General features: G+C 47.2%; 4 protein-coding genes across 6 annotated transcripts; all 4 read right to left on the reverse strand.

Moving 5' to 3' along the window:
* Positions 1-9013: 9013 nt before the first annotated feature.
* LOC119524832 (glutathione S-transferase theta-1-like) lies at positions 9014-14900 on the reverse strand. Its single transcript, XM_037823463.1, has 4 exons — positions 14721-14900; positions 13048-13135; positions 9859-10025; positions 9014-9090 (listed from the first exon to the last, which is right to left on the reverse strand). The coding sequence occupies exons 1-4, from the start codon at positions 14830-14832 to the stop codon at positions 9014-9016; spliced, it is 444 nt and encodes a 147-aa protein (XP_037679391.1). The 5' UTR covers positions 14833-14900.
* Positions 14901-22260: 7360 nt separating this feature from the next.
* Positions 22261-31103, reverse strand: LOC119524896 (glutathione S-transferase theta-4). Of its 2 annotated transcripts, none has more exons than XM_037823586.1 (5): positions 30915-31103; positions 29815-29902; positions 26912-27062; positions 23635-23811; positions 22261-22478 (listed from the first exon to the last, which is right to left on the reverse strand). In XM_037823586.1, exons 1-5 carry the CDS (start codon positions 31057-31059, stop codon positions 22281-22283), a joined length of 759 nt encoding a protein of 252 aa, XP_037679514.1. In that variant the 5' UTR covers positions 31060-31103; the 3' UTR covers positions 22261-22280. The 2 variants fall into 2 exon arrangements, with proteins under 2 accessions (XP_037679514.1, XP_037679515.1); XM_037823587.1 differs by having other exon boundaries at positions 22279-22443.
* Positions 31104-31892: 789 nt separating this feature from the next.
* LOC119524898 (glutathione S-transferase theta-1-like) lies at positions 31893-33761 on the reverse strand. The gene is given in 6 exon segments (XM_037823591.1): positions 31893-32123; positions 32213-32389; positions 32665-32815; positions 33488-33575; positions 33651-33698; positions 33701-33761. Coding segments are annotated over 6 exon segments (642 nt in total). The 3' UTR covers positions 31893-32006.
* Positions 33762-37434: 3673 nt separating this feature from the next.
* On the reverse strand, positions 37435-44982 carry LOC119524899 (glutathione S-transferase theta-2-like). 2 transcript variants are annotated; one of them, XR_005214890.1, is made up of 4 exons: positions 43964-44982; positions 43704-43877; positions 37669-37769; positions 37435-37484 (listed from the first exon to the last, which is right to left on the reverse strand). XR_005214890.1 is itself a non-coding variant. In XM_037823592.1 (3 exons), the coding sequence occupies exons 1-3, from the start codon at positions 44303-44305 to the stop codon at positions 43339-43341; spliced, it is 579 nt and encodes a 192-aa protein (XP_037679520.1). In that variant the 5' UTR covers positions 44306-44982; the 3' UTR covers positions 43216-43338. The 2 variants fall into 2 exon arrangements, 1 of the variants encoding a protein (XP_037679520.1); XM_037823592.1 differs by lacking the exons at positions 37435-37484; positions 37669-37769 and adding an exon at positions 43216-43401.
* Between the last annotated feature and the right edge of the window lie 24896 nt (positions 44983-69878).

A 69878-nucleotide genomic window follows, 5' to 3' on the forward strand; every position in this document is an offset into this window, starting at 1 on the left:
TGATAGTTTCAGGTATCCACCACCAGCTACCCCAATTCTTTAGAACCTAAAAAGGGTTGTCTAAAGTGTGTGTAACAGTGCCCACCAGAGTGACCTCTCGGCTCGTTTTGGAATCTCTCTGCCACAGAAGCTTATTTCATTTCCTTTCACATCCCCCTTTTGGTCAAGAAGATGTTCTCCATCCCACGATGCCGGGTCTACATTCCTCCCCGGGAGTTATATTCTACGTTGCCAAGGAGATTCACTCCCCTGGGTGTCTGATCCCACGTAGGGGGGAGGGCAGTGATTTCACCTTTCAAGTTGGCTTAGCTAGAGAGACAGGGCCACATCTGAGCAACAAAGAGGCATTCGGGAGGAGGCTCTTAGGCACAACCATAGGGAGGCCTAGCCTCTCCTTTGCAGCAACCGTCTTCCCAAGGGTAAAACTTATGGTAGAGGGCTCAACCCATCAAACCACCAGTCCCCTATGTCTGTGGTCATGTTAGCAACCATGGAGGTGGGGTAGGCGAATACCCCTGCATTCTCCACAGGCTCCTCAAGGGGGCACTACATCTTTTTTTTTTTCCTTGTTTTTCTTTCTTTTTTTTTTTTTTTAACTTTCCCTTCTTTTTTAAATCAACTGTATGAAAAAAAAGTTAAAAAGAAAACAAACATACAATAAAAGAACATTTCAAAGAGACCATAACAAGGGAGTAAGAAAAAGACAACTAACCTAAGATAACTGCTTAACTTCCAACATGTTCCTACTTTACCCCAAGAAAGTTACATAATATAGCAACATTTCTGTGAACTTGTTCCTACTATATCCATCAGAAATTAACAGACCATAGTCATTCCTGGGCATCCCCAGAACGTTAAATAGCTTATCTGTTCTTCTTGGATTATTGTTCCCCCTTCCTTAATTGCTCTCTACTGCTAGTTCCCCTACTTTCTACATAATAAACCATTTGTTTTACATTTTTCAAAGTTCACATTAGTGGTAGCATATAATATTTCTCTTTTTGTGCCTGGCTTATTTCGCTCAGCATTATGTCTTCAAGGTTCATCCATGTTGTCATATGTTTCACAAGGTCGTTCCTTCTTACTGCCGCGTAGTATTCCATCGTGTGTATATACCACATTTTATTTATCCACTCATCTGCTGAAGGACATTTGGGTTGTTTCCATCTCTTGGCACTTGTGAATAGTGCTGCTATGAACATTGGCGTGCAGATATCTGTTCGTGTCACTGCTTTCCGATCTTCCGGGTATATACCGAGAAGTGCAATCGCTGGATCGAATGGTAACTCTATATCTAGTTTTCTAAGGAACTGCCAGACTGACTTCCAGAGTGGCTGAACCATTATACAGTCCCACCAACAGTGAATAAGAGCTCCAATTTCTCCACATCCCCTCCAGCATTTGTAGTTTCCTGTTTGTTTAATGGCAGCCATTCTAATTGGTATGAGATGGTATCTCGTTGTGGTCTTAATTTGCATCTCTCTAAAAGCTAGTGACGCTGAACATTTTTTCATGTGTTTCTTGGCCATTTGTATTTCCCCTTCAGAGAAATGTCTCTTCATATCTTTTGCCCATTTTATAATTGGGCTGTCTGTACTATTGTCATTGAGTTGTAGGATTTCTTTGTATATGCAAGATATCAGTCTTTTGTCAGATACATGGTTTCCAAAAATTTTTTCCCATTGAGTTGGCTGCCTCTTTACCTTTTTGAGAAATTCCTTTGAGGTGCAGAAACTTCTAAGCTTGAGGAGTTCCCATTTATCTATTTTCTCTTTTGTTGCTTGTGCTTTGGGTGTAAAGTCTAGGAAGTGGCCGCCTAATACAAGGTCTTGAAGATGTTTTCCTACATTATCTTCTAGGAGTTTTATGGTACTTTCTTTTATATTGAGATCTTTGGTCCATTTTGAGTTAATTTTTGTGTAGGGGATGAGGTAGGGGTCCTCTTTCATTCTTTTGGATATGGATATCCAACTCTCCCAGCCCCATTTGTTGAAAAGACCATTATGGCTCAGTTCAGTGACTTTGGGGGCCTTATCAAAGATCAGTCGGCCATAGATCTGAGGGTCTATCTCCGAATTCTCAATTCGATTCCATTGATCTATATGTCTATCTTTGTGCCAGTACCATGCTGTTTTGGCAACTGTGGCTTTATAATAAGCTTCAAAGTCAGGGAGTGTAAGTCCTCCCACTTCGTTTTTCTTTTTTAGAGTGTCTTTAGCAATTCGAGGCATCTTCCCTCTCCAAATAAATTTGATAACTAGCTTTTCCAAGTCTGCAAAGTAAGTTGTTGGAATTTTGATTGGGATTGCACTGAATCTGTAGATGAGTTTGGGTAGAATTGACATCTTAATGACATTTAGCCTTCCTATCCATGAACATGGAATATTTTTCCATCTTTTAAGGTCCCCTTCTATTTCTTTTAGTAGAGTTATGTAGTTTTCTTTGTATAGGTCTTTTACATCTTTGGTTAAGTTTATTCCTAGGTACTTGATTTTTTTAGTTGCTATTGAAAATGGTATCTTTTTCTTGAGTGTCTCTTCAGTTTGTTCATTTCTAGCATATAGAAACATTTCTGACTTATGTGCATTAATCTTGTATCCCGCTACTTTGCTAAATTTGTTTATTCTAGTAGCTGTATCGTCGATTTCTCAGGGTTTTCTAAATATAAGATCATATCATCTGCAAACAATGACAGTTTTACTTCTTCTTTTCCAATTTGGATGCCTTTTATTTCTTTGTCTTGCCGGATTGCCCTGGCTAGCACTTCCAGCACAATGTTGAATATCAGTGGTGACAGCGGGCATCCTTGTCTTGTTCCTGATCTTAGAGGGAAGGCTTTCAGTCTCTCACCATTAAGTACTATGCTGGCTGTGGGTTTTTCATATATGCTCTTTATCATGCTGAGGAAGTTTCCTTCAATTCCTACCTTTTGAAGTGTTTTTATCAAAAAGGGATGTTGGATTTTGTCAAATGCTTTTTCAGCATCTATTGAGATGATCAATTGATTTTTCCCTTTCGAGTTTTTAATGTGTTGTAATACATTGATTGTTTTTCTTATGTTGAACCATCCTTGCATGCCTGGAATGAACCCCACTTGGTCATGGTGTATGATTTTTTTAATGTGTCTTTGGATTCGATTTGCAAGTATTTTGTTGAGGATTTTTGCATCTATATTCATTAGGGAGATCGGCCGGTAGTTTTCCTTTTTTGTAGCATCTTTGCCTGGTTTTGGTATTAGATTGATGTTAGCTTCATAAAATGAGTTAGGTAGTGTTCCATTTTCTTCAATGTTTTGAAAGAGTTTGAGTAAGATTGGTGTCAGTTCTTTCTGGAAAGTTTGGTAGAATTCCCCTGTGAAGCCATCTGGCCCTGGGCATTTATTTGTGGGAAGATTTTTGATGACTGATTGGATCTCTTTGCTTGTGATGGGTTGGTTGAGGTCTTCTATTTCTTCTCTGCTCAGTCTAGGTTGTTCATATGTTTCCAGGAAATTGTCCATTTCTTCTACATTGTCCAGTTTGTTGCCATACAGTTGTTCATAATATCCTCTTATAATTTTTTTAATTTCTTCAGGATCTGCAGTTATGTCACCTTTTTCATTCATTATTTTGTTTATATGGGTCTTCTCTCTTTTGATTTTGTCAATCTAGCTAGGGGCTTGTCAATCTTGTTGATCTTCTCAAAGAACCAACTTTTGGTGATATTTATCCTCTCTACTGTTTTTTTGTTCTCTATGTCATTTATTTCTGCTTTAATCCTTGTTATTTCTTTTCTTGTACTTGGTTTAGGATTGGTTTGCTGTTCATTTTCTAGCTTCTTCAGTTGATCCATTAGTTCTTTGATTTTGGCTCTTTCTTCCTTTTTAATATATGCTTTTAGTGCTATAAATTTCCCCCTTAGCACTGCTTTTGCTGCATCCCATAGGTTTTGGTATGTTGTGTTCTCATTTTCATTCGTCTCTATATATTTAGCAAATTCTCTTGCTATTTCTTCTTTAACCCACTGATTGTTTAGGAGTGTGTTGTTTAACCTCCAGGTATTTGTGAATTTTCTAAGTCTCTGATGGTTATTGACTTCTAATTGTATTCCATTGTGGTCAGAGAATGTGCTTTGAAGAATTTCAATCTTTTTAAATTTATTGAGGCTTGTTTTATGTCCCAGCATATGATCTATTCTGGAGAAAGTTCCGTGAGCACTAGAAAAGTATGTGTATCCTGGTGATTTGGGATGTAATGTCCTGTATATGTCTGTTAAATCTAATTCATTTATCAGATTGTTTAGGTTTTCAATTTCCTTATTGGTCTTCTGTCTGGTTGATCTATCTATAGGAGAGAGTGATGTGTTGAAGTCTCCCACAATTATTGTGGAAACATCAATTGCTTCCTTTAGTTTTGCCAGTGTTTCTCTCATGTATTTTGTGGCACCTTGATCGGGTGCATAGACATTTACGATTGTTATTTCTTCTTGCTGAATTGCCCCTTTTATTAGTATGTAGTGGCCTTCTTTGTCTCTCAAAACATCCCTGCATTTGAAGTCTATTTTATCTGAGATTAATATTGCTACACCTGCTTTCTTTTGGCTGTAGCTTGCATGAAATATTTTTTTCCATCCTTTCACTTTCAGTTTCTTTGTGTCCCTGTGTCTAAGATGAGTCTCTTGTATGCAACATATTGATGGTTCATTTTTTTTGATCCATTCTGCAAATCTATATCTTTTAATTGGGGAGTTTAATCCATTTACATTCAACGTTATAACCGTGAAGGCATTTCTTGAATCGGCCATCTTATCCTTTGGTTTATGTTTGCCATATTTTTCCCTCTCTCTATTAATATCCTTTATTGTACCCATACCGAATCTCTTTAGTACTGAACCTTTCTCCAAGTCTCTCTGTCCTTTCTTCGTTTCTCTGTCTGTAGGGCTCCCTTTAGTATCTCCAGTAGGGTAGGTCTCTTGTTAGCAAATTCTCTCAGCATTTGTTTGTCTGTGAAAAATTTAAGCTCTCCCTCAAATTTGAAGGAGAGCTTTGCTGGATAAAGTATTCTTGGCTGGAAATTTTTCTCACTCAGAATTTTAAATATATCGTGCCACTGCCTTGCTGCCTCCATGGTGGCTGCTGAGTAGTCACTACTTAGTCTTATGCTGTTTCCTTTGTATGTGGTGAATTGCTTTTCTCTTGCTGCTTTCAGAACTTGCTCCTTCTCTTCTGTGTTTGACAGTGTGATCAGTATATGTCTTGGAGTGGGTTTATTTGGATTTATTCTATTTGGAGTTCGCTGAGCATTTATGATTTGTGTATTTATGTTGTTTAGAAGATTTGGGAAGTTTTCCCCAACAATTTCTTTGAATACTCTTCCTAGACCTTTACCCTTTTCTTCCCCTTCTGGGACACCAATGAGTCTTATATTTGGACGTTTCATATTATCTATCATATCCCTGAGGTCCATTTCGATTTTTTCAATTTTTTTCCCCATTCTTTCTTTTATGCTTTCATTTTCCATTCTGTCATCTTCCAGGTCACTGATTCGTTGTTCAGCTTCCTCTAGTCTTGTACTATGAGTGTCCAGAATCTTTTTAATTTGGTCAACAGTTTCTTTAATTTCCATAAGATCATCTATTTTTTTATTTAGTCTTGAAATGTCTTCTTTATGCTCTTCTAGGGTCTTCTTGATTTCCTTTATATCCCGTACTATGGTCTCATTGTTCATCTTTAGTTCTTTGAGTAGCTGCTCTAGGTGCTGTGTCTCTTCTGGTCTTTTGATTTGGGTGCTTGGGCTTGGGTTATCCATATCGTCTGGTTTTTTCATATGTTTTATAATTTTCTGTTGTTTTTGGCCTCGTGGCATTTGCTGAACTTGATAGGGTTCTTTTAGGGTTTGTAGACCTATTGAAGTCCTTATCTCTAATTTATCAGATCTACAGCTTTGTGGAGTACACTTTCTCTAACTAACCAGCAGGTGGCGTCCACGAGCCACCTGTTCTCCACAAGCCAGTTCTCCCCTGCTTAGCTTTTTTGGTGAGTGGGGGAGTGAGTCTTGTGGGGCCCAATTGGTGTACCAAGCTTGCGTGTGTAGTTGGTGTTGCCTGCCCTGTATGTGGGGCGTGTTTCTGGGCAGTCGGAGAGGGGGGGTGGCCCTAACAATCAAATCTCCCTGGTGATCCTAGAGTTTTAAAGCTGCTGCAATAGTCTAATCCTTCAGTTCAGTCCTGCCACAGTTTGTCTCTGCCACTGACCCACAAGTCCTTGGTATTGGCATATGGCTCCTGAGACTTGCAAGTGGGCCCCTCTTCCAGGCTGTGCACCCCGGGTCCTCTGTTGAGGGATGACTGTGCTATGTCACAGGTGAGTGCCGTCCCCCCAGGGCAGTTCTGGGCTGCTGGGCTGTGTAGGGAGGCTCCCAGTCTGCTGAAATGATGGCTGAATGGGGCTTTGTTAATTCACACTGCTCCACCTTCCCAACTCTGGGATGATCAGCTGAGGTTGCAGGGAAGGCTTATGTCCACGCCCAGTTTTGTGGTGTGTGCCTGTTATTTGAAGCACTTCCGTCACACTGGGTTGTCTGGGGCAGCTCTGGGCTATGGGGCTGGCGATGGGCAGGAGTGTTTCCTGTCCACCAGGATGGTGGCTGTGAGCGGACACCCCCCTTTTCTTGGGAAGTTGTGGTGTTTAGTGAATTTTCTCAGCCACTGGATTATTGCCTTTTGTCTCAGAGCTCTCTTAGTTCTGCTCTTGACTTGACATGCCCAAATTGAAAGTCTTTGAAGCTTTCTGTATTGGGCTTCTTAGAGTAATTGTTTTAGAAAAAGAAAAAAGGATTAAAAAAAAAAAAAAAAAAAAAAGGGCCCTCCTCACAGATCTAATGGGTTATTGAAATGCTAATAGACAAAGCAACCAGGGCCATTAAGGAAAGGTCCACAGGGCAGAGAGATCAGCTTTTCTTCGGGATTTGCATATGTGCCTCCAGGCCTGAGCTCCGCCCTTCCCCTTTCTGTGTTCACCAGAACTCCAAAAATCCTCTGCTTTTATTTTGGAGTTTTTCATGTTGTTTTTTTTTTTTCTATGCCTGTCTCCTCTCTGCTGGGCTGGCTGCTCTCAGATTCTCTGGTGTCTGGTCTCAGTCTATCTATGGTTGGAGTTTGGATCAGTAGAATGAGTTTCCGATAAGGGCTGCCACTGCAGTTCTCCCTTCTCCTTCCCGGAGCTGACGGCCCCTCCTCCCCCGGGACTGAGCCTGGCAGGGAGGGGCGCGGGTCCCCTGGCCGCAAAAACTTACAGATTTCGCCGATCTCAGCAGTTCGACATTTTCATGAGTGTTGTATGAAGTATGCCCAAAGACGGATTGCTCTGTGGTGTCCAGTCCACGCAGTTCCTGGCTTTCTACCTACTTTCCTGGAGGAGTAACTAAAACATACAGCTCACCAGTCTGCCATCTTGCCCCGCCTCAAAACAATATTATTATAATCGTACTGTTAAGTATCGTCCACGTTACAGTTCACATCTTTGTATCGTACTCTGGCTTCTTTTTCAATGTAAGGGTGCTGGCCATGTGAGGCTGACGTTCCTGCCCAGCGCCTAAGACACTGTTCCTTGAGGGGTCGGCCCCATCCCCCCCGGCTGACCTCCCCAATTCAGGCCAGCAGTCTCCCCTGTCTCCATTTCCCACTAGTTCCTGTTTGGTGGTTCCAAACTTCTCAGTTGTTTAAAATATAAAATATCAAAATAAGGGAGAAAATACATTCTGATTTATTCATATCAAGAAATACCATAGAGCAGTTTAAAAATGAAAGAGATCTTCTGATAGTAAAATGGAAAGATCTAAAGCACATAAGGCTGAGTGAAACACATAAGTAGCAGAATGATATAAGTGTGAGGGTGTTAATTTAACATTTTAAACACACAGAGCAAATCTTTATTTTGCTTATGGCTCCATGTAAATGGAATCATACATAAGATCATGACATGGGAGGATACGCATCAAATCCCAGTGTGGTGGCTTCTTGGGAAGGAGAGGGGAAAACGAAGAGGCCTTTTGACTTTTGTTCTCAAATGTTTCTTTTTTTATAAAAAATGATGTGACACAGAACAAAAAAGCCATGACCCAGGACTATCCGCGCACTTTTCTGGATTTTAAAAGATAAGGCGTGCAGCTTCTGTTACAATATAGACAGTCACAAGGACCATTGCACCCATATAACAGACACTGGAAAGAAAATAATCTTATTTTTCTTTAAGGCTATCAAAAGAATGGTGGACTTCTTTTCTTTTTAAGGAAAGGAGGGAGAGAGGGAAGGAGGGAAGGAAAGAAGGGAGGGAGGGATGGAAGGAGGGAAGGAAGGAAGGAAGGAAGAGGGAAATGGGAAAGGAAAGAAAGAAGGAAGGAAGGAGGGGGAAAGGGGAAGGAAACGAGGAATGGAAGGAGGGAGGGAGGAAGGAAAAAAGGGAGGGAGTGTGGAAGGAAAAAAGGAAGGAAGGAGGGAAGGAAGGAAGGAAGGAAGAGGGAAATGGGGAAGGAAGGGAGGGAGAGAGGGAGGGAGGGAGGGTGGAAGGAAAGAAAGGAAAAAAGGAAGGAAGGAAGGAAGGAAGAGGGAAATGGGGAAGGAAGGGAGGGAGAGAGGGAGGGAGGGAGGGTGGAAGGAAAGAAAGGAAAAAAGGAAGGAAGGAAGGAAAGAAAGAAGGAAGAGAGAAAGGGGAAGGAAGGGAGGGAGGGAGGGAGGAAAAAACTTGCCACAAATGGCTACTGAGCTCTCGAAACGTGGCTGGATCTAACTGAGAATGTGCTATAAATATAAAATACATGCTGGCTTTTGAAGACTTAGTATAAAAAAGTAATGTAAAATATTACACAATTTTATATTGATTACACGTTGAAATGGGTAATATGTCTAACCTAGAGGATTAAAAAAATTTGTTAATTTCACCTGTCTTTGTTTATTTTTTAATGTGGTTGCTAAAAAATTTAAGATTACACATGTGACTCACTTTATAATTCTATTGGCCAGCACTGGCCTAAATGCACTAAATTCTCAAGAGGCAGGAGCCCTTTCCAGGTGAGTCCCTTTCACCCCCGGCCCGGAGAAGCAGGGCTTTTCCAACTAAGGAGCAAAGGGGGTGGGGATGAGGGCACTGGGGGCAGGGCTGAAAAGCAGGAAGATTTCACAGTTTTGTTCATAGTTGGAGCTCAGATTCCAAAGCCCTGCTAGAATGAGCAACCTGATCATCCCACCCTCCAGATATCTGAAACCAGGGATGATTTGAAACCAGAGATAAACTAAAACTAACTAAAACTGGAACCCAGTCCAACCGCTGATTAGCCAGGAGAGATCACCTTGTCACCAAACTGCTGAACAGAGGATAGTACAAGCCCTTTCTTAGGGATACTTATTATCTACTTTAATCTCTAATCTTCTTTTACACACAATGCCCAGCACATAATAAATAAATTATGAGACATGCAAAGAATAGGAAAAATGCGACCCATAATCAAGAGGGGGAAAAAACAATCATCGCAAACAGACCCACAGAGGCTGCGGGAATTGAAACTAGCTGGAAATGACCTTTAAATAACTATCATAAATATGGTAAAGAATTTAGAAGAAGGAAAAATGAACAACATTAGTGAATGGGTGGAAAATTTCAGCCGACAAAGGAAAATTCTTCACGAAGAGCCAAATGGAGATTCTTGAACTGAAAAATACAAATCTGAAATAAAGAATTCAGTAGACGGGTTGAAATGGCAACTGGCACGTCACAGAAGAAAGAATCGGTGGACTCGGAGACAGGTCAATTGAAATGACCTAAACTGAAAAGAAAGCTAGAGTGCCCTCTGCCCTCACCCCCACCCCCACCCCATGACACCCCACCCCCCGGGGGGCTCACCTTATGCCACAGGGACCGGAGGCAATTTCTCCGCAGGGTTGTGTGCTGCCAAGCCAGGTACTCGTCCACGCGGGCGCGAGCCTCTAGGTCTCGAGGGTACCAGTGTTCCGGGACCTTGTACTTGCGGGTCAGATAGAGCAGGATGGCCACACTGATGGGGAGAGAGGAACACGATGGAAGTGGGAAGGGCATCCTGCTAGTGCTTCACACAGAGAACCTTCTGTAATCTTCCTAACAATCTGCCAAAGTATTCATCTGAGTCTCCAGACAAGGAAACCAGGCTTAGAAAGATGAAAGGACAGGCCTCAGGGGCCAAGGCCCTCGGGTAGCAGAGCTGAGAGTCCTTCTGAGGCTGACACCCAAGCTAGCTTGTCCTCCCACCAAGCAAAATCCCACAGCAGAGTTTCCTGCCAAGGGTTCAGGGCTGGTTTCTGCTCAGAGGAGCGGAGACTTCCCAAAGGAGGTGGCATCAAAGCTCAGTCTTAAATCCAGTCAGCATCTACTCCACTATATGCCGTTCAGACCAACCCCTGATAGCCTGATTTTTATAAAGGTTTTCCTGTCATTCCTTAGTTCTTGAAGTCATTCTTGGTGCCAGGAACAAGCTTCTATCTAAACCAATTCAGGAAGTTCAGGTCCCCAATGCATTCTGCAGGATATAAGGGGAGGTTTGCTATAGGATCAGGGAACAGTAGAAGACAAAGCCCTGAAGCTTTCCCACTGCCCTTGGTGATGAGGTTGCCATAGCAGTGGGTGGGGTGAAACTAGAAGGGTACTGAGGATCTATAAATTTGGAGGCTGTGCCAGTTTGGATGTATTATGTCCCCCAAATACCATGTTCTTTAATGCAATCTTGTGGGGGCAGATGTATTAGTGTTGATTAGGTTGGAATCTTTGGATGGGGTTGTTTCCATGGAGATGTGACCCACCCAACTGTGGGTAATACCTTTGATTAGATTATTTCCATGTAGGTGTGGCCCCTCCCATTCAGCATGGGTCTTGATTAGTTTACTGGAGCCCTATAAAAGTTCAGACAGAGGGAGCTCAGTGCTTGCTGCAGCTTAGAGAGACACTTTGAAGAGAGCTGTTGAAAGCTGACATTGACATTTTGGGGAAAGCCGTTTTGAAACGTAACCAGGGAGCAAGCAGACACCAGCCATGTGCCTTCCCAGCTAAGGGAGGTTTTCTGGATGCCAATGGCTTTTCTCCAGTGAAGGTACCCTACTGTTGATGCCTTACCTTGGACACTTTATGGCCTTAAGACTGTAACTTTGTAACCAAATAAACCCCCTTTATAAAAGCCAATCCATTTCTGGTGTTTTGCATAACAGCAGCATTAGCAAGCTGGAACAGGGGCAGAGGAAAACTTTTAAGAATGTGGGACACTCCAATGGCTGGGCAAAAACCTTCTGAACTGCCTCTGGACTATATTTTCCCCATTACGAATCCTGCACCCATGCCCTAGCTGAATGATGCAATGTCACTGCCAGATGTCCTGAAGCTCTTTTTGCTATCAGCTAAATTGTCCAAGCCTTCCCTGCTGGGGGCTGCAGCTCCCTGCAAGCCATAGACCTTCCGAGAGTGAGGGAAGAGTCAGAGAAGGCAGGGGCTGCCCACCACCCTGGCTGGTACCCATGGGTGCTGAGAAATGAGCAGGCATGAGGAGGCATCAGGAAGGGACGACAGAGCCAGCCACGTGTCCAAGGAACCCATCGGAGGTGCTTCCATCTGGAGATTTCGGAGATGACCTCCAAAGCACAAACCCCAGCTTCTCCTTATGATGGGTACTTGGGTAACAGAAAGGGCAGAGCCAGGGGGAAAGCTTGACCTTCCCTGCAGAAGTTTCAACTTCTTAGGACCTAGAGTGATGTAACAAATCCACACGTCTGGAGGAAGGGTCTCCAGCTTCATCCTGGAGATGGGGCAACCGAGATTTCTCCAAGCCGTCTTGACACGAGCTTGGCCAGATGGCTGTCCCCCATGGGGCCAGAGCTGCCATCCTCTCTGTCCCACCCTGTGCCCCTGTCCCAGGGATACTTTCACCAACAGCCAAAGGATTGCTGGAGCAGTAAAGTCAGATGCTTGCCTTCCCAACCATCATCATAAATTGAAACAGCAGCAGGTAGATTCCTGGGCTCCAGGCAAACTTCCTGGGGGACATGGGAAAAGGGCCCTTTGCCTGAGGACTATCATCTTGTCCATAAAATAAGGGGTGAGGCTGAGGAGCTGGGGGGAAATGCGGAAATGTTGGATGTCCCCACCTGGGTTATTACTGATGTCCTCACAAACATTGAGAACTGACAATTTGGTGTGCCGAGCCCTCGATCTTGGGGCTTGCCCTTGTGAAGTTTGTTACTGCAAAGGAGAGTCTAAACCTACTTGTGGTTGTGCCTAAGAGTCTCCCCCTGAGTGCCTCTTTGTTGCTCAGATGTGGCCTTTCTCTCTAAATAAACCACCTTGGCAGGTGATCTCACTGCCCCCCCTACGTGGGACCTGACTCCCAGGGGTGTAAATCTCCCTGGCAACACAGGATATGACTCCCAGGGATGAATCTGGACCCAGCATCATGGGATTGAGAACACCTTCTTGACCAAAAGGAGGATGCGAAGTAAAATGAAATAAAGCTTCAGTGGCTAAGAGATTTCAAATGGAGTCTAGAGGTCACTCTGGTGGACATTCTTATGCATTATATAAATAATCCTTTTTAGGTTTTAATGTATTGGAATAGCTAGAAGTAAATACCTGAAACTATCAAACTGCAACCCAGTAGCCTTGACTCTTGAAGACAATTCTACAACAGTGTAGCTTTCAAGGGGTGACAGTGTGATTGTGAAAATCTTGTGGATCACACTCCCCTTATCCAGTGTATGGATGGATGAGTAGAAAAATGGGGACAAAAACTAAGTGAAAAATAGGGTGGGGGGGATGATTTGGGTGTTCTTTTTTTACTTTTAGTTTTTAATTTTTATTCTGATTCTTTCTGGTGTAAGGAAAATGTTCAAAATAGATTGGGGTGATGAATGCACAACTATATGATGGTGCTGTGAACAGTTGATTGTACACCATGGATGATTGCATGGTGTGTAAATATATCTCAATAAAACTCAATTAAAAAAAAAATAGAGGGTGAGGACAGGATGGTTCTGGGACAGCAGCCCCAGGGCTCTGGTTACCTCTCAGTCAAGATGAAGTCCCCATCCTTCAAGGCCGGCACCTTCTTTAGAGGGTTCACCTGGGCAAAGGTGTCACTCAGGTGCTCACCTGTGGGAAAGCCCAGCATAGTGAGGCAGGAAGAGAAGGCTGAGCCCTTCGTGGCCTGTGCCCACTGCCTGCAGTGCCAGGTCCACCTTGCCCTGCTCCCCGGCATGGCAAAGGCAGGTGGGGACAACCACAGGAGGCTGCTCTCCAGCTGGTAGGAGATAGACCCCCTAACCCCGTGGCCTGACCCCATGCACCCCACTAGAGCTCCAAGTGCAGGGCCAGCCCCACCCACCAGCTTCACGAACTCAAATTTAGGGTGTCCCAAGCTGCAGAGGCAGGGCAGCTGGTGACGTGAGTGGGGCTCTGATCCCCTCCAGCAACTCCCCGACCCCCAGACTCTAAGGCAGGGTCACCGATCACAGAGAAGTGGCCTTCCCCTGGTATCTATTTACTTGCAGCCAGCTTCCACCGGCCCCTCTGTGTCCCCACCCTGGCAATGGGGGCACAGCTCTGGCCTGGCCTTTAGGCTCTGACAACCACAGCCCCTGAAAGATACAGCCCATTGTCTCCTGTAACCTTGGCCTCTGCTTGGGCTCGTTTGTGTGGTTTCTGTTCCCGCAGAGGCAGCAAGTCTCATTGTTGTCCTGCTCAACAGCCCTCAATAGCTCCCTATTACCCCAGGATCAGGTTGAAGCTCCTCAAAGCCACAGAGGATCTGCCAACCTTCCAGCTCAAGCACCCCTGCTAACCTCCCTTCAGACTGATCCTTTGCCAGGAACACCTTCCCCTCCTCTCTGGGTGAGACAGGCCTCCCGCTGCACCCCTACATTTGAAGATCCCAGCTCGGACATCCCCTTGTGCCCCATGCCCTCTCCCCGGAGGTAACCCCTGTGTGGGAGAAGTGGAAGCAGTCCACAGTCCGCCGGGAGGAGATGGGGTTTCTGGGGGACAGACAGCCAGGGTGGGACGTGATGGGGGGACCCTGGGTGGAAGGTTTGGCCACTTACTCACCTGATCACTCGGGCTCTGCTTCCTTCTGCCCCTCCCCCACCCCCTGATGAGCTTTGTCCTGAGCGCTGTGTCCTTGGGGGCCTTGGGGGTGCCAGCCACACAAACAAACCCACCCTGCTCAGGGTGCAAGGCTCCCCAGGCCACCCTGTCCCCTTCCTGTTCCCCAGCACCCCAAAGTTGGTGCTGGCAGCTCCTGCAGCCCGGAGAGGCACACACCCCCCCTTCCCAGAAGGGACAGGAAAAGGAAAAGGCAAAGGAGGAGGGGCAGAGGGAATTGGGGAGAGGGGACCCCCCTAGTGCAGGCTGGCCCCATGCCTGGGCTGGCTGCCTGCTATTGGAGAATCACAGTAGGTGGGGGGCTGCAAAGGCGGGACCCGACTGTCCCAGACTCCCCACTTAGGCCTTGGCCCCTCTCCTCCCACCCCCATCTCTTTTTTGGGGGCTCCCCCTACCCCCCCGGTTGCACCCCATCTCTCCGCCCTCCCTCCCTTTTCTGGACCTCAGTGCAGCCCCGACGTCTGTTCCAGGGGCCCGAGCAGGGTTGGGGGGTGTGGGGCGGGGGTTCCTGGATCTCCGGGTCTTCCTGATGGGGTGTCAGGCTTCCGGGTCCCCCCAACCCCGAAGCGGGGCCCACCTTTGAGCAGCTCCACGGGGCGCAGCGTGAAGGCGATGCCGTTCGTCTTGGCGAAGATGTAGACGGCGCGGCAGGGCTGCGAGAGCAGGTCCAGGTAGAGCTCCAGGCCCATGGCGGGGGGCGGCCGGGATCCGGCGGCAGGCGCGGGGCAGGGACGCGGGACTTGGGATCCGGCCACGCTTGGCCACGCCCCCTCTGGGAGCTGTCCAATCGCCGGCGCGGGCCGCGGGGGCGTGATCGAGGGGCGGGGCTGGGGCTGGGGGCGTGGCTGCAGGAGGGGGAGTGGCCAGCCTCCGGGCCTCGGAGCCCAGCAGCTGCCCTGGATGACCTCATCTCATTCTTCCCTTTCGCCCAAGCTGGCAGGTCAGAAAAAAGATTCAGCGGCGCTAGGTGACCAGCCCCGGGACACACAGCGCCTGCGTGGACGGAGACCCCGCTCTCCCGATACCCCAGGGAGGAGGGTTTGATTGTGCAGGCTGCAAGTAAGAATTATAATCGTGATAATTAATAGCTACTGTAAAGTTCCATTATCATCCTCATTTGGCTAGGGGGTAAACTGAGGCACGGGGTGTTATGAACCCAGGAGTTTGGGCTCCGGTTTCCATGCTCTGGGCAGAACCCTCTAGAAGTGGCAAAGCTGCCTTTGTTGGGTTTTTCCTTCATTCCAGTTGCATTGCTTGTGCTTCTCCTTTTTTTTTTTTAAATGCAATTTTATTGAGATATGGTCACATACCAGATAATCATCCAAAGTGTACAATCAGTGGTTCACGGGATCATCATATGGTTGTGTGTTCAGTTTCCCCATTTTTGAGTGTGCCAGGGATCTCGAAAGGCCACAAACCTGGGTGAGCTCACCCTGGCTTAAGGCCGGCCTGTCCCTCACCACCCACGGCCAGCTGGGGTCAGCCACCGGCCAGCCACATGGTATCAGCAATACTCGTCATTTTTAAGACACATCCAACGGAAAATGTTGGATATGCAAAATATGCAAGGGCATAATGTTGTTTACAAAGTCAGGAACATTCTAGCAAGAAAGAAAAGGGTTGGCGATCTTTTTTTAAGTGAAAAAAGATACTGAAGGAAAAATAAGGAGAATTCCAGATTTCCACGCTGAAGTTGTAGAAAGGAGCTAAACACCGGGAGAGGACCCCAGTTTCCCACCCACCCACACTGACCCCAGCTGATGTCCCAGGGGCTCACCCTCAACCTAGTGGTTTCAAAAACTCATTTGGTTGGTCCATGTCTCAGGATTGCTCATTTTCCAAGGGCCTCACTCACATAAACCAATTCCCAAGAGACTGATGGATGTATTAATTAATATAAACTAAGATAGAGGCCCTTGGACAGGAAGTTGCCAACCATTGTCCAGTGCCCTCTCTGCGGTGCAGTACCGCCGACAGCCTGGTGGGGGCAGAGTGAGAGCACAGATGTCCCGGGTCCGGCTCTTTACACCTCAAACCTGTGATCTCCGTTAGAAAAGGCCTGAGACTTATGTTGTGATTCATCAAGCAACCTCCCTCTCAAATAAGAGTATAGGGACAGACAGTGGTTTAAAAGAAAAGAGCACTCAGGACGAGACTGGACCTTTAACACATTTTTACTGAAGGAGCACTTAGGGCAAAAGGAACAAATTTACCATGTAAAAATTAATTAATACATCACCAAGCCTGGGAGCCCCCACGCCTCCAGACGCAGCTGGACATGAGATCAGAGGGGTCCCCTTTGACTCGGTTACAGAGTATTTATAGCACTTTTGATTTAGAGTACATTCAATCAGATCATATTCTATTTTTACACTTGAACCTTGAGTGGTAAATTATGCATCATGAACCACGAGTGAATCAAGATCGAAGGAGGGTTTCCACTGTGTTATCAGAGGCTTAGCTTTGAACATCTGCAAAACTCTACTGAAAATATAGCTACTAATTAAGCTATGACTTCTGTAAAAGCAACAGAACATACTTTGTTATATAACATTATATAAAATTAATATAGCTAACTTATATAAACTTCATATAAAGTTATATAAAGTTTACAGTTACTTATATAAAACAAAAAATTAGAAAAGAGGTTACTATCACTTATCTCTAACTTACTAAAAAGTTTTCTTATTTCATTCTTTGATTACTTTAGCCATTACATCATGTTGATAAGCACACATTAGATTAAAACTGTATTCAGCCTTGCTACATTATTTACAACTTATCTATGATTGAAGTAACAGCTACAGCCCCAACGGTGTTTTCTTTTGACACAGAGGACCAAGTGATTACACGTTATCTATGTGTAAGAAGGTTGAGAAGGGCTTTCTGCTTTCTTGAAAATATTTGCAGCTTTTAACTGTTTAGCGTCTCCTTAAGTATAATTTCTAATATAGGACTCAAAGGATATGAATCAACTGTCTCAGTTATTATAGTAATGACTTTCCACTTTTTATCATTTGGAAATTGTACTTGAGTGTTTTGGGGTAAAAGTTCTGTTAAATATGCTTCTATATCAGAAGGAATAACTGGTTCTTCACTATCAGAACAGAAAGCATCAGGTGGTACATGAGAGTGGCAAAGAGAGAAAATATCAGTGTGCTCATTATCAGATTCCTCAGTAGAGAGATTATCCGGTGACACAGGGAGCCAGACACCTCAATAAGACCTCTTCCAACTGAGAGCTCTGAGAAGACCTTCTGAATTCATTATCTATTGCAACATAAGTTACCACAAACCTAGCAGCTTAAAACAACACGTGTTTGTTATCTCACAGTTTCCATGGGTCCGGAGTCTGAGCAGGGCTTGGCAAAGCACATATCAAGGTATCAGCCAGGGCTGGGTTCTCAACAGAGGCTCAACCGGGGACGGACTTTCTTTCAAGCTCACTCATGTAGTCGGCAAAATACATTTCCTTGTGGTGTAGGACTGCGGGGGGCCATGGCTTCTTGCTAGCTGTCAGCTTGAGGCTGCTCTCAGCTTGCTGCACAAACCCCTCAATCTCTTACATCTTCAAAGCCAGCAAGGGGGAGAGTCTAGAGACAGTCTGCTAGCAAGATGGATCTTGTAGAACGATGTCCTCTCAGAAGTGACATTCCATCATCTTTGCCATATTCTGTTGCCTAGAAGCAAATCACAGGTCCCAGCCATGGTCAAGGGTAGATCAGATGGTGGGATCATTGGGGTTCACCTTCCAAGGACAGGGTGGCTTTTAGGACCTGAAGTCTGTGCAGTTGCACGGGTCTTTGCCCATAGAACAGCTCCATGGTTGGTCTAATGCTTTGCTGTCACCATCTTGAGGTTCTTAATTGTTGAACAAGAGGCTCTGCATTTTCAATTGTAGCCAGCCCTGTGCAAGGAGGGCAGACAGCTCATAAGGGTGAAACTACACTCGTGTTCTCAGGACAGCGATGGGGCCACCGAGCCCCTTTCTGTTTCAGTTTCCTAGGTTGCTCAAACAAATGCTGTGCAATGGGCTTGCTTCAACAATGGGAATGCAATGGCTCACGGTTTTGAGTTTAGGGCAAAAAAAGTTCAAATCAAGGTGTCATCAAGGCAATGCTATTCACCAAAGATGGTGGCATTCTGGGGCTGGCTGTTGGTGATCCTTAGCCCTTAGCTTGTCACATGGCAAGACACATGTCACCTGGTCTCTCCCGTCTCTTCCAGGTTCCACTGATTTCAGCTTCTGGCTGCCCCCTCTGGCTTTCTCTCTGTGTCTGAATTTCATTCTGCTTATAAGGGACTCCAGTAATAGGATTAAAACCCATCCTGATTGAAGTGGGTCACACTTTCATTGAAGTAGCCTCATCAAAACATCTGATTTACGAGTTGTTACACTCAAAGGGATGGATTGGGTTTAAGAACAAGTTTTTCTGGGGTACATATACAGCTCCAAACTGCAACACCCTCCTAGGGCCAGACCTTCCCCAGTGGATCTCACATTCTTGAAATTTAAACTAGCACCATCCTTGGCAAGGAACATCAGTGCACCCACAATTCCTCAAGAAAAAAACATTTCCCCCATTGAAGAGCTTTGTGGCCTGTCTACCTGCTCCCTACTTAAATTATTGTCCTTAAAGAGGAAGTAGCAGCGCTGCTCATGAGCTCTGAGCAATGCAGAATCTCAGGCCCCCAGCCCACACCCCAGAGCCACTGAATCAGAATCTGCATTTGCACAAGGGCAGCTAGTAGAAACTAAGGCACTTCAAAGCACAGGAAGTGCTTGCCCAGAAGCCGGTCTGGCAGGCCACCGGGAAACCCTCTGTCCCTCTGAGCTGGCAAGGCTCTGCTTTTTCTTGCCTCTTCCCTCTCTCCCAGGGTCTCCTCCTTTCTGCAAATCTGCCCCTGGCTCAGCCTTGTTTCCACAGCCCAAGGGCTGATTCTCTTAGCATTTCCAAGTTAGATGCGGAGAGAGAAGCTGATTGGATCATCTCTGTACCAGCCCCTGGGACAGGCAGCCAATCAGTGGCAAGAGGGAGATCACATGACATAAAACATGGCTGTCTTCTAAGCCCTAGTTGTGGGACAGAAAGTTTTCCCAGGGAGTACGTGGGAGCAAGGGGTCCCTTCCAGCAGCAGCTGTCACATCCTGCTCTCTGGGCCCACGCCAGTCCTCAGGTGGCCCGGACACGCTTTTACAAGCCAGGGCCTAGGTCCCTTCTACTAGTGGCTTTAAGAGGTCCCCAAGTGCTGAAAACCTTACACCCAACAGTCTAGCACACCCCCTGCCCCTCAATTCCCTCCCCCAGGAAACCTACAGGGTTTAGATGCAATGACTTAACAATGGGGCTGGACGCAGGGCATGAAGCAGTCATAGGACTTTCCACAAGATGGCCCAAATTGAAGAGCCTTTTGCTTTTCTTTGTTTTAATTTTTCATACACAGGATCACATCATCTGCAAATAGAGATAGTTTTATTTCTTCCTTCCCAATCTGGATGGTCCCCTCCCCCCCATTTCTTGCTTCATTGCCCTGGTTAGAACCTCCAGTGCATTGTTAGAGAGCAGTAGAGACAGTGGACATCCTTCTGTCACCATTAAGTACGATGCTTGCAATAGGTTTTTCACAGATGGTCCTTATCAGGTTGAGGAAGTTTCCTTCTTTGTCTGTAGAAAGTTCTTGGTTTTTGTTTGTTCATTTGTTTTGTTTTTCTTTTAATTGAGGTAAAATATATATAACCAAATTTGCCACTTTAACCATTTTTAAGTGCATAATTCGGTGGTTTGAATTACATTCACGATGTTACGCAACCGTCACCATTATCTAGGTCCCAAACTGTTTCATCACCCCAAACAGAAACTATTTCCACCAAGCAATACCCACTCCTCTCCTCCTACCCTCCCTGTCCCTAGTAACTTCTAATCTGCTTTGTCTCTGTGAATTTGCCTATTCTAGATATTTCACAGACATGAGGTCATACAATATTTGTCCATTTGTGTCTGACTTATTTAGATTTGCATAATGTTTTCCAAGTTCATCCATGTTGTCACATTCATCAGACCTTCATCCCTTTTAATGGCTGAATAATATTCCATTGTATGGATATACCATATTTTGTTTATCCAGTCATCTGTCAATGGGCAGTTGAGTTGTTTCTAGCTTTTGGCTGTTGTGAATAATGTTGTGTTCTAGTTTGCTAATGCTGCAGAATGCAAAACACCAGAGATGGACTGGCTTTTATAAAAAGGGGGTTTATTTCACTACACAGTTACAGTCTTAAGGCCATAAAGTGTCCAAGGTAACACATCAGTAATCAGGTACCTTCACTGGAGGATGGCAAATGGCGTCCGGAAAACCTCTGTTAGCTGGGAAGGCATGTGGCTGGCGTCTGCTCCAAAGTTCTGGTTTCAAAATGGCTTTCTCCCAGGACATTCCTGTCTAGCAAGCTTGCTCCTCTTCAAAACATCACTCACAGCTGCACTTCGTTCAGTCTCTTTGAGTCAGCATGTTTTATATGGCTCCACTGATCAAGGCCCACCCTGAATGGGTGGGGTCACACCTCCATAGGAGTACCCCACCGAAGTCACCACCCACAGCTGGGTGGGGCACATTCCAAGCAAATCTAACCAGCACCAAAACGTCTGTCCCACAAGACCACAAAGATAATGGCATTTGGGGGACACAATACATTCAAACCGGCACATGTTGCTATTAACACTGACATACAAGTATGTTTGAAATCCTGTTTTCAGTTCTTTTGAGCATATACATAGAAGTGGAATTCCTGGTTCATATAGTTAATCCCATGTTTAGCTCTTTGAGGACTCTGTTGAGTATTTTTAACATGAAGGGGTATTTTTTTATCAAATGGGTTTTTTGCATCTATTGAGATGACCTGTGGTTTTTGTCCTTTATTCTATTAATATAATGTATTATAGTTAAAGGACTATTGAGATTTTCTATTTCTTCTTGAGTTGGTTTTGGTAGTTTGTGTGTTTCTGGGAATTTGTCCGTTTCATCTAGGTTATCTAATTTGTTGACACCCAATTACTCATGGTCTTTTTAATAGTCTTTCCTTATAGTCTTTTTAATTTCTGTAAGATCAGTAGTGATGCCCCATCTTTCATTTCTGATAATAGTAATTTGTGTCTTCTTTCTTTTTTTCTTAGTCAATCTAGCTAAAAATTTGTCAATTTTGTTGATCTTTTCAAGGAACCAACTTTTGATTTCATTTATTTTCTCATTGTTTTTCTATTCGCTATTTCACTTATTTCCATATATTATTTATTATTTCTTTCCTTCTACTTGCTTTGGATTTAGTTTGCTCTGCTCTTCTTTTTCTGGTATTGTAAGGTAGAAGATAGGTTATTGATATGAGACCCTTTTTAATACAGGCATTTACAGCTATAAATTTCCCTCTCAGCACTGCTTTGACTGCTTCCCATAATGTTTGTGTGTTGTGCCTTCATTTTCATTCATCTCGAAGTATTTTCTAATTTCCCTTGTGATTTTTTCTTTGACACATTATTTAGGTGTGTGTTTTAAAATTTCCACATTTTCCAGTTTCCTTCTGTTATTGACTTCTAATTTCATTCCCTTGCATTCAGGGAACAGGCTTTGTAGGGTGTCAATCCTTTTAAATTTATTGAGACTTGTTTCATGGCCTAACATATGGTCTATTCTGGAGAATGTTCCATGAGCACTTAAGAAGAAGGTTTATTCCGTCCTCATTGGATGGTGTGCTCTAGTTCTGTTAAGGCTAGTTGGGTTGGGAGTATCGTTTATGTCTTATATTTCCTTGCTGAAATCTTCTGTTTACCTATTCTAGCCATTATTCAAAGTGGGATATTGAAGTCTTCCACTATGATGATTGACAACTTAATCATACTTAACCTTTAATTTTCAATACTTTTTGGAAGCTGGGAGGACCAGCTGGAAAGACCCATGACCATGCTTCCCCCACCACCCCATAGAGTAGATTCTATGCTCACACCAAGTCTCTCTGGCTCAGGAGCCATGGTGGTTGTGACGGTTCTTTATTAGTCAAAGAAAAGAGGTTGTTTTGATGCCTCCCCTAAGGAGGAAGGCCCCAAAGGGCTCAGCCCACTGGCCTCTGCAGGACGGGTGGCCTCTGGCGTCACTTGTACTTCTGTAGCACTTCACAGATCCTCTCCTTGACCAATGGATCCAGTGTCGAACAGTCCCACTCTGCCAACTTCACCAGCCGGTCATGGGCCTCCCAGAAGAGGTCAGAGCCGATGGCCAGTTCCACCCGCATGCGCCACTCGGCCAGCCTGGGGCTGTTGAGGAAGACATTGTGGTTGCCCCCCATGGGCTGTGGAAAAACAAGGAGTGAGGGACAGTCATCCTGAGGACCAGCCCCTCCTACAGCCTTAGGGGGCCTCCCATCCAGCTCTGCAAAGAGTTAATCTGCTGACCCCCAAGGTCTGGGCAAGGGGTCACAGGCAATGTAACAGATACAGGCTGGGGAGAGAGGATCCAGAAGCCCCCAGTGTTCTTCATCACCGGCTTTGCTCCAAGCTTCCTGAATCCCTGTCTGAGGTGGTTCCCACTCCTCTCCCTAAAACCTGCCATTGGTTCTATCTTCTTACAGGGAAAATTCCTTTCCCAGGTGAGGGAGGGGAAGTTCAGGTCTTTTATCCTTCACATTGAAGCTTCTTCTGTGATCAGTCACAGGGGCTGCAGTAGGAGACCTATCAGGCAGTTTGGTTGGTTCATTAAGTACATGTACCCCAAGATGCTTGGGAGGACCAAGAGGGGATGGAGGTGAAATAACAGGGCTGTACTGCTTGAAGATAGGTCAGAATGATTTTTCCTGGTGCTGGTCTGCAAAGTCTACTAACTAGGGAACAAAATGGCAACCTTCCACAGCAGCCAGGTTCTATGCTGACTTCTCATGACACCGGCCGGAGTCTAAACTGTCTATTCTGCACACCAGCTCAGTCCCCTGCATGTAGAGGCCACATTATGAGCTACACTTAGATACACCCCAGGTATAGAGTGGACTCTCCACAGACCCAAAGCCAGGAAAGCTGCCCTGCTCAGCTGTTGTCTGGAGCTCTGGAAAGACACCTTGGAGAACTCCAAACATTTCCTGGAGCATTCAGCAGGAGGAGAAGGTGTCTGAGATCTGACAGCCCCAAGGAGGAAATGCCCTCGGAATCCTGGTAGACTGACCAGACACGTGGGTGCCCTCCTCCCTTTCTTAGGCTCACCCTGCAGTTCCTCCCCACACTGAGGAATCTTTGTCAAGCATGGACAATCATGGTTCTCTCTGGTTCAAAACCTTCAGTGCTTCCCATTGTCCCCAGCTAGAGTCTGGGCTCTCAGAGCTTGCTGCCACCAGCCCCAAAGTGGCCCTGCCCACCTCTCTCCTTCCATCATCCTGTCCTTGGACTCTGGCCCCACTGGTCACAGAAGAGTCCCACCTCTGCTTGGGCTCTGTCCCCACCACCCACCCCACCCCACACCTGCATCATCTCCACCAGGGCCACCAAGTCAGCCAGGGAGATGTAGTCCCCAGTGATGAACATCCTGTCTTGCAGAAACTTCATCTCAAAGAGCTGGAGGCTGTGCTTCACTTCCTCCTGCATCTGCTCTGTCTTCTCAGCTGATACCTCCTCACCGGTAATCATTGGAATCAGCAGCTGGCCAGGGCAGGGGAGAGAGGGAAGAGGAGGGTGAAAACTAGTCCTATCTGACCAAGGTAGGCTTGGTATCCTTGGCTACCAGATGGGTGTTGGACAGTATCAAGGATGTAATGTAGTTTCACCTCTTTTGGTGAGTCTCACTGAACAAAGTTGCCTGGAGCCATGTACCAGAAGGATTTTCAGGCCCCAGCAGGGAAGAATCCTGAGGTTGATTAGTGATGTCTGTCATGGGTATGGGATAGGAATGAGTGACATCAGCCAAATGGTGGAATAGGCAACTCCAGACTCTTGTCCCTCCATAGGCACATCAAAAACAAACAAACAAACAAACAAACAGCAAAATCCATCAGAACCGACTTTTCCAGAACTCTGGAAAATAGTCAAGAGTAAACACCAACCAAGTGAATGCTGAACTCAAAAAAATGAAATAAAATGCAACCTAAAAATGGTAGGAAAACTACATGGTGATTTTATGACTGAGGAAAAAATATACATAAGACATACAGAAACAAAGAGTTCAATGGCAGAAGTCTTACTTTATCAGTAATAATTTAAATGTAAATGGACTAAATTCTCCAATTAAAAGACAGAGATCAGTAAAATGGATTTAAAAAAAAAACACGATCCATCTATATGCTATCTACCAAAGACTCTCTTTAGATACGAAGTCACAATGAAGTTGAAAATAAAAGGCCAGGAAAAGATTCCATGCAAATCGCAACCAAAAGAGAGTTGGATTGACTATATTATTATCAGACAAAATAGATTTTAAGTTAAAAAAGTTTACAAGAGACAATGAAGGATATTATATATTGATAAAAGGGTCACTCCATTAAAAGATATAGCAACTACAGACATATATGCACCTAACAACAGAGCTCAAAATATATGAAGGAAAAATTGACAGAATTGAAAGGAAAAATAGACAGTACTACAATGAGAGTTAGAAACTTCAATACACCACTTTCAATAAAGGGTAGACATTTAGACAGAAGGTCAATAAGGAAATGGAAGACTTTAACAACATTATAAGCCAGTTAGACCTAACGGACATATTGAATAGTCCACTCAACAACAGCAGGGACACATTCTTCTCAAGTGCACATGGAATATTCTCCAAGATAGATGATATGTTAGGCTGTATAGCAAGTCTCAATAGGTTTAAAAATATTGAAATCATAGAAAATGTCTTTTCCAAACACAATGGAACAAAACTAGAAATCAAAAACAAAACAGAACATCTCACAAATATGTGCAAATTAAACAACACCCTCTTAACTAATAGGTAAAAGAAGAAATCATGAAGGAAATTAGAAAATACACAAGTGATGAGTGAAAACTAAAACACATATACAAAAACTCATGGAAGGGGTAAAAGTAGTGCTCAGAGGGAAATTTATAGCTATAAATGCCTACACTAAAAAAGAAGAAAGCTCTCAAATCAATAACCTAACTGTATGCCTTAAGGAATGAGTGAAAGAAGAGCAAACTAAAAGCTACAAGGAGGAAGAAGATAATAAATATTAGAGCAAAGATAAAATGGAGAATAGAAAAACAATAGCCTATCAATGAAACCAAAGGTTGGTTCTTTGAAAAGGTCAGCTAAATTGACAAACCTTTAGCTAGACTAAGAAAAATGAGAAGACTCAATTAAAATCAGAAATGAAAGAGAGAATATTAATGTTGATTTTTATGAAATTAAAAAAAAAAGATTTTAAGAGAATACCATACACAACTATATGCCAAAAAAATTGGATAACCCAGATGAAATGAACAAATTCCTAGAAACACACAAACTACCAAAATTGACTCAAGAAGATATAGAAAATCTGAATACATCTACATCAATAAAGAGATTGAACCAGTAATCAAAAACCTCCCAACAACAAAAAGCCCAGGACCAGATGGCTTTACAGGTGAATTCTACCAATATTTAAAGAAGGATTAATACCAATATTTCTTAATCTCTTCCAAAAAATAGAAAAGGAGGGAATGCATCCTTACTCATTCTGTGATGACACCAAAGCCTGAAAAAGACACTACTAGAAAAGAAAGCCACAGACCAATATCTCTTATGACTATAGATGCAAAAAGCCTCAACAAAATACTAGCAAACCAAATCCAGTAACATATTCAGAGAATTATACACCTTGGCCTAGTGGGACGTTTCCTGGAATGTAAGTGTGGCTCAAAATATGAAAACCAATCAATGTAATATAACACATTAGTACAATGAAGGAAAACAAACAAATGACCATCTCAATTGATGCAGGAAAAGCATTTGGCAAAATCCAACACCCTTTATGATCAAATATTCAACACACTAGGAAGAGAAGGAATTTCCTCAACAAGACAAAGCCACAGCTAACATCATACACAATGGTGAAATTGTGAACGTGTTCCCCTAGAATCAGAAACAAGACAAAGATCCCTGCATGCACCACTTCTATTCAATATTGTACTGGAAGTTCTCGCCTAAGCAATTAGACAAGAAAAAGAAATAAAAGGCATCCAAATTGGAAAGGATGAAATAAAACTACCTCTATTCACTGGTGACATGATCTTATATTTAGAAAAACCCAAGAGAATCCACTCTGAAATAACTGTCAGCACTTATAAATGGATGCAACAGATTGGAATTTTTCAATAGGAACCTTAGTTTAAAAAAGGGAGGAGGGATAAATTCTGATATATGAAACAATTAAACTAGAAACAACAACAACATAAGAGAAGTAGAGATGCATACTTGTTATTTGTCACCTTCAAATTCGATCATTTCTATGAGCCCTTCGACTCTGATATTCTGTATGCAGTTCAGAATGAAATTTCTTAAAACCTGCCCTGGATTGGATAGGATCAGCCCCTCCTGAGTTCCCTTCGCCTTGTGTTGACGAGGCTGTTTCACACCCACTGGCTCATTCCACGCTCCCAACAGCTCTATAAGGCAGGCAGGAGAGGGAGCTGAGGCGGTGAGGTTCGAGAAGGGAGGGAAGACTTGCTGGAGGTCACCAGCAGTCCGAGAGCCAGGACTGGACCCCACACTTCCCCAGGTCCCTACCTCATCCTGACAGCTGCCCCAGTCCCCGGCCCCACTCACCTTAATCCAGAGCATCTTGCTCATGGGCAGCTGGATGGCCGTGTGCTGCCAAGCCATGAACTCGTCCACGCGGGCACGCGTGTGCAGGTCGGGTGGGTACCAGTGCGAGGGTGCGCTATACTTGCGGCACAGGTAGGAGAGGATGGCCACGCTGCAGGAGAGGGCAGGTCAAGCACTGGTCTTACCTTCCCTGAAACCCCTACGCAGACCAGCTCCAGCTGTCCACAGGCAGGCATGGGGCACCGATATCCTTCTGGGGGAAGGTTGAGCCCAAAGGGCTCCAGGAAAGGCCTCCCCAGTGCAGTCAGTAAGGGCAGGGAAGGCATCTCAAGATGGCGAATACTTGGAGATGTGAAGGATGCATGGGAGTTGGTGGATGGCATAAAGAAAGCAGTCCAGGCAGGGGGAACAGCATGTGCTTAAACACCAGGCAAGATGGAGTGCAGTCAATCTGGAGAAAGGTGAGGTAATTCAGGATGACTGGAAGAAAGCTGGCAATGGGTGGGGAGCCTAGGAGAGACAGGGAGGAGACCCTTGGGGCTGCAGGGAGGAGCGTAGACTTACTCCTCAGAACTATGGATAATGTAAGCACTAGACAATAGTCCACCTTGACATTTAGAAAGACCCCTCCACCACGGGTCTGGATGCAGGGTGAACAGAAGGGAGCTAAATCAACCACAGGGAGATCAAGATGGTGGTGGCTGCTAGGAGATCCGAACTGGTGCTTGGGGAGGGAAGAGGCTGCAGGGATGGAAGGAATGTTCTGGGCCTTGCTGTTGGTTGCTGGGAGGGTGGGGTGGGAGGAAGGAGTGCAGTGGAGGAAAATGAAGAACTCAGGGTAGAGGTAGGCATTTGAGTTATCTATGGATATCCTGGAGGCACCAAGAGAATCCTGGATGGTAGTCTGATAGCAAAGTCAGTACTTGGTGGGGTACTTGGGGCTGTCAGGCAAAAATGGGAGCTGAGATGGGTGGAGGGAGAGGAAATGGAGAAGGAGCAGCCAGGGAGGCAGGAGGGAGGCCCTGGGGGGGCCAGAGAAGGCAGCTCTCCAAGAAGGGAAGTCCCAGGGAGAGCTCAAGGGGAGAAATAACATCCACCCGCGTGGGGCCCGTTCTCAGCCTGCATCATCTCATCTGATCTCACAATAACCCTGAGAAGTGGGTACCAGGCTGCCCCCTAATTGTATTGGCCAATATGGAAGCTCAGAGGTGCAAGGAACTGGCCTAGGACACACAGCCCGTGCATGGCTGGGTGGGGGGGTTGACCATGTTGCTGAGCCTTGCTGCCCTTCTCCATCTCCTGACTTAGCTGGTGACCTTGGAGGAGTGGGGAGCTGGGGGCTGGGGGCTGGGGGGTGGACCCTGGACTCATGAGAGAAGAAGGCTCCCAGGCCCTCTGCACGGTCCCTGCGATGACCCTGGAATGAGCACCTCGCCCTCTGCCTGCCCAGCACCCTTCCCCCACTTCCCTTCCGGGAGCTGCGCTGCCATTTTTATCACATGATCCTTGCAGGGGTGGCGGTCAGTCACGGGGACCCACTGCCGGCCTGTGATTGGTTCACTGCGAGCAGGTGCCTCGGACTGGGCCCATCCGGGTCCTTCCCTGGCAATTTATTTTCATTCCCTGGCAATTTCTTTCCCATGGACCAGGTGCTTCAAAGATGCACCTACAGAGCTGCCAGTGGCCCTGGTTATACAGCGAGCCCTGAGTGCGGGAGGCTGACACTCCTGCAGAGGGGTTGGGCAGTGGGATGAGCGGCAGAGGGGGAAGTGTGTGTGTGAGAGAGAAAAGGAAGAGCATGGCTTAAAGGAAGCAAGCAGCAGCCCTTCCAGTTCCCCATTGTCCTGATTAATTGAGCTGGGTTTCTGTGACTTGCAGCCATTTTCCTCTTCCCCTCCAGTGCTCTAGTATACACCCTGGCACAGGAGCCTGGGAGGCTGATGGAGAGAGCGCCAGGTCATTGGAGAAGACCTGGAGGAATGGGGCGAGAAATTGACTAGGCTTGGAGAACCTGTGGTTCTAAGGGCCAGGAGCAGAGCAGGGAGGGAAGGGACCACCAGGGAGAGTGGGGGACGTACATGGGAGGCCAACGGCAGAGGTGAGGAGCTCCAGCACTCTGAGATGAGGTCCTGTGCCACAATGAGCTCCTTGAGAGACCTTTTAAAAATGATGTGTCCACCTGTGAAACCCTCTTGCAAATTAATCAACCCTGAATCCCATCAAGCCTCTGTATCCAACTTCCTATTCACAGGAAAGTGAGGTTCAGGGAAGCACACCCCTTGTCCTCTGAGGAGGCAGTCTGCAAAACCCAGACTTTGGGAAACTCTCCAGGACAGGGAATAAAAATAAATTGCTGGGTTTCTTCAGCAGCAAAATAAAAAAGGCAAAGAAAAATGGCAGGAAGATGCAGGGGGCATTAGATCCAAAGATACCTAAGAGCTATAATAGCCAGCTGGAATACTTGGATCTTATTTAGACTGATTCAAACAAACCACAATGAGACTTTTTATGAGATAAGCAGAGACTTTTGAATAACTTTGATTAAGTCAAAGAGTTATTGTTGATTTTCTTATATGTTATAATCAGGTATTGTGGGAATCTTTGTTTTTTTGAGTCCTTACATTTATGGATGAAATGATGGGGTGTCTGGGAAGTGAGAGATCTGATTAGGGTACAGGTGATGCAAAATGGGCCCCAAATCAACAACAGTTGGAGCCGGGTGATGGGATGGGTGTATGGTGGTCTATGATACTATTCATTCATCAGTATTCATTCTACTGTAGTGTATGTGGGAACTTTTCCATAGTGAATATTAAATAAATAAATGCTAGCAGGTTGGCTGTGAGTCTCCCAGGAGGACCAGAGACAGATGGCAGGGAAAAGGCCCAGGGAAAAATGGTTACCTTTCAGATAAGATAAATTTTCCATCTTTGAGGCTGGGTAGCTTCCTCAGGGGGTTTATCTCGATGTATTCCTTGCTGTGGTGGTGACCTGGGAAGGGCAGGGAAGGTCTGAGGCTGTCAGAACTCCAGAGAAGAGAGAACCAAGCCCCAGAGAGGAAGAAATGCCAGCCTCTCTATTTTATCACAAAGGGGAAACTGACACCCAGGTGGCAGTGCAGAGACTGGGATTCCTTGTTGCCCCCCATGGCCCCCTGCCTGTGCCCTAGTACCAGGACAAACCTTTGGCTCACAAGAGCTGTACCCCTGCAGCCACAGCCTGTGAACCAGCTGTGTCTCTAGGATCAGGATCCCACCTCTGCTCCTGCCACCTTTCACTCCGTCTCCCCCTCTAAGGGCAGCAGGACAGCTGCAACTGGCATATGAGGAAGCACGGTGCCCAGACCCAGCACAGTCCTGGAAAGTCCAGAAGGGAGTCTCCTGGATGCAATGGGGGTGATCAGAACAGAGAACCCAATTTGGGGGCAGGAGTTTTAAGTCTTCCTTGGCCAGCTGGCTCCAGGAAGAAGCACTTAACATGGGTATCACTCACACCCCATTCATTTCTGGAGCTCCTGTGTTTCCTCTTCTATGTTCTAGAGGTGTCAGCCGCTTCAAGGTGAGCTTTTAAAGCCTACTCTGTGCTTGGGGCAGAGTTGGAGACAGATCTCCTGAAAATTACACAGCATCTATGTGACTCTGAGCTGGCTGAAAACTGGGGAGGATGCATTTGCACTAAAGCAGCATTTGGACTATCATATTTGGGACAACCACCAACTTCCATGACCTTTACCCAGCTAGTTGGCAGGTATTGCTGACAACAGGATGCCAGACATCCCAGGATAAGGTGAAGGCATTGGATGGGAGCCTGGGATTCAACGATTGTTCCTTCCACTCTACTGCTGAAGAGCCTGTTCATCACAGTGGGAGCAGAATTAACAGGATCTTGTTTTGTGGGGAGAGAGGGTCTTCTGGGTCTCTGTCCCCACTTCTCAGAAATGCCCCTACCAGCATGGCCTGCCTCCACCCAGGACCAGGCCTGCGGAGATGCAATCAGGGCTGACCTTTCAGCAGATCCACAAACTGGAAGTCAAAGGGGATGCCGTTCTTCCTGGCAAAGATGTAGACAGCGCGGCAGGGAGCCGACAGCAGGTCCAGGTACAGCTCAAGGCCCAAGCTGACCCGCGTGCTGGACTCAGCAGATGCCATGGCCAGCTAGGAACCTAAACCTACATCCAGCTTGAAGCCTTGGCCCTGGCCCCACCAGCCGTGGCCTGCTCTCTCTGACCCGACCCAGGAGTCCAGTGTTCCGGAACTTTTTGTTTCACTTGGTGTTGTCATGAGGCCAGGAAGCCTGGAGTTCTCACCACAACAAGGATTCTGAGAGGCCCCAGGAGTAGGCTGGGAGGGGTCTCCAGCAGGCGAGGGTGAGACCCAGGGCCCGGGGGAGGGAGGAGGGCTGTGACCCTGGCTTTCTCCTTCCCCTTCCCATGGTATGTGTGTCTTTGTGTGCCTGCGTTCATGATGTAGACACCCTATTTGGGAAGAACTCAAACATGCCAATTCCCACACCCACCCAGTGCCCTCACCTTATCCTTGGGGACCATGGCTAAAGAGGCTTTGTGGGTCCAGAATGAAGATGGGTGACAAGAACCAACCCTGGAGGGTTCCAGAAGGAGGAGCGGGGTACCCACAGGTCAATATAGCCTGAACTGTAGCCAGAAAAGATCAGGGGAAAGAGAACTGGGGAGTTGCTGGGGGGCACTGAGGATGCTGCCTCAAGGGATTCAAGGGGCAGCTAGCCAGTGGCACCATGCAGATGCCCAGAAGCTTCCCAGGCTGGGCCAGGCCCTGCAGGGGTTTCTAGGCTGTGTCCCAGAATGCAGCGCCTGAGAGCTGGGGAAGGTGCCAGAAACCCGTGGAGGAACCTGGGTGTGCGCCCTGCTTGCTCTGTAAGCTGGAGTCTCCCAGCTCTTCTAGATCTTAGCTCAGAAACGTGCAGACCCCCGTTTTCAAGGGGCAGAATGAGGCTGGAGACAAGGCAAGGAAACATGGCATCTATTATGGGCAGCAGGGTGCCGAGTGAGCAGGTCGTGCCCAGCCCTTAGCGGAGCTGCTCTTGCAGCCGCTGCACCAGCTTCTGGGCCAGCTGGGGGTCACGCTGGGCTTCGCGGGGATCCTGTGGCTGGAGCACGAGCTTGTGGGCCTCCTGGACGACCCCACGCTGCCAGGCGGGGTCGGTCTTGGAAGACATCACAGCCGATGGCAGTGGGCTGGGGAGACAAGCCAGCTGAGAGTGGACTCAGCTCTGTGCCCCAGCTCCCCCATCCCCCAAGCAGGAGAGCAGGTGAGGGCACCTCACCTGCATCAGCTCCGTGAACGCCATCAAATCCACCAGGGAGATCTGCTCGGTGGCCAGGAAGGGCCTGGCTGCCAGGACCTCCTGATCCAGGTGCTGTAGGCCAGGGGTCAACTTCCCGAGGAGCCTCTCCAGCTGGGCAGCATTCACGGGCTGCCCCGAGAAGTGGGGCAGGAGAGACTGGGCCAGGAGAAGAGGGGACAGCTTGGCCTGGGTCTCCCCAAGCCTCCTCTCCACTACTCCAGGGCCCTCATCATTTCATGACGCCCGCTGGGGCTCTGTGTTCAGAAGGATTCTGAGGCCTCATTCAGGCTTAGGGGAGAGAGTGCTGCAATGGATTAGTGATGTCTGCCCAGGGCAGAGGAAGGGAGGTGTCGTCTGTGTCACTGGTGCCTTCCAGCTTTGGGGGTCCCGACTCCTGCCGGAGCCTGCATGACAGGGTTGGGGAGGCTCACCTTGCACAGGTAGACATTGGTGGCCGCCAGCTGGATGGCGACATGCTGCCAGGCCAGGTACTCGTCCACGCGGGCACAGACCTGTGGGTCCTGGGGATACCAGTGATCAGGTGTCTGGTACTTGTGACTCAGGTATAACAGGATGGCCATGCTGCGGGAATGGGGTGTCAGAGCAATTCCCCAAATCCCACCAGGGCTGGGTGGCTGCATGGCTCACTTCAAGGGCGATCTGACCCAGCATCTCTGCAAGTCCAACCCCAGGGAAAGGCCCCTCCTTGCACCCCGCACCTCTCCCCGCCGAATTGCTCGTTGGCTCCGCCCCCTTTCACTTCCTCCATTTCTCAACTCCCCTCCTCCCCTCCCAAGCCTGCCCTCTGCCTCCAAGCCCGCCAAGGGGTCTCTGCACCCCCTTTCAGTGTACTTCTCCCCCAGATCCCCAGAGTCTGGAGGAGGCGTGGTGCTGATCCCCCCTTTCTTGAGCCCAGTACCGCCACCCCCGGCTCCGGGCACTTATTGTCCCTTCTCCACCTTCAGGCAAGCTCTCTCCCATTTTAGGAGAAATCTAGGGGCGCAGAAGCACTGTGACCCAAGTCTGACCCTGGATCTGCCCAGCTGGGAGAGGCTGAAACAGTGGGGGACAGGGCAATTGGGGTGAATGGGCAGCCCCAGCCCCAAGCGGGCCCCCTGCTCCAGCTCCCTGCAGGGAGGAAGGAGCCACAGCGGTTTGGAAAGATGTGAGTCCTCTCCCGTCCTCCTCCACCTCCTCCCCCACCCCAACCAGGCTCTGAGCCTGGGTTGGGGGGACCCTCGGGCACCCCAATACCTTTCTGCCAGCAGGAAGTCACCATCCCTGAGAGCAGGCACCTTCCCCACGGGATTGACCTTCCGGAACTCGGGCTTCAGGTGCTCCCCTGGTGGGGGGATTGGGGGGAGGTGTCAGCCGCAGGGGGCGGCCCTTCAGCACCCCCTCCCGGGACCCGGCTCACCCCGCGCCAGCTCCACCGGCCGCAGCTCGAAGGGGATGCGGTTCTTCTGGCGAAGATGTAGACGGCGCGGCAGCCGGGCGAGTACAGGTCCAGGAAGAGCTCCAGCCCCATCGCGGCCGCCTCCAGCCTCCAGCCCCGGCCTGCAGGGGAGGGTGGCGCCGCCTCAGCTCCCCCCACCACGCCCGACGCCCGCCTACTCCCCCCACCCCGCCGAGGCGCCGCCCCTCCGGGCCCCTGCGGGGAAGGCCGAGGACAACCGCGTCCCCCGGGGGGACTGGTCACCGGGTCTCCAGCAGCGGGGTCCCCAGGCTGCCCCTCTCCCCTCTACCCGGGTGTCCCAAGTCCCCCCCCCCCCACTCGGATGACTCCCTCTCGCTTCCTCCCACCGCGGCCGGGCGGTCCCCACTCCCTCCCCGCCTGCCCTTTGAGCTCCCAACCCCCACCCCGAAATCCTTCTATGGGGCGACCCCGCAGGAGGGCGCGGCTGGCGGGAACAGCACTTTGGGTCCTTAAGGCCTCCTGTGGCTGCTCTCCCGCTGCGCCTGTGCCCCCCCCCACACACACGCAACACTCACATTCGTACACACGCTCTCACACACACACACACACATGCTCGCACACACGTGCTCCCACAGGCACACACCTGCATGCTGCACGCTCATACTCACATGGTCACACATGCACACACACACATGCTGTCACAAACACATGCTCACACTCTCAGGATCACCCTCACATCCGTACACATACGCTCTCACACACACACATGCTCGCACACACGTGCTCCCACAGGCACACACCTGCATGCTGCACACTCATACTCACATGGTCACACATGCACACACACACACATGCACACATGCTGTCACAAACACATGCTCACACTCACATGGTCATACACAAACATGCTTACACACACAATCACGCATATGTGCTCTCACACACACGCATGCTGTCACACTCATGCTCACATGCACACACGTGCACACTCACAAGCACGTATGCTCACACTCACAGGATCACACATGCATGCACACACATGGTCATACACACAAACAGAAATGCTCACACATGCACACACAATGCACACATGCTGTCACAAACACATGCTCACACGGGATCACACATGCATGCACAGTCATACACACATGCTCACACACGTACACACATACGTGCTCTCACATGTGCATGGTGTCACACTCGTATGCTCACATGCACACACATACATGCACACATGCTGTCACAAACACACATGCTCACACTCACAGGATCACACTCACGTGGTCATACACAAACATGCTTACACACAATGCATGCATGTGCTCTCACATGCACACACACATGCTGTCATACCCATATGCTCACATGCACATACATGCACAACACTCACAAACACATGCTCACACTCACATGCATGCACATTCACATGGTCATACACACAAACACAAATGCACACACACGTGCACACATATGTGCTCACACGCACACATGCATGCTGTCACTCATATGCTCACATGCACACACATGGTCATACACACAAATGCTCACACACATGCACACATATGTGCTCTCACACACACATGCATGCTGTCAAACCCATGCTCACATGCACACACACATACACACATGCTTTCACAAACATGCCTGCTCACACACTCACATGCATGCACACTCAAGCTCATATACTCATGCACACACATGCTCGCACACGCATACTGTGCTCACACACACATGCACACACTCACATATGCACACTCTCACACTTACCTACTCGTGTGCTCACACACACATATGCACACACTCACACATGCATACACACACACACGCCCCCAGCCCAGGCAGCCTCCTCTCTCCAGACCAGACATCCCACAGCCACCACCTCCCCACGCAGGAAAAGCTCAGCTCGGGACCGTCTCCCCTCACCCCACCTGATCCTCCCCCACCAGGTGCTGCCCCTCGACCTCCGCATCTCCAGGTGCCCGCTTACCACACACACCCCCACGTGTCCTGAGCAGGGCACACCCCGTTCCAGTTCCTGCCAGTGGAGACCCTCTGACCCTTGGCCACTCTGGATCAGGCAGGGGCGTGTGACACCAAGCTGGCCACTGTCGGCGACTTCCCAGGAGGGAGGGGCCAGGTGACAACAACAGGCCCCGGGAGTCACGGGTCTGCAGGAGGAGCACAGCCAGCACCGGCCCTTCCCTGTGGAGAGGGAGGCTGCGGGCCACGCAGACCCTAGAGCTGGAGATGGCCCAGAGCTGGCCATCCTGGGGCCCAGGTGGGGAGCCCCTGGCCCGGTGTCCTCGGGGCCCACAGTCCCCTTGGGGATCTGCCAACTTGGATCCCAGGCCATAGCCGGCCAGGGTGGGGGGAGGGGTCTCTGCCATTTGACAGATCCCCCCTCGTCCCCATCCTGCACCCAGCTCCCCCCACTGCAACCTCCCACACCCCATCTTCATACCTCCAGGTGTTGGGTCAGGCTCCTCTCTCTGCCAACATCAGCTGTCTGGGGTTCGAGGTCACCTCTAGGCTGCATTTTTGCTCCATTCTCTGCTGGAGCCACCTGGGGGTGCCACTGCCTCTCTCAGGTAGGTGCACAACACCTTTAGTTCAGCTACCTTCACCTTCCGGGTGAGATAGCTGCCTACACTGCCCTGGAGGAGGGGAGTCTATTTAATTTTTTATTGTTTTTGTTTGCTTCGTGTCTTTTTATTGGAGTGCCTACAAGACAAAACAGTCCAATTGCGAGAAACAAAGAAATCAGTTTGGTCCCAGGCTGCCACAGCCCATCCCCAATCCTCAAGGGGTGAAGGTAAAAAAAAAATCCAGGTGTGCCCAGGACAGGAAGTTGGGGTGCCCCCTTGCCCCCCACTCCAAGTATGGCCATTCTCTGAAAAAGAGAAGGCAGCCAGATGGAGACTTAATGGGGAGCCACACCACAGGTGCCCCCAGAACAGGACACAGGCAGAGTGGGAGATTCTTGGGGTGCTCCAGGCTGGGGGTAGCAGAGTGGGCACGTGGTGGGGGGATCTGAGGCCGGGAGAACCCCAGGCAGGGACCCCTGTTTGATCTGCAGTGACATCTAGTGTCACATTGCAGATCTTTGGCCACACCAGCAACGACCTCAGAGGATGCCCTTTTATAAAAGCCAATCCATTTCTGGTATTTTGCATAAGGGCAGCATTAGCAAACCGGAACATAAGCTTTAACAACAAATAGCTTTGCTCGTACCCAGGGTTGCCAAAGAGCAGAACAAGCGGGATCGAAGAGCCCAGAGCAGGGGCTAGGGGTCTGTTGGGAGGTACCTTCAGGCCAAAGTGAAGTCGCCATCCTTCAGAGCAAGTCCACCCCTCAGCCCGTCACTTGGGCAAAATCCAGGGGCTCAGGACACTAGAGGCCAGATGGGACCAGCGCCAGGCCCCACCATCCCTCTGCCTTTATCCAAGCACATGACCCCAGCCACTGTCACCGTGCTGGCAAGGGTGGGACCCTCCCAGGGTCCAAACAGAGGGCACAGGGAGTGTTTTAGTTTCCTGGGCTGCTCAAGCAAATACCATGCAATGGCTCAGCTTAAACAATGGGAATTTATTTGCTTACGATTTCGAGGCTAAAAGAGTCCAAATCAAGGCATCATCAAGGCGATGCTTTCTACCCAAAGACTGGAGCATTCTGGGGCTGGCTGCTGGTGATCCTTGGCTCCTCCACCACATGGCAAGGCACATGGTGGCATCTGCTGGTCTCTCCCTTCTCTCCTGGGTTCCGTTGATGTCCAGCCTCTTGCTTCCTGTGACTTTCTCCTTCTCTGTCTGAATTTCATTCCATTTATAAAGGACTCTAGTAATAGGATTAAGATCCATCCTGAATGAGGCGGGTCACACCTTAACTGAAGGAGCCTCATCAAAATGTCCTACTTATGATGGGTTAACACCCACAGGAAGGGATTAGATTTAAGAACATGTTTTTCTGGGGTACATAAACAACTTCAAACCACCACAAGGCATGATGCTTGTGTTCTCACCTGACTGTCTTCCCTCAGGGTCAGGGAACCTGTGGGGACAGGTGAGACGGAGCCTGGAACTTCTGGGTTCAGAGAAGAGGGGGGCTGAGGGCTGGAAAAACCTGCATTGGAGGGACAGAAACTTTGAGCAGCTCCACCATGTGCAACTCAAACGGGATGCTGTCCCTCCTGGTGAAGACGTAGACAGAGTGGCAAGTTTGGGACACCAGGTACAGGTAGAGCTCCAGACCCATGGTGGGCAGCATGGAGAGCTGAGGGCAGGGAGAAGTCCCACCCAATGCCAAAGGAAAGCTGTCCCATTCCCAGGGATTGTGGTTCACTACCAGGGCTGTGGGAGGCTGACTCTTTTGGGACCTGAAAGGCCATGCCTAAATCAGATTGCAGGAAATAAAAAATCAAAACTAGAAACCAGCAAAGAAATCCACTATTAGAAATCAAGTCCAGGGAATAAAGAAAAACAGCCAAGCAGTCAGCTATGTACAAAACAGAAGAGTCTACATCAGAGCCTTGAAGATAAATCTCTTTCCCTGTAGCCTGTTTGTTTTGTCTTGAGTCCCCTTTCCATCGCTGACAGAAATGTAATTGCATTTAATTGGGGCTGGTGACATCGGTGGTTGAACTTCTCTGGTTCCCACCCAGCATTTCAGATGTCCTGTAGCCAAAGTTGTTTTATGTTCAGTTTAACTCCCTCTCTCTCTTTTTTTTTTTTTTCAGTAAAGAACTGCTTTATTACTTACAAAGAAAAAAGAATCTGTCTGTTTAGTAAACACAAGTGGGTTTCTTCAGTCAAAGGGTATGCATGTATTAAGTTTTAAGATATTGACAAAAGATTTTTGAAAGTGACTGCTCCAATTTACACTTCCTCCAGCTGTGCATTAGAATTCTGACTGCTCCATATCCTTGTTTTGTATCTGTTAGTTTGTTTAATATTCGTCATTATGGTACTTGTGTAGTGGTTTTTCATTGTCATGTTAACCTGGCTTTATTTTGATGATTAATGAGATAAGGCACATTTTCATGTTAATTGGGCATTTGTGTATGCTTTACTTTATTTTTTTTATTAAATTCAGTTTTATTGAGATACATTCACACACCATACAATCATCCATGGTATACAGTCCACTGTCCACAGTATGATAACATAGTTATGCGTTCATCACCACAATCTATCTCTGAACATTTTCCTTACATCAGAAAGAACCAGAACAAGAATAAAAAATAAAAGTGAAAAAAGAACACCCAAATCATCCCCCCATCCCACCCCATTTGTCCTTTAGTTTTTATCCCCATTCCTCCACTCATCCATACACTAGATAAAGGGGGTGTGATCCACAAGGTCTTCACAATCACACTGTCACCCCTTGTAATCTACATTATTATATAATTGTCTTCAGGAGTCCAGACTGCTGGGTTGGAGTTTGGTAGTTTCAGGTATTTACTTCTAGCTATTCCAATACATTAAAGCCTAAGAGGTGTTATCTATATAGTGCATAAGAATGTCCACCAGAGTGACCTCTCGACTCCATTTGGAATCTCTCAGCCACTGAAACTATTTCGTCTCATTTTGCATCCCCCTTTTGGTCAAGAAGATACTCTCAGTCCCACGATGCCGGGTCCACATTCATCCCCGGGAGTCATACTCTGCGTTGCCAGGGAGATTTACACCCCTGGGAGTCGGGTCCCACATAGGGGGGAGGGCAGCGAGTTCACCTGTTGAGGTGGCTCAGTTAGAGAGAGAGAGGGCCACACCTGAGCAACAAAGAGGTACTCAGGGGGAGACTCTTAGGCACCATTACATGCAAGTTTAGACTCTCCTTTGCAGTAACGTAACTCCCTCTCTTGGTGAACTATATCTTTTAGTTACCTGAGGAAACATACATAACTGACTTAATCTATTGTCCCCCAGGAGTGTTATTTTGGCTGGGTATAGAATTCTATGTTGGAAATCCATTTCCCTTGGATTTTTTTAAACTTCTACCATTTCTGTGCACATATCTGAGGCCAATTTGATCCCAAGCATTGCATGTGCCCTTTTTTTTACTCTATGAAAGCTCTTTATACCTCATGTCCTGAGATTACATGATTATGTTCATTCATTTTCCTGCATGGTTGATGGACTCATTCACTCTGGAAACTCGTGTCCTTCAGCCCTGGGAAATTTCTTGCATTTCTTCTTCTTCTCTTCCTCCTCCTTTTTCCTCTATTATGTGTTTATTATAACTATGTATGCCAGAGAAGAGACAAATTTAAAGGTTTTCTCTTGGTCATGACATTTTATAAGAAAAGAGAATGATGAGATGATCATTGTTAGATCAGGGACTGAAAGAAAATAATGTCTCTTGAAATCACCACTCTCTTTATTGATGGTCAACAGGCAGTCCATTCATGAGGACTGGAGTGGTAGCAATATATTCTTTCTGTGGTAATTTCTCTCTTTTTTTCCTGTTCTAGAATGGTTGGCTCCCTGCACTGAGCATCTAGTTTTCTTTCTGTTGTTGTCATTGCTCTCTCTCTCTTTTCCTTTCTGCTCTACCTCCAGGAAGATTCCTCAAGTTTTTAATAGAACACATCTATTGAAATTTTTATTTCTGCTTTTATATTTTGAATGTGCAATTTTCCTTGTTCTCTGCATGTACTCTCTGTGGTTTCCTGTCATTGTCACATGGATGCAAGGTTCCTTCTCATATCTCTGGCATTGGTGGAACCCACTGGCATGATTTTCTTCTATCTCCTGCACGATTTTTCTCTCTCAATCACTCTCTCCCATGCAAAGCTATTTTCTTTCTCATCTTTGCAGCAATAATCCTTGGATTGGAGGTCATCTCAGTTGCCTCTCCTCCTTTGCCACTGAGTCAGCTGGTTGCCAACCCCCTGGTCCCTTTGGCTTTATTGGCATGTATTCAGCATCTGCACAGCTCATGGGGGTTAGAAGGCACTTGGGGAGAAACCATAATGGTAGGTACCTCCTCCGGGCTGGGGGCTGGGGGTTCCAATGGGTCAGGCTGCCCCTGCTCTGTCCAAGCTCTTGGTCACTGGCCCCCAGGCCATCCTCCAGGCACAGCACACAGAGTCCTGCACAATCTGTCCCTCACATCTTGATCCCAGAAAAGCCCAGACACGACCCCTGCCCTCCAGGTCCCCCCAACCCATGGCACCATAGGAAGTGGAGATAATGGGGTCATTAAATAGTGGCAATGGGAGGAGGAGGGGGCACACATGGCATCAGGGATGCAGTCAGCTACCAGCTTCCCCAACAGAGGGATTTACACCAGTGTCTGGCTGTAAGGAATTCTGGGATGGCTGGAGACATCTGGAGTTCAGATGACTTTACTGGCTATGCCAATGGGGTGTCAGAGACAGGGTTAAGCCCTGCCCTAAAAACACCACGTGTCACAAGCTGAGGGGGAGGCTGGAGGAGGAATAAGACCCAGCAGTGGGTCTGAGCTCTGCTGACAGTTCACTCCAGCAACCGCAGTTGAATCTGGTGCAGTTTTCTGACACTTCCAGAACCAACTTCTTCATTCAGCCTGAGAATCACCAGTTCCCTCACCACCTGGGGCCCCTCTCAGAGTTCAGATCCCAGCCACAAAGGGCCCTCCTTGGAATTCCAGATGCAGCAGCACCCACTGGGCAGCACCCTTCCCAGGGGTCTGAATTCCAGCTCCATGGGGCCCCTCCTTCAGCATCTAGGTTTTCATTATTCCAGTCTCCTCCCTTGGTCCCCAAGCAATAGGGATGGTAGATCCTTCCTGCTTTGTAGCCTTCGAGATAATCTTGGCTCTCTCTGCCTTTTCAGGTCTCCAATACCTGGTTACCAATTCTTGTATTAAATTCTTTCTGTTAAAAAAACTGGTGTGGCCATAATTACATGGAACTTTGAATGGGAAGTGAGATCTGGTAGGTTTGTACAGGTTAGTGTGAAATCCTGATACATTCCAAAGTAACTTGGGCAGAGAATAAAAATGTATTTGCAGGCCCCCCCTGGGAAGCTGGGGGGAAATGTGGAAATATTGGGCTTCCCCACCTGGATTATTACTGATATTCTCACAAGCATTGGGAACTACCAGTTTAGTAGGATGAGCCCTTGATCTTGGGGCTTGCCCTTATGAAGCTTGTTACTGCAAAGGAGAGGCTAAGCCTGCTTATAATCATGCCTAAGGGTCTCCCCCAGAGAACCTCTTTATTGCTCAGATGTGGCCTCTCTCTTTCTAAGCCCACTCAGCAGGTGAATTCACTGCCCTCCCCACTATGTGGGACATGACTTCCGGGGGTGTAAATCCCCCTGGCAATGTGGGACATGACTCCTGGGAATGAGTCTGGACCTGGACAAAAAGGGGGAAGAGAAATGAAACAAAATAAAGTTTCAGTGGCTGAGAGATTTCAAACGGAGTTGAGAGTCACTCTGGAGAGCATTCTTATGCACTATATAGATAACCCTTTTTAGTTTTTATTGTGTTGGGATGGCTAGAGGGAAATATCTGAAACTGTTGAACTGCAACCCAGTAGCATTGATTCTTCTTTGTTTTTATTTTTATTTATCTTTTATTTTTTATTTTTTTTAGTAGTAGCCTTGATTCTTGAAGACAAATGTATAACTCTGTAGCTTACATGGTGTGACTGTGTGATTGTGAAAACTTTGTGGCTTACAATCCCTTTATCCAGTGTATGGAAAAATGAGTAGAAAAATGGGAAGAAAAATTAAATGAAAAATAGGGTGGGGTGGAATGTTTTAGGTGTTTTTACTTTTATATATTTATATTTTTTGGAGTAAGGAAAATGTTCAAAAGTTGTTTCTGGTGATGACTGCACAACTATGTGATGGTGCTGTGAACAATTCATTGTACACTGTGGATGATTGTAGGATATATGAATATATGTCAGTAAAACTGTATTTAAAAAAAAAAAATCTGGTGGGTTTCCACCTCATGGCTAGACCCCAACTGATACATATGTAGGTCTGTGTGACAGTATACACAAACTTTTATCATTAAACTGTTCTTGGAAGCCAGCAGTCCTGTTCAAGAAGTCTTTAAAGTTTCCCAGCCTTCAAAGACTGTTACTATGTCCTGTGAAATGCAGTCTGTATCCTTTAATCATCTGCAGTTTTAATTAGCTTCTTATTTAGTACATTGTTGCCCTGGTAATAATGCTTATTGACTTCTGATTATTGATGAGTTTACTTTGGTTAACTATTATGAGGTCACTAGGACATACTTTTTCTTTATACATATAATATGGCAAAAACTCTTGGTTTTTTATTCAAAGTGCTCAGAATCTTTGTTGTATTTAAAATATTGATGATATTTGCTGATTCTTAATTGGTTTCTTTTACTTCATGTTATTGATTTTCAGGAGCTCTTTATATAGTGTGGTTTTTAGTCATCTATCAATTATATATGCTGCACCTGATCTCCCAGGTGTCGTGCCTGTGCATAGCCCCTCCTGGAGGCAGAGAAAATAATCTGGGGCAGGATGGGAAAGATGGACAGGAAGGGGTTACATGTAGAATGGATCTTTATTGCTAATTTCCTGGCTCCACCAGTTAGATCTCATCCAGAACCCTCAGGGGATCCTAGCAATATGACGTAGCATTGATGGATAGGCCTCTGGTGGGGGCACTGGGATTGCTTTGTTGGCTGCCTTTTCCAGGATGCCCAGGAAAGCCTCCACTCACTCGCGCCATGCCGCCAGCTGTGGCCGCCCCTCAAACAGGTTGTAACCAAGAGCCACAGGCTGTGGGGGCAAGGGTAAGACGATAGGCACTCGGTGTTGGGGACTCGGTCACTCCCCTGGCCCCCATGTGAAACCTGGGGCAGTGTGGTCAGCCTCGGGGCCCAGGGGCAGCCAGCAGGGGACCCCACACCCAGGTGGGAAGCAGGAGGTCAGAGCTCCAGCCCCCCTTCAACCCCCTTCTAGCTCTGTGACTCGGGCAAAACCCCTGGCTTTCTCTGAGCCTCAGTGTTTCCCTCTGTCTAATGGGCATGGCCGTGGAGAGACGCCACCCGCAGCCACGGCCCCACCGTCTGCGCTCACACCTGCATCAGCTCCTCCAGTGCCATGAGGTTGGCCAGGGTCACCTGCTGGCCTGTGAGGAAAGCATTGTCCTTCAGGAACTCGTCCTCCAGCTGCCGCAGTGCCCAGTCCATGAAGTCCCTGTTGCGTTCCACTTTGTCCTTGGGCACCTGATTCCCGATGAGTGGCGCCAGCACCTGTGGGGACAGAGGGTGGGCTCTGTCACCAGCCCTGCCTCCTTCCCGGCCCCTGACAGGCACACCGCCCAGGTCACTGACCTCACCTGGGTCCACAGGGGCACACCGAAGACACTCCGGATGCAGTCAGCGTGCCAGCCCAGATACTCGTGGACGCGGGTGCGGGCCTGTGGGTCGGGCGGGTACCAGTGGGCCTCTGCCTGGTACTTATTGCTCAGGTATATCAGGATGGCCACGCTGGTGGGCAGGGCAGGAGCGGAGGTTGTGAGCCCCCTGGCTCTGGGCCTCTGGCTCCCGCAGCTGCCCCTGTCCCCCAGAGCGGCCCCGGGACCTGTGCATTTCATGGACTCCCCTCTTGCCTTGCCCCCATCTCCTGGGCACCGCCTCCACTCCCCTCCCTGGACGGTGCCCTCCCAAATGCCACCCATCTCTTTTTGCTCTTGGGCATGGCTCTCGGCAAGACCCTCTGCTTTTTACTTTGAAGAATCTCGTCTCTGTGATATCCCCACAGCCGGCCTCTGAGCCGGCCCTTTTGTTAAATTCTTTTTGCACAAGAGGAAATGAAAGCTCAGAGTAGTCAAGTAACTCATCGGAAGCGGCACAGCTCAGAAAAACCTCACTGGGCCCCTGGAAACTCCAGCATGGGCCTGCACACGGCAGGTGCTCAATCCTTGCACGTCTGAGTGCCCCAGTGGGGAGGGGAGGGGAAGCAGGCCCCTTTGTCACCGGTCCTCTCGGACAGGTCCCCCGGCCATCACTCCGGCTGCATCCTGGCCTCACCTGGAGCTGGACCCAGACACTCTGTCACTGGCTCCCAGGCCCAGCCCCCGGGCAGGGCCTGCAGGTGTGGACAGGGGAGTTAGAAGGAGGCCCTTCCAGTGTCCCTTTGTTGAACCTACTCTCTGCCAGGGGCTGGATGTGCACCCCCTCATCCTTCTAATGCTCCTCAGTGTTGGGGTGCAGAGGCATGTCCAGGAGGGACAAGAGGGGTCATTCTGTACACCCCGGGGGCTCTCACTTCTCCCATCGCCGCCCCTTGGGTTCTGTGGCACCCACAGCAGGGAGAGCCAGGAGCCCCCTGGGGGGGGTGTTCGGGGCTTTAGGGGGTGGGAGGAATGGGGGGGGCATCTTTCCGTCAAAGTGAAGCTGCTGTCCTTGAGGGCGGGCAGCCTCTGCAGGCTGATGACCCGGGAGAACTCCTTGCTCAATTGCTGCCCTGAGGAGGAGAAGGTCAGAGAAGGTTCCATGGCGAAAGCACCCGGGGCTCTGCCCCTCCTCCCCCTCCCCCAGCCACAGCACCCCCAAACCGGGATCTGGGGGCAGGAGGGCTGGCTCAGCCGGCTTCCCGGGAGCCTCCTCTGCCGGGTCTCCCCGCCTTGCACCTCTGAGTGGGGGGGTACATTGTCCTCCTTTTCGGGGGGCGCACGCGGAGGCTGAGGTTCGGGGTCCGTCTGCGGCCTCTCCAAAGCGAGGTCGTGGCTCCGACGGGCGGTGGGAGGTGATGGGGGGCTGTGCGGGGCGGTGGGGCCTGGTGGGGGGCGCTCAGGGAGGAGCGGGGAGGACCTGCGGGCACCCGGGGGTCCCGGAGCCCCGGGCCCACCTTTGAGCAGCAAAACGGGGCGCAGCTCGAAGGCGATGCCGTTCGTCTTGGCGGGGGCGGCCGCGACGGGTCCCCGACTGCTGCGGCCTGCGCGGGAGGGCGCGGGGAAGTCGGGGCTCAGGCCCCGCCCCCGCAGGGACCCCGCCCCTGACCCCGCCCCCCGGACCGCGCGCCGCCCGCAGACACCTGCAGGGGCTGGCAGGCCGTGCAAGCCACAGCGTCACCCCCAAATCCAGGACACCCCGGAGAGGCGCCAGGGACCGCGCAGCCTCTGAGAACCGAGTCTCCCCACTTCCAAAAAAAAAGTTTTTTTTTCTTTAGCATCTACTTTTCCAGCCCTTCCCAGCCACCCCAGTCCAGTGGAGGGGCGATGGCCGGGGGTCGGGGGCGGTGTGGGGGGCGCTGGGCAGGGAGGAGCCGGCCTGCTCTTCCCGCTCTGCTGCCGGGGATCCTGCCCCAGCCCTGCAGGCCCTTCAGGGAGCAGGAAAGCTGCGGGTGGGCCTGGAAAGCCCCCCCACTCACCCCGTGCATGGACTTTCCTGTGTTCCTTTGGACCCTGCAACCGGGCAAACCAGGTGAAGCATAAATGGGGTCTTCAGCCCCCAGCTGAAAGGATGATGAATACTGAATCTTTATATAATTTTCTTTTCCTTAGTTGCTAAGGTATTAGAATAGTTAGAAGGAAAAAAATTGTAATGGTGGAACTGTAACCCATAGCATCCTTTGAAATTTGTTATATAGTAACTTGTTGAATTGTAATTTGAAAGCTATACCTTTTTGAATATATATTTTACAATAAGGAAACGACTGAAACTATGGTACTGTAACGCAATGCAACTTTGGAAATTTCCTATATACCTACTAGTTAAATCATGCTTTGGAAGACAGTACCTTTTTGTATAAATGTTATGTTTCATGATAAGGAAATAACTGAAAGTGTGGAATTGTAACCTATAATATTCTTTGAAATTTGCCCTCTAACTACTTGTTAAATTGCACTTGGAAAATTATCACTTTTATGTATATATGTTATATTCTACAATAAAAAATATGATTGAAAAAAAAGAAGAAATGTATCTCCATGACAGGAGATGAAGGGATTTTTTGACCCTGTTGGACCCCAGAAGAATCTGAGAGCTTCCAGACCTCTAGGATCCCCCCAAGTGTATATATATATCATACATATACATACAGCATCTCTCCTGCCTGACCATGGTCTGGCCTCACCCTGCCCTCCTTCTCAAATGTCCCTTCCTGTAGCACCCCAGAAGCATGCTGAGCTTCTGCTGCTATAAAATTGAATGCAGCCTGCCCCTGAGCACATCTTGTTTTCAACAAAGAGCACGTGCCCAGATGTTTTCCCAAAACTTTGACACCAGAGGAGAGGAGAGCTTGGGGGCCCCCCATGCTCTTTCTCTCCTTCAACCCAGAACAAGCCTCTCTAAGTCCCTGACTGCAGCTGCACACACCCTTCTTGGACCACTCACCATCTCTGGGACCTTGAGCCTGATCTGACTTGGCCTGAAGGGGAGAGAGTCAGGCAGGAGGGGCGAGGACTTCTGCAGGGTCCCTGCCCACTCCTCATTTATGGGGGAAACACTGGCACCACTTAAAGCCACCTTGTCCCTTCCTCCTTCTGCTCGGTTTGGTCCCTGAGATTTGGCACCAGCCTTCATCTCCTGATCGAAGCCTGCCTCTCCTTGCAGGCTCGCCAAATGTCACCACTTTCAGGAGACCTTCCTGGGCCCCTCCTCTGGGATCCCATGGCTTCCCGGCTTCCCTCGTCAGCTCCCTGCCCTCCATCCCCAGGACCCCACAGAGAGCAGGAACCACAGAGCCTTAGTTCCCCTGACCTGAATGTCTGGTGCAGAAAGCACTGGACAGGAGGGCTACAATGGACCCAGAGCCTCCCTTCCAGAGTAGGAGTGAGGGGACAGAGCCCTTGCACATGGGAACACTCGAGAAGTATCACGGGATAATACCCCTACTGAGGAACCTGATAATGAGCACACTGACTCCTTCTCTCCATGCTGCTCTCATAGATCACCTGATGCTTTCAGTTCTGATAGTGAACAACCAGTTATTCCTTCCGAAACAGAAGCATATTTAACAGAACTTTTACCTAAAAACACTCACGTACAATTTCAAAATGGTAAAAAGTGGAAAGGCCTTACTATAATAACTGGGACAGATGATTCATATCCTTCAAGTCCTATGTTAGAAGATTATACTGAAGGAAAAGTTAAACTGTTAAAAAGCTGTGAATATTTTCAGGAAAGTGGAAAGGCCCTCTCAACCTTCTTAGATATAGACAACATGTAATCATCTGATCCTCTGTGTAAAAAGAAAACAGAATGGGGCTGTAGCTGTTACTTTTATCATATGTAAGTCGTAAGTAAAGTAGCAAGGTTGAATACAGTCCTAATCAAAATGTATGTTTATCAACATGATAGAATGGCTAAACTAATCTTAGAATGAAATAAGAAAACTATATTAAAAAGTAAGAGACAAGAAATAGTAATCTCTTCTCTAATTTTTAGACTTTATGTAAGTAAAAGTATGTTATATTGCTCTTATAGAAGTCATAGTTTAATTACTAAAAATATAATAAGTAGAGTTTTGCAGGCTTTCAAGGCTAAGTCTCTGATAACATGGATACCTTCCTTTTATCTTTTTTTTTCAAAATATATATTTTAAAACTTTTTATTTTAAAAAACTTTAAAACATACAGGACAATTACAAACATAGTATAACCCTATACAAAGAACTCCAACATATCCCCACACCCCCAGATACCCAGATCCATCAATTTTAATGTGTTGCCACATTTCTACCTCCCTCTCCCCATCTATTTTCTGAACTTTTGAGTGTATGTTATATAAATCATGTTCCTTGAACATTTAATACTGCTGTGTACATTTCCCAAGAACAAGGCTATTCATTTATGTAACCACTTTAAGTGCAGTTATCAAGTAAAAGAAATTTAACTTTGATATAAAGCTTATAGTCTGTATTTCAATTTTTTATGTCCCTATAAAGTCCCTCTGAGTCTTTTCTCCTTCCTTGCTAGATCCCGCCAAGGATCATGCATTGCAATTAATTGTCTTCATCTCTTTAGTTGCTCAATTTTTTTTTTTTAAGTTGTGGGGACATATATACATGTAAACTTCCCATCTCAACCATATCCAAGCATATCATTCTATGGGATGAACCACATTCACAACATTGAAGTACGCTCACCGCTTTCCATTACTAAAACTTTCCCGTCTCCCCAAACAGAAATCTTGAATTCTTTATGCACTAGTTCCTATTCTCCCTGAGTCCTGCCCCAGCAACCAGTACTCTAATTTCTGTCTCCATGAGCTTGCATATTCTCCAATATTTTCTTTGAAGTTACGATGGGGCTTAAATTTAAATCCAAAATCTGTAACAATTGCTTTTGCTTTGATACTAACTTACCTTCAACAGTATACCCAAACTATGTTCCTATATCCCTCACCTTTATGTACTTTTTGTCACAAATTATGTGTTTATACGCTGAGTCCAAAACCACTGATCTATCAATTACATTTTATGCATTTGCCTTATAGTCCTGTAGGAAGTAAAAAGTGGAGTTACAAACAAAAAAAAAATATGAAGGTCCTGGCATTCATGTTTAGCTATGTCATTACCCTCACCAGAAATCATTATTTCTTCATGTGGCTCCAATCTTGTCTACTGTCCTTTTCTTTCAACTCACAATCTCTTTAACATCCCTTGTGGGACCGGTTTAGTGGTCATGACTCCTTCAGCTTTTGTTTATCTGGGAAAGTGTTCATCATTTTTGTAAGATGGCATAGCCAGGTGTGGAATTCTTAGTTGGTAATTTTTTTTGCCTTTAACACTTTAAGTATGTCACCCCACTGCCTTCTTGCTTCCATGGTTTCTGGTGAGAAATCGGCATGTAATCTTACGGAGGCTCCCTTGGATATGGCACATTGTTTATCTCTTGAGGATTTCAGGATTCTCTCTTTTATCTTTGGCATTTTGACAGTTTGATTATAATATGCCATGCTGTGGATCTGTTTGGGTTTATCCTGTTTGGAGTTCGTTGAGTGTCTTGGATGTGTACATTCAAGTATATCATTAAATTGGGGAAGTTTTCAGCCATTATTTCTTTGACTATTTTCTCTGCCCCTTTCTTTTGTCTCCTTCTGGGACTTCAACACGTGTCTATTAGTTTGCTTGATGGTGTCCCACAGGCTTCTCAGGCTCTGTTTACATTAATTCATTCTTTCTTCTCTCTGCTCCACAGAATGAATAATTTCAATTGTTTTATCATCAATTCTCTGATTCTTTCTTCTGCCAGCTCCAAACTTCTGTTGAATCCTCTAGGGAATTTTAAGTTTCTCTTACTATTGTCTTCAGCTCCGTTTGGTTCTTTTTCATAATTTCCATCTCTCTTTTGATATTCTCTTTGCATTCATCTATTGTTTTCTTGATTTCCTTTAGCTCTTTGAGCATATTTAGAACCATTCTTTCTAAGACTTTGTCTGGTATGGCCCAGGTGTGACCTTCCTCATTGATGATTTCTAATGCTTTTTGTAATCTTCTGCTGAAACATGGATATTTGGATATTTTAATGTGTCCTCCTGGAATTTAGACTCACATGACCCTAGAAAGTGCTTTCCAAACTTTGCTCTTTTAACATCTCATACTCATCCTTGGCTCTGCTCAGCATCTCCAGGATGTCATGGGCCTGTGGTCACCACAGCACTAGCCTGGCTGGGGGTTCTGCTTATCCCATGAGTTTGGCAATGCAATGGCAGTCATTCTTGTCATGAAACCAGATACTGTATATTGACAAGCTTGTATTTCTATATAAAATAAATGATTCATGGAGCTGAAATTCCAAATCTTTATTCACTGGTTCCACTAGATTGTGCATATTCAGTTGATTCAGAATGGTAAAGCCATGGTGAGGGGAAGCTGAACTTTGATAGACAAATAAGGTCCCTTCTATATCAGTCTTCTCCCACCGACTGGCCTTGGGACAGAAGATGTGCACAGCATCCTGGCCTGGGAGGTCTGTGATGCTGGTGATGTAGGGGGTGTGTTGCTTCAAGGCCGCCAAGCTCATCTCCCACCCAGCTCGACTCCCTCCCTTTGATCTTGAGCCTCTCATAGATCATGACACTTCATGACTCACTCGTGGATCAAGATGCTTTGTGAACCACCCATGGCACAAATGTAAAAACAGAATATGATTTGATTGAATGTAAATCAAAAATGCTGTAAATTCTGTGAAACTGAGACAAGAGGGAGCCCTCTAATCTCATGTCCAGGTGCATCTGGAGGAGCAGGGGCTCCCGGGCTTGGTAATATAAAAATTAATTTTTACATTGCAACTTGTTCCTTTTACCTTAAATGCTCCTTCATTCGAATTCTTATCTTGAGTGCTCTTTACTTTTAAACTATTGTCTGTCCCTACACTCTTAATGGAATGGGAGGTTGCTTGATGAAGCCCAAACCAACTGAATCATGACCTGATTAGGCTCAGGCCATTTCTAATAGAGATCACAGGTTTGAGGTGTAAAGAGACAAACCCCACAGAAAAAAAGTGTGAAATAAAGCTCAGGGGCAGGCGGGGGACTGGGGTGGCCGACCAGAACACGGTCCCCACTGCTGCTGGGTAGATCTGGGTGCTGCTCCTGGCTTTGGTCCTCACCAGCTGTGTGGTTTGTGCACGTAGCACCTCACCCCCATGATCCGCTTTCCTGAGTGTGACATGGAATAAAACCTATGCACAAAGCATGGTGTGGTTGCCGGGACTGAAAGTGGGCCCACCAGGGGTTGCTCCCAGGAAAGCGGGCAAGGGTCTTCACTCTTAGGGGGAGCTGGTCTGGGTGGAGTGGGGTAGGGTGAGCTCGGGGAGGACACCGAGGATGTGGTGGGAGGTCTGGGGGAGCCCATGGGGCAGGGTTGTCAGAGGCCCCTTGGAGCTAGTGCTTTTGACCCACAAAGGGTCTGTGGAGTCCCTGACTCCAAACACCAGCTGGAGTACACTGTTGGCCCCACGTGGCCTTTTATAATGATTCCAAGGTCATGTGTAGTCTCCACGTGCCTCCCTCCCACCACTTAAACTTTTTATTTTGAAATAATTTCAAACTTACATGACAGCTGCAAAAATAACACAAAACCCATACTGAGAATTCCAGTATACCCCATTCCAGTTTGCTAAGGCTGCCATTATGCAAAATACCAGAAATGGATGGGCTTTTATAAAGGAGGTTTATCTGATTACAAATTTACGGTCTGAAGGCCATGCAAATGTCCAAATGAAGGCATCAACACAAGTATACCTTCACCGAAGGAAGGCCAATGGCATCTGGAAAACCTCTGTTATCTGGGAAGCCACGTGGTTGGCATCTGCTGATCCCAGGTTGTGTTCCAGCTCCACTCACAGCTCCTGTGTGTTCCTCAAAATGTTGCTCTCAGGGTATTTTGTCCTCTTTTATCTTCTCTGGGGCAAAGTGTCAGCAAAAGTCTGCTTTCAATGGCTATCTCCAAAATGTCTCTCTTGGCTGTAGCACATGTCACTCTCAGCTGCTCTGGGCTCATTCTGTTTGTCAGCTCCTTTATACGGCTCCAGTGATTTAATTAAGACCCACCCTGAATGGGTGGGGTAACACCTCCATGGAAATTATCCAATCAAAGGTCTTGCTCACAGTTGATTGAGTCACATCTCCATGGAAACACACAATCAATAGGTTCCAACCTAATCAACACTAATACATCTGCCCCCACAAGATTGCATCAAAGAACATGGCATTTTGGGGGACATAATTCATCCAAACTGGCAAAACCCCTAACCCCCACCCCCAGATACCCAGATCTGCCAATATGAACAATTTGTCACATTTGTTATATTGTTCCATCTATCCATCCATCTATCAATCTACCATCTGTCTATTTATCTATCTATCATTTCTCTTTTATCCACCTGGCTTCTAAACATTTGCAAGTAGGTTGTACACATCATGCTCCTTGAACACATAACACTTCCATGCACATTCCTAAGAACAAGAATATGCAGTTAGGTAACCACCTCAAGTTCAAGAACTTTATCCTTGATACAAAGCTTACAGTTTAGATTCCAGTTTTTTCATATGTCTCAATGCCTGATTGAATCTTGAAAATAGTCTCTTCCTTGTCCCTTCCCCGCCTCATCTCTTAACAACCAACATCTTTCCTCCTGCCCACCATAGCTAAGATGCTTAAAGGCATTGTTGTCAGGCTGCTGCCATCTGTTTATCACCCACCTGCTCCTCAACCCCATGCAACATGGCTCTGGGCCCCCAGAGTTCCAGAAATCCCCAAGACAAGCAGCCTGGGGCCTGCTGTGACCAGCCACTGGCTGCCTCCCTATCCCCAGGAACAGTGGGGAAGAAGAGACAGCCTCAGGGAAGGCAGAAAGAAGAGGGGGGATTTCTCAGCCAGAACGGAAGGAAAGGTCAAGAGGAGGAAATGCTGAATTAAATCCAAAGGTGGTGTATGTTCAGGGCTCTCCAGAAAACCAGAACTGATAGAATATATATAATAGGATAGATAGATAGATAGATAGATAGATAGATAGATAGACAGACAGACAGACAGATAGACAGATAGACAGACAGACAGATTTACTATAGGAATTGGCTCATGCAATCATGGGGATTAGCAAGTCTGAATTCTGTAGAGCAGGCTGCAAGTGGGAAATTCTGACAAAGGTGAAGTCGTATTACCCAGGAGAAGCCAGCTGGCATAAAAGGCAGAACGTCTTCTTTTTGACTTCTGAAATTCTCAGAAGTCTATCTGATTGGATGAGGAGACATGCCACATTGCTGAGGGCGATCTCCTTTGTTGATTGTAGATGCAATTAGCTGTAGATGCAATCAACTGACCGATGACGTAAATCCACCTGTGAAATATCTTCACAGGAACTATGAGGCCAGCGCTTGCTTGGCCAAACAACTGGACACCATAACCTTGCCAAGTTCACAGAGGAAATTAACCATCACCGGTGGTATGTGGTGGGGGGATGCGATGCGGCAACCACAAGTCTTTGCTACAGATGGTGGTTGAGGCGTGCAGCAGAGGATGGCAGGGACTTCAGAAGCAACTCATAAAAGGCACAGGAAGTCTGCTATTGTAAGCAAGGACATATCCTGAATAATGGACCTCCAAAATAATCTAGGTCCCTAATCCCTGGAACTTCTTTTATATGACAAAAGAGACTTTACAGACATGGTTAGGTTAAAGATTTTGAGGTAAGGAGATTATCTTGGATTACCTGGGTGGACCCTAAATGCACTCACAAATGTCCTTGTTAGAGGGAGACTTGAAACAGAAGGCAGAAAGTGAAGTGATGATGGAAACAGAGAGGGATGTGAAGAGGTTGTGCTGTTAGCTTTGAAGATGGTGGAAGGTGCTGTGAGCCACAGAATGCAGCTCTAGAAGCTGGAAAAGGCAAGGGAAACGGATTCTCCCCTAGAGCCTCTGGAGGGAGCATGGTTCTCCTATACAGTGGTTTCAGTCCAGTGATTTCAGAATTCTGGCTTCCAGAAATGTAAGAGAATAAATCTGTCTTGTTTGAAGCCACCAGTATGTGGTGATCTGCTATAGCAGTACCTGGAAGTGGGGTACTGCTGCAAAAATTACCTAAAAGTGTACCAATGGCCTTGGAATTAGGTGATGGACAGAAGCTGTAAGAAATTTGAGGTGCCTGATAGAAAAAGCCTAGATTGCCTTGCATAGGCTGTTGGCAGAATATAGATGTTAAAGACTCTGCCAATGAGGGATCAGAAGGACGCAAGGAGCATGGTAGAGAGAAACTGTGGTCTTAGAGAATACCTAAATCGTCATAAGCAGAATGTTGGTGGAGATATGGATGTTGACATCACAGCTGGTGAGGGATCAGAAGGAAATGAGGAACACGTCATTGGAGACTGAAGGAAAGGGGATCCTTGTTATATAGTGGCAGAGAGCTCAACTGACTTGTGTCCTCCAGTCGTATGGAAAGCAGAACTTGGGCATTTAGTTGAAGAGACTTTGAAGCAAAGCTTTGAAGGTGCAACCTGAATGCAAGAGGAAATAGATATGCTAGAGAGAAGAACTGTTAAGCAAAAAGGAACCGGGACTTGATGACTTGGGAAATTCTCAGCCTATCCAGATTGCAAAAGATGATAAAAATAGGAGATTCGCTGTCTGGAAAATGTGCTCTAAAGAAGAAGTCAAGGGTGTGGAAGGACAACCTTCTGCCAGTGTTTTAGAAGGATCAAAAGTTCAGGTATTCATTCGCACAGGGTGAGAGGGCTTGAATCATGCAGCCCAGTTTGGATGTGTCTCTCCTTGCCATTCTCCTCTCTCCCTCCAGCAGCCCCAGCTCTGAGTACCAGGTTCCACATTCTGGTGGTTGTGCATCCATTGTAAAAAAAAGATCCCTTCAAGAGGTTACTCAGTTAAGGTGCGGTCCAACTGAATCAGGTTGAACCTTAATCCAAATTACTGGAGTCCTTTATAAGCAGAGTGAAAGTCAGATGGAGAGGGAAACCATAGGGAGCAGCCAGAAGTTGGAAATCAACAAAACTGGGAAGGGAAAGAAGCCACCACCACGTGCGTTGCGATGTGAGGATCTTGTCAACCGTCCCAGAAGATACCGACCCAGGAGGAAACAAGCCTTCTATCCTCTGATAAATTCCTGGTGTTAAGCCAAGCCATTGCATGGTTTTTGTTTGAGCAGCCAGGAAATTAAAACAGACAGTTCTTTGAAGAAATTCAACGTGTGACTCATGGATCCCCTTGACTGTTTCAACAGAAGCCAAGAAGAGAGATGGGATCACCCAGGAAAGACATGCAGAGGACCCTCTTGCACAGTGGGGGGAATTCCTGTACATGCATGAAAAACCTACAAGGTTTTTGAGAATGTCGTACTAGGAGAAACACCAGCAGCTTGGACTGAACGTGACAGAGAGAGGAGAAAATGAAGGAAGGCTGTTAGCCTCCCCAGATTGTACAGGCTGATAAAACTAAGCTTCAAATGTGCTCCCCTTCAAGAAAAAGAGTGGAGCCTCGGGTCCAGAGGGCAAAACCTCAAGCCACAGAGGGTGATTCCCAGGCCTTGAAATCTAATGGAGCTTGTCCAGTTAGATTCAAAATTGCTTGGGTTCTAGCTTCCATTTTCTCCCTTTCAGAAGGGAAATTTATAGAACTGTTATCCTACGCTTATCCCACCCTTGTATTTGGGGAGTAGATCACTTGTTTACTAGTTTCACAGGTCCAAAGATGGAGAGGAATTTTGCCGCAGGATCATATCCAAAGTCTAACCTAGACCTGATTTAGATGATTTAGATGATGAGATTTGGGGCTTTTGTGCTGATGGTATTTAGAGATCTTGGATTTTGAGTTGCTGCTGTAATGGGTAGACAATTTGGGGGATATTAGGATGTAGTGAATGTACATTGCCTGTGGGGTGGACGTGAAACTTTGGGGGCCAGGAGGCAGACTGCAGTATGATATCCAGGTCCTAATCCCTACCTCGACATCCTCCCCCTTTCTCTTCCTCTCCCTTCCACCTGTGCCAGACTCTAGGTCTCACCTGGGAAACAGTGAAGACCTCCAGTGGGGTTTTATGTCCATAGTTACTCTACTAGACTTGCCAGAGAAAAATCCCAAGGGTCACCAAGCCTCACCTCTCCACTCACTCCATGCAACAGAAGTTGGTGGCCTTCAGGACCACGAACTGGAGCTCTTTCCATCTTCTTCCATGAAGATGGTGCTAGAAGCCCTAGTGGTCTGTCCCACCAACACAGAGCTGTGAGAACTTGGCAGGTTCATCCATCCTTTCATGTATTCTTTCCACAAATATTCACTGAGCAGAAATATAGAAAGAGCGCCCCAGGATTTGGATCCTTCATTGTGCATCTGTTCATGCTCCGGGTGATCAAGGGTCATCTTCGTGTTTCATTTCTTCCTTCATTCTTTCCATGAGCATGTATGGGGCCCTACCCTGGGTCACCCCAGCCTGTGCCGACTCCAGGGGGTCAACTGTGACTCATGCTAGTCTCAGTCCTTGGGAAGCTCATTGCAGACCCTCAAAGGCCTGGAGCTCCCAGCCACCTCTCTCCTTGCCATTCTCTCTCCCTCCAGCAGCCCCAGCTCTGAAAACCGGGTTTCAAAGATGAGAGAGACCCAGTCCCTGCCACAAGGAGCCCTGTTTTAGTGGGTGAGACACAAGGACTTCAGTGGCAACAGGATAGGATGGCGGCTTTAGCAGAGAGGACTTCCCAGACCCTCCCTGTCACTTGCTGTCCCCCTACCCTGGTTTCTCTTTCATCCTAAGACAAACAACACCTGAGTGTTTGTTTATTCTTTGTTTCTACCCATTTGAACTTGTCCCTGGCACCTGGGTCGGGCACACAGAAGACACTCAGTCAATATTTGTTGAATGAACAAACAGGAGAATAGATGAACCTGCCAGGTTCTCAGAGCTCCTTGGTGGAGGAGAATCCACTCTCGAGGCTGGCTGGCCCAAAGCTCGCCTCCAGCCCTCCCCTTGCCTCCATGTTGGTGGGACAGACCACCAGGACTTCCAGCACCATCTTCATGGAGGAAGATGGAAAGAGCTCCAGTTCCACGGCTACTGGGAGGCAGAGGGACAGGAGAGGTGATGGACGTTAGGACCCTTGCAGGGTCACCCAGTCCCTGACGATGCAATCCTGCAGGAGCTGGATTTCTGTGGGGTGGGGATCTCCCTTTAAATTCCCCACCCAGAGCAGCCCCGAAGTCCAGCCTCTGTTCCTTCCCCAACACCCAAAGCTCTATCTAGATGGTTGGCTTCAGGTCACCCACTGTGAGCTTCTAGCTTCATTTTTGGCATCTGAAGAGTCTCCTTCCTTTTCGTAGAGCTCAGCTAGGCATTTAAAAGGTTGCATATTTGGGGTTATTTAATAGCTGGAAAGTTTCTGAATATACGGCACTTTGCTAGAAGCATAACTGTTATGAATTATTGTCAAATCAACTTTAGAAAACATTTTTTATTTTGAAATGCTAAGACTCACAGGAAGTTGTAAAGGTGGTACAAAGAGAGAGACCCATGTTTTTATTAACCGTTTCTGCCAATGGTGGCATCTTAGGTGACTATAACACAGTACCAGAATCAAGCATAATTGTGCGTGTGTGTAGCTGCATGCCACTTTCCCCCATGTGTAGATTTGTGCAACCAACACCACAATCAAGATTCAGAATTATTCCATCACCACCAAGATTTCCCTGTGCTACCTCTTTATGGACACACACCCCCTCCATCCCTAACCCCTGGTAAGCACTGATCTGGTCCCTACCTCTATCATTTTGTCATTTTGAGAATGATACATAATCAGAATCATACAGTATTTAATTTTTTTTTTGAGATTGGAGTTTTCCACTCAGCTTACTGCCACTGAGAGCCATCCATTTGTTTGCAAGGATTAGAAGTTTGTTTCCTTTTACCACTCAGTGGCATTTGACAAACCAACTTTTAACATCGAGAAAGTTGTGCCAACCATGCTGGCACAACTCATCCACTGGAGACTTTTATCCATGCACATCTAGGTTTCTAGGGGCTTGAGGTGTGTGCGTGTGCATGTGTGTGCACACGTGTACAGGGGTGTGAGGAACATGGAAAGCCCAGTGGAAAGAATCTAGCCTTTGGGGGTAAACACCCATGTTTAAATCTAACTCTGTCACTTATTAGTGGCAGGACCTTGAGTATGCCATTAACTTCTTTAACTCCTGTCATCCTTCACTGTCAAATGGAGAAGATAATTCCTACACTTACAGGACTAAGGTGAGGCTTAATTTTCAGAGTATCTGTAAAAATCACCAAGCATCGTGCCTGGATAGAGATCAGCATGTTTCTTCTTACTTTTATTATCATTTGGTGTGCACATTTTCAGATTGCCACCAAGTCCATCTATTTGTAATTTACAGGGCTGCATGATGTTCCATCAAGTTGACATACACTTGATATGTCACTAGATTTGGTTCTCCAGGTGGGCACGTGTTGACCTCCATGACTCTGCACATGACAAGCTCTCTGCCAGACGTGCCCCTCACCCCTGCAGAAGACCCTGGGATACCCCTTCCCACTCTCTCCTGCCCTTCATTCCACCATAGAACCTCAAATGCCCTCCAGGACAGCACTTGGTTCCTACCTTAATTTCGGGTCCTGGTGGGATTCACACTGTGTTCCCAGTTTCACAAGGCAGTGAGGGGACAAGGAAAGGAACCTCCAGAAAACCAGGCTTTGGATGGGGTGTGCCTGAAAACAGGGGCCATTTTCGGTTTCTGTGTTGAGGGTCCCCAAGAGCACCCCCAATGATTGGCTAGAAGGACTCACGGGACTCAACATAATTTATTATGGTGAAAGAATTCAAAGTAAATCAGCAAAAGGAAAAGGCACATGGGCATAGTAGGGGGAAAGCCAGACGCAAGCTTCCGGAGTCCTGTCCCGGTGGAGTCGCAGAGGATACGCTTAATTTCCCAGCAACAAGTTGTGACATCACGCATAAGCATAAAATGTCATCTACCAGCTCATTAAGAGCTGCGGTGCCCAAGGTTTTTATTGGGGGACAGGTCATATGAGCACACACTACATACCATATACCCAATTACCATACTCCTGGAAGGAAAGCAGGTTTTCAGCAGAAACCAGATTGTTTGCTAAGTTTATGCACCGTAAGCGGCTCTTTCCAGTTGGTGGTTTAAGAATATTCCTGAAATCCACTCTTCCCAGATGCCAGCTGTGATGGTTCATTTCATGTGTCAACTTGGCTAGGTGATGGTGTCCAGTTTGGTCAAACAAACAGTGGCCTGTTACTGTGAGGGTACTGCATGGATGGATTTATGTCATTGGACAGTTGATTGCATCTACAATCAACAAGGGTGATTGCCCTCAGCAATGAAAGGAATCCCCTCATCCACTCAGTTGGAGGTCTTAAAGCCAGAACTGAGGATTTCAGCAATCCGAAGGCAGAATTCCTGCTTCTACTTCAGCCAGCCAGCTTTTCCTGGGAAATTCAACTTCACCTTCATCAGTTTCCTACTTGCGGCCTGATCTACAGAATTCAGACTTGCCAATCCTACGATAAATCTGATCTTTATCCTCCATTGTTTCTGTTTTGTTCTCTGGACAACCCTGATTATTACATCAGCCAAGGGCCAGTCTTGCAAGTAGGCTTTCAGAGACAAGCAGTCAGGCCTGCGATGCTAGCTCTTTTCTGGAAAGTGCACCCCCTTGGCCCTTGACCAAGGCATCTTTACAGGAAAATTATTATCAGCAGGAACCCCGCACAGCAGGGTGAAATCAACCTGCAGTATTGACCTCGTTTATGCCCTTTGAGGATCCAGGACTCAGCCAGCTAAAGTAAACCCCATCCACCATTAAATCTATCTAAGTCAGGCGGCTTCCTCCTTAACTTTCTATCAGCCATTTTACCTGAACTAAGGCACCCATTCAGGAAGAGCAGAACTCTGCCCAGTAAGTTGAAGTCAACCTGGAGGCCTTCCAAGGCTGAGGCAGTGTTACTGGGGCCAGGGGACACACACAAGGACATCCCCAGAGGGCACATGGAAACAAAGAGTTGACAGTGTTAGGGAACCCCAAGGACATGCGTGGCCTCGACCAGGTGGCCTCCAGTCCTGGGGTTCTCCGTCCAGTCCTGCTCATTCAGCTTGGCCCTTGGTTTCAGAGGGTTGTCCAGGACCCGTTCCTCAGCCCCTGAGAGTGGACACACCTGGAGGAGTTGTGCGTGGAGAGTGCAGGAGCCAGGGCCACCCCTTGCTGTCTTCCCGTCAACACCGTCAGGTGCAAGGGCCGGCTCCCAGGTCAGAATCCAAGGTGCTTGCAGCTCTCGGAGAGGGAAAACAGGAAGTTTTCCTTCGGGAAGAGGGGAAAACCTCCAGGAAGAGTTCTGCATAGCCCTTTCCCTCTCTCTCACCTCCCCAGGTTGTTTTAAATCATTCAAGGGAATGATTCAAGTTCCTCCAGAACTTTCTGGAAAGGTCTGGAAAGGTGATCTGCAAGAGGGACAAAAGCACGCTTGCAGCATAATGTGTTTATGCATCTAAGCAGGAAAAGGGACAGGATGAAATCCTGAATTCTCAAAAATGTTCAAAACGGGTTTACAGACCCACCCCCAATTCCTTTTTGGTCCAATCGTTTGTCCAGTGGGCAGCCTGGAAAACACCCAAACTGCCTCCCTAAGGGGTGTGCTCCAGGAGGGAGGTGAGGCTGTCAGTCTGTTGTTGTAGAGTGCAAGTGATCTGGAAAATCATCCACTGTGAGGGCCCTCCGCCAACCAGCAGCCTGTGGTAGGACTCATGCGTTAGGAACAAGATCAGACTTGGGACCCAAAAAACAAGGTTGATCAGCAGTTCGATTTCTGATGGTTCGCTCAGAGAGCAAGCCTTTTTCCGTGGGCACTTCAAGGTAACCTGGGCATTCTGGCCAGCATCCACAATCATTTCATGGTTTATGGCCCCACAGGGCATCCTGAATCTGCCGTGGTCTCTGAATCAGAGGCGTGTTTGGAGTGGAGTGATTCTGCCCGCTTTTAGCTCAACATAGCTTGTGCTGAGGCTCAGTACCCAAGGGTATGTATTGGGGGATGGTCACGTCGGCGCCTCCTGCCTAGTGTTTCTGTCAGTGCTGTGCAGAAACAATATTGTTTGCATGAACAGTTTTGGTACAGGGAGCCAGGATTCCTAGTTTGTAGTGGGAACACCCCTGGGTATCTGGGTTCCCAGACACGAGCCAGGGGCTCAGCTTGCAGGCAGGCCTTTCGAAAGACAGTGCCCAGGCCTGCCATGCCAACTCTTGGCTGTAGTTTTGTTTTGTTTTTGCTTCCTAATTTTTTCAAGCTTTTTTTTTTCATTAGAGAAGTTGTGCATTTACAGAACAATCATGCATAAACTACGGGATTCCCATATGCCCCTTTGCATTGGTCTGGAACATTTATAAAAAATTTTTTCTAGAACATTTTAATAATTGCACCATGAACTATAGTCCATGGTTTAACTTAGGATTCACTGTGTGTGTGGTATAGTTCCATGGATTTTCTTTTTTTTTTTTTTAATTTTTATTATTAGCTTAATTTTTAAAAGTACTTTATTTTTTATTTTACTTTTTATTCTTATTCTGATTCCGGTGTAAGGAAAATGTTCAAAAATAGATTGGGGTAATAAATGGACAACTATATGATGGTGCTGTGAACAGATGATTGTACACTACGGATGACTGTAGGATATGTAAATATATCTAATCAAACTCACTTAAAGAAAAAAAAAAAACATGGTCTTTCCTGGGGTACATAACAGATTCAAACCAGCACAACCTAAAAAAAAAAACAAAAAAAAACTTTAATAACAGATGATCATTGTAGCAAAACGAGGAAATACAGAGAAGACAGAAAAGGAACCCCCTGAAATTCTACCTTCAGAGGCACAACAGAGCCTGGCCTAGAGAGGTGACAGCAGAGGGTGGCCCCTGCTACATCCAGGAAGGAGAAACCTGGCCAGGTGGTGGGCCTGGGAGTAGCAGAGGAGGGGGAGTCAGAAGTCGGGGCACTTCCCCAGGGGGGCCTCGGCAGCAGAATCGGGTCTAAAGAGAGCTGCTCTGTCCTCTGTAGAACGTTCCTGGGCAGACACCTGGCTGCAAAGAGCAAGAGGGAAAGACGGCTCGAGGTGTGTGCGGGCATGTGTGTATGACAGTGTCGATGGTGTGTACTTCTATGCACGTGTGCATGTGGGTGGGTGGGTCTGTGTATGAGAGCGTGTACATGTGAATATGTATGTGAAAATGTGTGTGTGCATGGAAGAGTGTATTTGTGTGTATGTCTCTGTATGTGTGCGAGTGTGTGTATAAAGTGTTCACATGTGTGTCCATTACGTGCATGCATTTGTAACGCACGTGGTTGGCTGGTGTGGCTCCTTTTCCTGTAACTTGCCAGGACACAAGTGTCTGAAATCGCCCACATGGAGAGTCATCCTTTAGAGCTGAAATAATTCCACAAATATGCACTGACAGCTCGGGATGGCCAACATCCCACCTGGGCTGGGGGGGGAGCTTTGATGAAGAAGCCAGTTCCTGAATCATGGAGCCCAGTTAATAATTTAACATTCCCCTTTCCAGGGTCCTCTTTGAAAATTAAAATCTGGGCCCGGGAGAGAATGGTCCTTCCGGGTGAAACCAAGTAGATTTGTCAGAAGAAGCCAAGAGCGGTGACTGGGGACAAGGGTGAAGGGAGGAAAGACAGGGGCATTAAAAGGTCATGCTTAACAAACAATTGTAGAATCTTAGAACTACATGGGAAAACCTGAGAATCTAATGTGATCCTACAAGGTAGGCTTTAAAAGCTACATAACCAATTTGTCAAAGAAGAAATTACGGGAAATAAGGAAATATTTTGAGACAAAAACGAAAACAAAACATATCAAATTGTATGGGATTTAGCAAAAGCAGTGCTCGACATGAGATGTATAGATGTAAATGCGTACAATAAAAATGAAGAAAGGGAGAGAGCTGTGGTAAGATGGCAGATAGGAAGATCCAGGAGTCAGTCCCTCCACTAAAACAGCTACTGAATTGGTAGGATCGATCTGAGTCAACCACTTTGAAGCTCTGGAGTCTAATGAAACACTGCAGTATCCAGGGAAAAGCTGGTGTACGAGGCCGGTAAAATGCAGTAAATATTGGCGACTTTCACCCTTTGTGCAGCAGCTGCCATCCCTGACCCCCCACCCACACGACAGGCAGCCTGAGCTCCTGGTACAGCTTGCTGATGCTAGGGTGGGCTATAAGGACCTAATCCTCCAAAATCTGGGGATGTGTAGTTTTATTGCAGACCACTGCTTTTGATCAGCCACATCAGAACGCTGGAACCAGCTCTGAGGGTGGCCTTTGTCCCAATACCCCCCAGGGAAAAGTGGCAAGGAGTCTTAGAGAGGCAAAACCTACTTTTTTCTCTCTTTTCCTTTTCATTCTGTATTTGGGAGCAAAAATTGTTTGGAAAATACACAAATTGATGGCTCCAGCCCTCAACAACACAAACAACAAAATAAACATAGCAATCCCAGAGGAATGGGAGAACTAGATTTCCAGAATAATAAGGACATAAGACTCAGAATGTCACGTACTCAACAAAAAAAAAAGAAAAAATTACAAAACATGTAGAGAACCAGGAAAGTATGGATGACATACAGGAAAAAGAATTTGCCAGAAACTATCCCTGAGGAAGCTCATACACGGACACTATTCATTCCAATAATGTTTCAACTATTTGTTAAAACTAGGTATTTAACTTTAACACAATTGTCTTAAATATGTTCAATCAGCTGAAGAGACCCATCTACAAAGAACTAAAGGAAATTAGGAAAATGTTGTCTGAATAAAACAGATAGAAATTTTAGTTGCTAGGGTATTAGAATAGCTAAAAGGAAAGTACTGAAATGGTAGAACTGTAACCCACAGCATCCTTTGAAATGTGCTCTATAGCTACTTGCTAAATTGTAACTTGAAAGCTGTATCTTAAATATATATACGTTATATTTCACAATAAGGAAATAACTGAAACAATGGTACTATAACGCACAGTAACTTTGGAAATTTCCTATATATCTACTTGTTAAATCATACTTTGAAAGATATTACCTTTATATATATATATATTTCATAATAAGGAAACAACTGAAACTGTGGAATTGTAAACTATAATATTCTTTGAAATTTACTCTCTAACTACTTGTTAAATTGAGCTTGGAAAGTTATCACTTTTATGTATATATGTTATATTCTACAATAAAAAAAAAATTAGGAAAAAAGATAGAAATTTTTAAAAGAACCAAACAAATTTTGAAGCTGCAGAGTACAGAATTGAAATGAAAAACTCAGACTGATTCAACATCATATTTGAATAGGTAGAAGAAAAGTTCAGCCAACTTGAAGACATGATATTGAAGTTACCCAGTGTGAGAAGCAGAAAGGTATAAAAAGAAAGCTTTTTATAAAGCTTCATCCTTGAAGACCACTGGGCATCAGTTTAGCAGTAAACAAATGCACTAATGGATCCAGAGATGGAAAATCAATATATGACAGAGTAGTGGGGAAAGAATGGACCACGAAACCAGTGCTGCTGGAACAATCTACCCATATGGGATACAGATAAAATTGGACCCGTCTCACATCACACATCAGAATTATTTCCAAGTGGATGAAAGACCTAAATATGAAAAGGAAAAATTTTAAATTCTCTGTAGAAAATATAGGATAATATCTTTATGATCTCGAGGAGAGGAACTGAGCTCTTAAAGAAGACACAAAATGCCCAAATCCCAAAGGAAAAGTTTAATAGTCACCTATATTACAATTTAAAACCTGTGTTTCAGAAGACATCCTAGAAATTTGGGAGAAAACAAACCAACAAAAAAGCAAGCCACAGACCAGGAGAAAATATTTGCAACGCACCAAACTGGCAAAAGGTTGGTATTCAAAAAAGTATAAAGAACTTCTACCAGCCAATAATAAAAATATTTTTAAAAGACAACAGAGAAATGGGCAGAAGATACAGACAGGCAACTGAGAGAACACGAAAACTGAACAGCCAATAAACTTATAAAAAGGAGCTCGAACTCATGAAAAGTTGGGAGACCAGTCACAAGGAATTATATATATTACCGTTATAAAAACACGTACCATATAGTCAGGTGAGAAGGTCAGTTTATTGAAGATGCATCAACAAGGAACTGGTGAAAAATCTTTCCAAGATCAGTTTGAAGTGAGAAAGGTGACACTGGCTTCTTTTTTTTAATCATTTTTTTGTGTGTGTGGACTACAGCATACATACATAGAAGTGATAACTTTCCAAGTGCAATTTAACAAGCAGTTAGCAAATTTCAAAGAATGTTACAGGTTACAGTTTCCACAGTTTGTTATTTCCTTTTTGTGAAATATAACATACAATAACTTTCAAAGTACAATGTAACAAGTAGTTACACGGGAAATTTCCAAAAATGTTATGAGTTACAGTACCATAGTTTCAGTTATTTCCTTATATGAAATATATATACAAAAGGGTAATAACTTTCAAGGTATGATGTAACAAGCAGTTATATAGGTAATTTTCCAAAAATGTTATGTTACAGTACCATAGTTTCAGTTATTTCCTTACTGTGAAATATATATATATATATAGAAGAGTGATAACTTTCAAATTACAATTTAACGAGTAGCTATAGAGCAATTTCAATGAATGCTGTGCGTTACAGTTCCAGCATTTCAGTTATTTCTTTCTAGCTATTCTAATACACATTATTAGCTTTTATAGTCCAAATAAACAAAGGAATGGCAAAGATTCAAAAGAAAGCAGAAAAAAAAAGAAAAATAAGTAAAAGTCACAGGATTCACTGCGGCAAAGAAATGCAAAGATTGCAGTCTCCGCAGCTGTCCAGGAGCGCGCTGCCATGGCAACCAGGGCCCGTGCACTAGCACGTAGGCCTGAACGCGACACGCCCGAGCGTGGTTTCCCCCGGACGCTGCGGCCCAAGCGCCTGGGGCCTGGAGACACGCGATTTTGAACGCTATTTTTTCTAATAATAATTTAAACCCACCATAACAAACGGCCACCGCCAAAAACGGCAGCCCATGTGGCGCCTTCCGGGTTCCGCAGCCTCGACACGCCAGCCCCGCCCTCTCCCGCGGAGCACGCCGGGAGCCCCGCGCGCTGCCTGCTGGGGGAGGGCGGAGTGACTCACCTCTCCAGCCCCGCCCCACCCCGCCCCGCGCGCGGAGCCTGCTGGGGGGAAGTGGGTTGTGTGCGCGCGCGCGCGTTGCCCTGGCAATAGGCGGGGCGGCCAACGGACGCCCGAGCGCGCATGCGCGGGTCGGTTACGCGCGTTCTGTGCGGACCTGCCAGTGGGTCCCGGGCGTCTGAGGGCGGCGGAGCTCAGTCGTTGGCGGGCGGCCGCCGAGGGTGGAGGGAAGGGTTTGGGAAAAGCAGCCGGGAGTGTGGAGCCTCGGAAGCCTCTTAGGCGGGCGGGGAAGGGCCTGAGCCCGGGCGGGAGGGAAGGAAGGCGGGAAGGGGGCGCGGGTGGGCGCAAATGATGAGTGGAGGGAGAAAAAGAAAAAAGGGCGGGAGATGGAAGGAACTGAGGCCAGCGATGAGGGGGGCAGCGCTGAAACTATGGCTTCATCCCCCCAGCCTTATAAACCAAATCGTTGAGCCAACCATTCGTTTTGGGAAGGGGAATATTTTTTATGCACAAGGTAGGGCTGGGAAAGGACGGGCAGTTGGGAGGAAAAGAATTTTGACCTGACTCGAAAGCCCAGCTCTGGGGCAGGAAGGGACCTCGCAGTGTGGCCTTGGCTCGGGGTTGGGGGCACCACGGGGCTTTTGGGGAGACGTGTGTGCCCTTAGATGTGCTCCAATCCCATCTCAGTGCTTCCTTGGCCTGGGCAGGGTGCAGGTGTAAGACTAGGGGGTCACAAGAGCATCCCCTGCCCCTAAGTCATCGAAATCAATTGGAGGACTTTATATGGGACCAAGTCCTTGGGTCTGTTCTCCCCAACTTTGCAAGGGTGCGTGGGACCTCAGCCTCAGGGAGGATGTGGTGGTCTCCCCACAGATCCTGCTATGGCCTTAGATGAACTGGCCCCATCCCTTGCGCTGGCAGGAATTATTACTGCTGATCATTCCTCAGGAACCACTGCAGGGGGGAAGTTTTCACCCCCCCCCCAAGTTTCCTGACGCTGCTTCGTCATCTGTAAAATAATCACTGCTCTGTCCGCCCTCTTCCTGGGGTGGTCGTGGGGATCTAATGAGATAGTGCAAGTTCCTTTAAGGCATGTGGGGTGGTGCACAGGTGCCAGGAAATGTTACCAGGAAGCCCACGAGGTTTTGGGAGTCACTGGGGAAAGGGGAAGGGAATGGAGCCAGCCTATTTGTGTTCAGGCCAGGGGCTGCTGCCTGCCACATTTCTCCCTGTTCCCCATTGCCCCCCACCCCATTGCCTGAAGGGCTGGGTCTGCTTGATCCCAGAGCCCAGAAACCTGCATCTGAAATGTGGATCTGTCACTTACTAGCTGAGTGATCTTCGGCAAGTCATTTCAGCTCTTTCCTGCCTAAGTAGAACTAGGCCTGAGAATGAAAGCATGTCACTCAAGGCATTTCTGGCCTGGGAGGGGGGCAGTTGGAAGGCTGGGGGGGGGGGGTTGGGGGAGCCCTGGCGGGGAATCTGTTAGAGACAGTTATTTTGTCACCAACTGGAATGGCCTTGGGACAGAGCAGTGCCGCCGTCTTGTTGCCCTCCTCAGCTGGCTGCATCGCTCGTGTCATGCTGTCACATTCACTGTCACCTTCAGTCTTAGCGTTGACCTCAGCCTCAGTTTCCTCACGTGTGACTTGGGAATGATGATCCCCAAAGGAATCAGTAAGCTTGGGATGAGGAACCTCTGGGGTCACGTTACAGTTTAAACGTTCTTAAGTAGGGTGTGGAATTCCAGAGAGCAGCAGATGACACGAGAGCAGAGCCACGGAGAAGGTTTCGGGGGCCCCGCTGAGAGCTGATGAGGGGCTGACCCATAACTTTGGGGGGCACTGAGTCTTTAGTGAAGGATTGATGGGAAAACGGACACTGAACAGAAAACGAGGGCACTGTCAACACACTGAAAATGAAAAGCAACCCTTTTTGTTTTTTTCTTTTAATCAAAGTGATTGTTTAGGTTGAGAAAAGAAGCTACGAATTTTGAAAGACTCAGATACCACAAATGTCACAAAATCCAGAAAAATATTCTGACATTTTAAATTAACTGCTGGAGACACCTCTACCTTTAAAATGCATTCCACTCTGGATTTTTTTTTTTTTTTTTTCTTGCCTGCAGCCTCTTTGGTCGCTTTTTCACATGGCAATGATTTCGTAATATTGTCTACAGAGTTACAAAGCTAATTCAACCTCTTGGAAGTAGAAGTAGCCATGGACATTATTTGTGCACCAAGGCAACAACTTCAAAGCACGTAGATATGTCTCCTTCAACCCCAGCCAAACGATCTGCCAATTTTACGTTCCCCTTATCCACACCCAAAAGATCCACAGCCACGCCACCAGGACAGAAGCTGTGTGACAGAGGGAAGTCACAATGGAAAGAGACTGGCAGGCCTCAGCCCACCGTGATAAAAACATCTTACTCCTGCAGGTTTCCCCAAAGCCCGTGACAACTGGCAGCACTGCTGGGGCCCCTCTTGGGGTGCCGGGGAGAGGGAACCCCAAAGCTTAAGCTCCACTTAGCTTCACTTTAAATCCACCTCGGCCCTGAATACGTCACAGTTGTGTGATGCTTAATTTCACCCACTGGAGAATTAAAGGGAAGATGACGCCAACCTTTGAAAATCCCAGGGGCTGGTTTACTCTTAATTTTGGCTGACATACCGTTGACACCCAAGCACATGCCTTCCCCCTCTGCAACGTGTGCACAGCGGGGAGATTTCTGGGGTTTGTGCCCACCCAGGAAACCCCACACACACCCACCTCTGGACAGGAGGATGGTCCCCCAGTGAGCTGGCCCTGCCTTCTCCCACGGGCAGGGATGGTCACACTGAACTTTGCCCCGCACAGCTCACTTCTGGAGCTGGCTGCAAGCAAGTGCCCTTTGGAGGCCACTCACGGGGGACAAAAGTACCAGGGGCGGGAGCCAGGAAAGCCGATTTCAGTCCCAGAGGTGCCCCTGGGGCTCTGACTTCTGTCCCCTTCCCCCTGCCTTCTACCCTAAAGTCATGAGTAAGGTGACCCCAACTGCAAAAACTGCCTGTCAGCAGAGGAGGGGAAGCGGGAGCGGGAGGAGGACAAAGATAGGAGAATAAAAATGGGGCAAAAGAAAGGGGTGGACGGGGCTTGGAGGGAGGGCAGAGGAGAAGAAGGTGGGCACTTGCCTCTGGGAGGGGGACGGTCACTCTGACCATGAGCCTTGTGGCTCTGTCAGCGGGCCGCCGGATGGAGACCCTGGTGAGAGGAGGCCTGCCTGCCTTCACGGCCTTTACCCACCCCCGGGCCTCAGTTTCCCCCTTTCGAGTAGGGCTGCCTCCCAGGGTTGTTGTGAGAATAACGCGAGGTATAATGTCTGGGGACATTGCTTGGGAAATTGGGAAAGGCCACCCACACGGGGACCCCCTTGGCCAAGGGGTCTCTCCCCTTCCGGGGAATCCGCCTCAGCCTTTACTCAAAGCTGACTGTGCCTTAGGCGGGAGCCGGTGCTGTCAGAGAGAGCACTGGCTTAAGAGTCAGAAGGTCTGAGTTTGGTTGGTGAGCTCGGCCTGGGCCAGTGGGAGAAGCATGGAGAATTGATGGGTTGCTGTTTT

This window comes from Choloepus didactylus, assembly GCF_015220235.1.
Source record: "Choloepus didactylus isolate mChoDid1 chromosome 23 unlocalized genomic scaffold, mChoDid1.pri SUPER_23_unloc1, whole genome shotgun sequence".
Taxonomy (NCBI): Eukaryota; Metazoa; Chordata; class Mammalia; order Pilosa; family Megalonychidae; genus Choloepus; species Choloepus didactylus.

Excerpts from the sequence above, each read along its gene's own strand:
- LOC119524832 (XM_037823463.1), bottom strand. The coding sequence starts at position 14,832 with ATGGGCCTGGAGCTCTACCTGGACCTGCTCTCGCAGCCCTGCCGCGCC. Across the intron at positions 13,136-14,720 it reads CCCCGTGGAGCTGCTCAAAG|GTGAGCACCTGAGTGACACC; the intron begins GTGGGCCCCGCT and ends GCTTTCCCACAG. Across the intron at positions 9,091-9,858 it reads TAAGGTGAGCCCCCCGGGGG|TTGGAAAAGCCCTGCTTCTC; the intron begins GTGGGGTGTCAT and ends TTTGCTCCTTAG.
- LOC119524896 (XM_037823586.1), bottom strand. The coding sequence starts at position 31,059 with ATGGCATCTGCTGAGTCCAGCACGCGGGTCAGCTTGGGCCTTGAGCTG. Across the intron at positions 27,063-29,814 it reads AAATTTATCTTATCTGAAAG|CGTGGCCATCCTCTCCTACC; the intron begins GTAACCATTTTT and ends CCTCTCCTGCAG. Across the intron at positions 23,812-26,911 it reads GCAAGATGCTCTGGATTAAG|CTGCTGATTCCAATGATTAC; the intron begins GTGAGTGGGGCC and ends TGCCCTGGCCAG.
- LOC119524899 (XM_037823592.1), bottom strand. The coding sequence starts at position 44,305 with ATGGGTGGCATTTGGGAGGGCACCGTCCAGGGAGGGGAGTGGAGGCGG. Across the intron at positions 43,878-43,963 it reads GTGTGCCCCTGTGGACCCAG|GTGCTGGCGCCACTCATCGG; the intron begins GTGAGGTCAGTG and ends CTGTCCCCACAG. Across the intron at positions 43,402-43,703 it reads CACTGGAGGAGCTGATGCAG|CCTGTGGCTCTTGGTTACAA; the intron begins GTGTGAGCGCAG and ends TTGCCCCCACAG.